The following is a 72,089-nucleotide window of genomic DNA, read 5'->3' as shown; positions in this document are numbered from 1 at the left end:
ATCCATCCATCCATCCATCCATCCATCCATCCATCCATCTGTCTATCTATCTATCCATCCATCTATCTATCCATCTCTATCTATCTAGTGTGCGGGGGTCAGTGCAGACCCGGTGGGCTGAAGGGCCTGTTTCCGCGCTGTATCTCTAAAGTAAATATAGTTCTCAGCGCATCAGTTCCAGAGGCGAAGTGCAATGTCCACAATGGGGTAGAGGTGAATCGGACAGTACTCTAGCTAATGGAAGGACCGTTCAGAAGCCTGATAACAGAGGGGAAGAAGCTGGTTGTCACAGTCTGCCCTCTCCTCATTCTCATCCACTTCACCTCCCAGTACTTTTCCACCGGTCCCTCCTTCTCCTCACCTGCCTGCCTGCCACTCCCCTCTCATCAGCCCAACTCTCCTCACCTGTTGCACTCAGTTGCCTCTGATCACCAATTAACCCGGTATATAGACTCTCCTCACCGTTCACACAGTGCCAGATTGTTCTCAGCATTCATGCAAGACTCTCCAGCGATTTCCCGACTGACTACACGGATTCGAACCTGCCTGCCCCTGACCATTCCGTCCTGTCGTCTTCCCGGATATCACCTCAGCCTTCTGTCCCCGACCACGGCCTTCGTCCCGTACCTCCTGGTTTCTGTCTGCCTCTCTCCTGGGCTGTTTGGTGTATCCCTGCAACGGCTCCTCGACTTCCTGCCTGGCTTCGACTCTCCTTTCGTCTGTCCCTCGCTGGTTTGTTTGCATCGTGTGTTGGATCTCCTGGTTACCGGACCTTCCGCTACCCCGACTACGTCTCCTGCCTGCCCCTCTTCGGAACCCTCGCTCAATCCTGAGCCTCTGTGTGAGTACGGTGTACCCATTCCTGTGTTACTACTCTGTGTTACAGTATCGTACCTGCCTGATTCTGTGCTGCTATTGGGTCCAAGCTATACCCGTTACACTGGTGGTGCTCGCTTTCCAGCTTCTGTACCAGCGACCAGCGATCCCCGCACACTAACACTATCCCACACACACTAGAGACAATTTTACTTTTATACCAAGCCAATGAACGTACAAACCTGCACGTGTTTGGGTCGCGGGAGGAAACCGAAGATATCGGAGAAAACCCACGCGGTCACAGGGAGAACGTGCAAACTCCGTACAGACAGCATGGGTAGTCAGGATCAAAGCTGGCTCTGTCGGGCAGTGGCTCTACTGTTGCCCATGCGAGGTTTGTTTGTTGTTGCTGTCCGTACTTCGTAGTTGAAGAAGACCATGACTTCAGTTTTGTTTTGTTTGTGGGTCTGGAGATGACTAGTGAGACCGATCCGGGCCCGGAAGACTCACCCGTGTAAGAGACACGGTTGGGTGGGCGCCGCAGGAGAAGCTGAAACGGCTTGAGCCCCGCGCGCGGCGCGGCCCTTTCCCAGCTGCATGCGCTCCCCGTGGTGACCTTGCCTCGCCCAGTTGGCCGGCACGGGTCATGACTTGCGCGTCGACTTGGATTAAAGTGGGGGAGAGTTGCGTAAACCGTCAGCCTCACTCTCTCGTCCCGGCCTATCTGGATCCAGTGGCAAGACAAATAGTCAAGATGGCTAGCGTTAGGTCAGGTTGCAGTGCATGGCCACCAGTGTAAAGGGCCTGTCCCACTTGGACGACCTAGTCCAAGAGTTTAGAAGACCCTAGACAAGTTGAAAAAATTGTCACGGTCATGTTGACTCGCCGAAGTAAAAGAACTCCCACGACTATGTCCACGACCTCTTCCGACTTTGTCCACGACCTCCTCCGACCCCCCCTCGACCTCAGTCTTCCACGCCTAAGACCAACTACGACTAGCTACGAGTGGAAAATGATCACATGATAAAATGATGTCATGTTTGCATTTTTTTTCTCGGGCCAGTTACCGACCTACGACTACCTACGACTATCATCACGACCTACCTACGACCTACCTACGACCCACCTACGACCTACCTACGACCCACCTACGAGTAAAAAGTATCAATTTTTTCCATGCCGACCTTTTTTTTTTACCTCGTAGACATTTTTTTATCAGGCTGGAAAAAAACGCCGCGACCTACTTGAGGCCACGAGTACGCGGAGACCACTCACGAGCGTGAGGAAGAGTTACGAAGACCTCCTACCACCTGGTGGAGACCACGCTGCGAGTATGAGTCGAGGGCAAATTAGGTCGTGAAAGTAGGACAAGGGCTTTGCTATGCTAGTGGTACCGTCCGATTCACCTCTACCCCATTGCGGACATTGGACTTTGGAACTGGTGTGCTACAGGAGGTATCAGGGGGTATGGAGAGAAGGCAGGTACGGGATATTGAGTTGGATGATCAGCCATGATCATATTGAATGGCGGTGCAGGCTCGAAGGGCCGAATGGCCTCTACTCCACCTATGTTCTATGTTCCTACGTTTACAGTGCTGAGAACCATATCCTACACCCTGTATCTTTCCCTTCGCCCTAACTATGGTAGAGTTTGTCTTGATTGTATTTATGTACAATATTACCTGATGGATTTGGATAGCTTGCAGAATGAAGCTTTTCACTGCATCTTGATACATGTAAATAATCAACGTAAACGCAAACCGACTAAAGAACACAAAAGTGCACCTTGCGGTTAAAAGAGAAATCAATTCAGCAGAGTGTAATGACTTCAAATCAATGAAGTCTCTAAATATGTCTTCCGTGATTCTGTAATTGTATAGGTGGAGGTCGATGTTTCATTCATGTCCAAGGTAATGTAGCGATGTGACTGTTACAATATACCCTCAAGGAGATTACCAAGGAGACACACACACACAAAACGCTGGAGTAACTCAGCGGGGCAGACAGCACACAGTCATGGAGTCACGGAGCGATACACTGTGGAGACAGGCCCTTCGGCCCAATGTAGTCATTCACGGACAGAGCGAGAAAGAAAATGACAGAGAGAGAGAGATACAAAGGGAGCCATTACAATTTTAATGTGTGTGTGACATTGAACATCGCTAAACATGACAATTCAAAGGTTCTTAGTAATTGTAACACAAGGTTGCTATATTCTGAAGCGGATAATACTGAAGGTCTCAGTTGGTTCAGTTCTGGGGGATGAACTGATTGCTTTTGCTTCTGATAATGGACTCCAAGGTCTGTGTCTCTCAATGGCAGCCGCTTAAAGGGTAATTCGTGAAGAAAAGTGCACAGTGTATAATCGTTGCTGTACTCGCTCGTCACGACATGCTGCGGTGGCTAAGAGCTCGTCAGCGGCCGCTGACAGCGTCTCGTCTTTCTTCAACCACAGTGGGATCGGAAAAGAGTTGATAAACATTCTCCCCCTCTGGGCGAGAGTGTCGTTATTTAGCGAGAGGCTTGAAAGGGGAGGGGGAGAGGGGGAGTTATTGGGGACAACAATTTTTTCAGTTCAGTTTGGTTTATTCTCGCGTGCAGTGAAAAGCTTCGGTTGCGCACCAACCAGTCAGCAGGACGACAATACATGTTTGCAGTCGAGCCATTTACAGTGTGCACTTACGGGAATAACGTTTAGTGCAAGGTAAAGCCAGCAAAGTCCGATCAAGGATAGTCCGAGGGTCACCTATGAGGTAGATAGCAGTTCATAAGTTCACAAGTTATAGAAGTAGAATTAGGCCATTCGGCCCATCGAGTCTACTGATCTCTGCCTCCTAATCCCATTTTCCTGCCTTCTCCCCATAACCATTGACACCCATAATAATCAATAATTTGTCCATCTCTGCCTTAAAAATATCCACTGACTTGGCCTCCACAGCCCTCTGTGGGAAAGAGTTCCACAGATTCACCACCCTCTGATTAAAGTTCCTCCTCACCTCCTTTCTAAAAGAGCGCCCTTTAATTCTGAGGCTATAACCTCTGATCCTAGACTCTCCCACCAGTGGAAGCTATCTTGTAGTTCAGGACTGCTCTCTGGTTGTGGTGGGATGGTTCAGTTGCCTGATAACAGCTGGGAAGAAACTGTCCCTGAATCTGGAGGTGTGCGTTTTCACACTTCTGTACCTTTTGCCCGATGGGAGAGGGGAGAAGAGGGAGTGGCCGGGGTGCGACTGGTCCTTGATTGTGCTGCTGGCCTTGCCGAGGCAGCGTGAGGTGTAGATGGAGTCAGTGGATGGACGGGAGGTTGGTTTGTGCGATGGTCTGGGCTGCGTCCAGAATTCGCTGCTATTTCTTGCTCCCATTGACATTTACAACAGCACAGCTGGTTTTAATACAAAAGACAGGTGCGGCACGGTGGCGCAGCGGTAGAGTTGCTGCCTCCCAGCGCCAGAGACCAGAGTTCGATCCTGACTACGGGCGCTGTCTGTACGGAGTTTGCACGTTCTCCCCGTGACTTGCGTGGGTTTTCTCCAGAATCTCCAGTTTCCTCCCACACTCCAAAGACGTGCAGGTTTGTAGTTTAATTGGCCCAGTGTGTGTCGGATAGTGTTAGCGTGCGGGGATCGCTGGTCGGCGCGGGCCCGCTGGGCCCAGGGGCTTGTTTCCGCGCTGTGTCTCTAACCTAAACTAAACCAAAGGAGGGGAGGGTGTAGAGTGTGGCTTGAGCAATCAGTGCTGGCTTCTAGAAAAACTGAAGCTGATTCGATGGGACGTTAGACAGCAAGGAAGAGGATCTGGATGTCATGTTCTGATGCCAGTTGTATATACGTTCTATAAAGCTTTTCCTCACACAAGGTTAAATCTGCAAACTTGATTGTAAGTGTCATGATCTGCTGACTCAGCTCCCAGACATACTTTCCCCCGGATAGACTACACAAGTGACACAAGTGACACAAGTGAGATGTCAAGAAGGCATCATTTTTGCCTTTCCTGGAAAGACTTTTTGTTCCCTTTTGAAAGCTCCTAGAGAAGCACCGAGTTGTCTATCGCTTCAGGATGACAAACAGGGGCAACATCTGTCTGCGTCGTCGAGCATGTCTGTTTTGTTGTCTTCCCCGGAGAAGGTACAACTGCGTTTTATGCCTGTGCCACGTCAGTACTGAATCTTATTCGGTTTAGATTAGTTTTAGAGGAACAGGCCCTTCGGCCCAACGTGTCCGTGCCGACCAGCGATCCCCGCACACTCATACTATCCTACGCACGCTGGGAACAATTTTATACACATGGACCAAGCCAATCAACCTGCAAACCTGCGCGTCTTTGGAGTGTGGGAGGACACCGGAGATCTCGGAAAAAACCCACGCAGGTCACGCTCCAAAGATTAATTGACTTGGTATGATTGCAAAATCGTCCCTAGAGTGTGTAGGATAGCATTAATGCACGGGGATCGCTGGTCGGTGCGGACTAACTAATCTAAACTAATCTAAACTCTAAACTAATCTAAACTAATCTAAACTAATCTAAACTAATCTAAACTAATCTAAACTAAACTAAACTAAACTAAACTAAACTAAACTAAACTAAACTAAACTAATCTAAACTAAACTAAAGTAATCTAATCTAAACTAAACTAAACTAAACTAAATTAAATTAAACAAATCTAATCTAATCTAATCTAAACTAATCTAAACTAATCTTGTTCATAAAGCATTTCTGTCTGTGATCAGTTCTGGGTTAGGAACCTGAAACTGATGTACCACTCGATGGGTCGAAGGAACAATGTTTCCACGCCGTATCTCTAAACTAAAATTAAAATTAATAAATGACAAATTTAAAGAGTAGAGTGTTTGGAAGTTACGCCACTAACATAGTCAAGGTGCTTCGCCTTCCTCAGAATTCCATGGGATTAATCGGTTACCGGAACTGCATCTTGAAATAATAGAGCAACTAATAACACTCTTGTTGTAATAAAGCTACTTCGTTTTGAAGTAAAGGTAGACAAAAATGCTGGAGAAACTCAGCGGGTGAGGCAGCATCTATGGAGCGAAGGAATAGGTGACGTTTCGGGTCGAGACCCTTCTTCAGTCTGTCTGCACGAGCATGCCACCAAACTCAATTTCATAGCATATCAGGCAGAGTGCAGGCCACCAAATTCAATTTCATAGCATTTCAAGCAGAGTGTCTGTCTGAAGAAGGGTCTCGACCCGAAATGTTCCCTATTCCATCGCTCCATAGATGCTGCCTCACCCGCAGAATTTCTCCAGCATTTTTGTCTACCTTCGATTTTTGACTGAAGAAAGGTTTAGACTGAAACGTCACCCATTCCATCACTTCATAGATGCAGCCTCACCCGCTGAGTTTCTCCAGCATTTTTGTCTACCTTCAATTTTTCCAGTATCTGAAACAAATGCTTTGGAGTAATTATGTCAAAAACCAGAGCGCCCAGGTTTACACCGAAGATAGACACAAAATGCTGGAGTAACTCAGCGGGACAGGCGGCATCTCTGGAGAGGAGGAATGGGTGACGTTTCGGGTCGAGACCCTTCTTCAGACTGAGAGTTGGGGGAGAGGGAAACGAGAGATATTTATGGTGAGGTAGAGAGATATAGAACAAATGAATGAAAGATACGCAAAAAAAGTGACGATGATATAGGAAACAGGCCATTGTCAGATGTTTGTTGGGTGAGAACGAGAAGCTGGTGTGACTTAGAAAATAGGTGTAGGAGGAGGCCATTCGGCCCTTCGAGCCAGCACTTGAGTGGGGGAGGGATGGAGAGAGAGAGGGAAAGCTAGGGTTGCTTGAAGTTACAGAAATCAACATTCATACCGCTGGGGTGTAAGCTGCCCAAGCGACATGTGAGGTGTTGTTCCTCCAATTTGCATTTGACCTCCCTCTGACAATGGAGGAGGCCCAGGACAGAAAGGTCAGTGTGGGAATGGGAGGGGAATTAAAATGTTTGGCAACAAAAGGGCCTGTCCCACGAGCATGCGACCTGCATGCGGCAAGCGCGACCAAACCGGAAGCGGGCGCCGCGCGGAAGTCGAGTGAGTGACGTGAAGTTCGAGCGAAGTCCGCGGGAAGTTCGCTCGTGAAGTACGGTGTCAAGACGCTGCGTACGCCCGTCGAGGTGGTGCGTACGGCGTCGAGGCGGCTGCGGGCTGGCAGGCCGTTGCCGCGCCTAATTTTTTAACGGTCAGTTTTTCGGAGCCCCGCGGGATGTCGGGACCAGCTCCGCACAACTCCATACGGCTCCGGCGATCGAAGTGGGACCGGTCCCGCGAGACTGTACGGCTCAAGCGACCACGTTAGGTCGCGCTTACCGCATGGAGTCGCATGCTGGTGGGACCGGCCCTTTAGGTCGCGCTTACCGCATGGAGTCGCATGCCCGTGGGACAGGCCCATCAGGTCCATGCGGACTGGGAGATGTGGGACTTTAACCCAGCATTTTGTGTCTATCGTCATGTTTAAACCAGCACCTGCATTTCCTTCCTGCACATGGAGTTTACCATGTTGATTGGGTTCTCTGGGGGGGCCAGTGGAGCTGGATGTGGATGAGAAACTTCGCTGCTTTGTCTGCTACCTCTCATCTTTCTCTTTCATCATGTAGTTCCCCGTGCGTTGCCCGCAACGCGATACAATACGAATATCAGAAGCCTCCCCGTCAATGTTGGCGCCAAACTGCACGAGCTTCCTATTGGGACGTGATTAGCCGCAAGTACAACCTTTAGGATCAAAAGTTCTGCAACACTTCTCTCTTCTCAAAGAAACCAGAGAAGAGAGTGTCTGCCACCATTTTCATTATTTATTTCACAGAATACACTCTTTAACCATGCTGCGTTACTTGTCAATGGGATACAGCGTGGAAACACGGGGCCCGTGATGACCAGCGATCACACGCAGACTACTTGCAGACTACGTAGACTCGTAGACTACTCCTACACCCGCTGGACAATTTTTTGCAGAAGCCAATTAAGCTGCAAACCTGTATGAATTGAACTGCAGATGCCGATTTAAACCGGAGGTGGACACAAAATGTTGGAGTAATTCAGCGGGACGGGCGGCATCTCTGAAGAGAAGGAACGTTTTTTTAAATCAAAAACGTCACCCATTCCTTCACTCCAGAGATGCTGCCTGTCCCGCTGAGTTACTCCAGCATTTTGTGTCGAGCTACAAACCGGCACGCTTTTGGAATGTGGGAGGAAACCGGAGCACCCGGGTGAAACCCATGCGGGGATGTGTGCGGGGAACTCTGCTGATTGTGATAGATCTTTATAACTAAAAGTTTCATCTTGACCACTTCCTGTCTGTGCTGTTTATTGACTTTAGAAAAATACGCTACCATATCTTGCTATGATTTTTGGCCTTCTTACTCACAATCCTCCTCCGCTGATGCAGCCCCGAGGCTTTTTCCGATCGATGAAAAATAAAAAAGTTATGAATGTTTAAAAAATCTTGAGATCAGCTGATTGGTCCTCTCGCCTGTCCATCAACACGATGAAGGTAACGTCCCTTCCAGGGGGCAGGACTACAAAACCCCGGATGACTGGACGTGAGCCAGTCACTCTGGAAGATCATGAGGGAGAGTCCACAACTGTGATTCTCAGTTGTGAATCAACTGAACTGTGAGTCTGCAATGTACTTGCGATAGATAATTTGTTAACCCTTAATGATAATGCAATGAGTTGTTTGGCAATTTTGCGGCTTGCACTCTGCTTGAAATGCTATGAAATCGAACTTGGTGGCCTGCACTCTGCTTGAAATGCTATGAAATCGAAACTTGGTGGCCTGCACCCTGCTTGAAATGCTATGAAATCGAACTTGGTGGCCTGCACTCTGCTTGAAATGCTATGCAATTGAGTTTGGTGGCCTTCACTCTGCTTGAAATGCTATGAAAATGAATTTGGTGGCCTGCACTCTGCTTGAAATGCTATGAAATTGAGTTTGTGTCGATTTTCTGTGAGAACGCTTAGGACTGTGTGACCTTCTGTCTCTGTTTGAGCGAGGCTTAAGAGGGCTTGATCAGGCAGATACGGGGATCAAACCTGCCGTGGTTAGGTCGCCGTCTAGTAGTGGGACTGTAATTGTGTTTTGTCAAAATAAAGTTTAGATGTGCAAGTGCTTGACTCAGTGATTTTTGACTGAAACTAGACTGGGGGGAAGCTTAGAACGAGCTATTTAAATTGGGGGCTCATCCGGGATCTCAACGGACCCCCTAACACAAGTTTGCGATCAAGGCTGTTGAGCTGTTTCGATCGTGAGTGCACTGTGCGGTTTTTGCGTTGATTTTCGGCACTTGATTAGTTGGGGTGGATCGATCATTCGCGGGCTTGGGAAAGGGTCCAATCGAGATCATTAGAACAGAGTTTAGCAAGCACGGGGGTGGGGGTGGTTAGCACTCCTTTGCGTTAGGGGCCCATAAAACAGGGTGAGGAGTGGCCCAAAACGTGGTCGTAGTTGGCAGATCGCAGCTGTTCTAACGAGAGTCTGACGCGCTTCATTGGGGGAGGGGTGGCCCAAGGTTAGATTTAGTATCCAAGTGGCGGGATATTGAAACACAAGTCTGGTCTACGTATTGATCTATCTTTGCTGGGAGCGCGGATTGGAAAGATGCATTCTGAAAATCGGCAACCACTGACAGCGCAAAGAGGCTAGGCGCTAAACCCCCGTTGCCCGGCAGAGAGGGGTGTCTCCGTGAAGGTGAATGAGTCCCTCCCTGGAGTGATGGACGAGGAACCTCATAAAGGCAGTGGGCTCGGTGGCTAGAGTATAGATTGGCTGGGAATATAGATAGTCCATTCGAGAGTTCATTGGGCAATTTAGTTTGAATTCGAGAGCCTGCGTATGTGTAGCGGTATGCACCAAAACTAGTTGTTCCGAGAACGAGTCTAGTATTGCAGAATCAAATTTCCAAATACAGAATTCCACATTGAAGTTCTGCCCGTACGGTCTTGGTGAGAATGTAATTTCTGTGTAGATGGAACTTCGGAGTTTGTGCATGTTTGAGATTGATTCCGAATAGCGGGTTTATACTTTCTAGAATTTAGGAGATTGAGAGGGGATCTTATAGAAACTTACAAAATTCTTAAGGGATTGGACAGGCTAGATGCAGTTCGGTGTGAATAGTAACCCTCTGGTCGATTGTTGATTAGCACAGCTGATAGCGAAGTTTAAAAACTGAGAGACGGGAACCTTTTTTTTACTTGGTGAAAAGCTAAATTTAACCCGAATGCGAAGGGTCACCCCTGGAGAGAATTCAGGTACGGGAATTGGAGATCAGGAGATCATAGATGGCGGTGCCCCTATAGAACTCCTGTACCCATTTTTTAGCGTGATAGATAGAGGGAGAGTTCATTGGGCATTTGATTGATTCGACGGCTGCATACGAGTGGCAAAATTGAGATCCGAGAGTGTTTGCAGAAACAAATTGCACTATACATGTCCACATTATTCTTGTAGAAAATTTCTGTGTAGAAAAAATCCAGCGATTGCATGCGCCTAGCGCTGACCAAAACGGTGAATAAACTGGGATTGTTGATTAGCACTGAGTTCGCGGTTTAAAGAGACGGGAACTTGGCGCTGAAAAGCACCCGAATGCGAAGGGTACCCCTATTCTGTAGAGCCCCCCGCAGAAAGTTTCGTGCGTGACGAGGAAAAATAGTCAGTCAAACTCACAAAATCAGCTGGGCGGAAAAGGAGGTGAGCCTGACTGATAACAATTTGGATGTCGCACGGCGCTAACGGGTTAAATTATTATTGTGAATTGTAAAAATCAGCGATTGCATGCGTCAACGCCACGGTGCTAGTTCGCGTTCGCCGTCAAGATGCTGCGTAGTAAGTACGCGTCAAGACGCGTGCGTATTTACGTCAAGACGCTGGGCGTAGGTGGGCGTTGACTGAATTTGGATGTCGGGCTGCGTAATCGCGCAACGCCATCGAGACGTTGCCGTCACGGACCTGCGTAATGAGATGCTGCGGGCCCATCGAGATGTTGCGTACGGCCGACAGGCCGTTGTCGCGCGGGATTGTCGGAGAGTGCAAGATTTTTGGAGCCCCGCGCGATGTCGGGACCAGCCCCGGACCACTCCATACGCCTCCGCCGACGAAGTGGGACCGACCCCGCGAGGCCGGACGCTTCAAGCGACCACGTTTGGTCGCGCTAGACGCATGCAATCGCATGCTGGTGGGACAGGCTCTCAAGGATTTTTGGGTGTTAGATAATTGAAGTAAAAGTGCGTTTGAATTAAATATTTGTATTTGGTGCTGAAATTGTGGGTTGTGATATTCTGTTCTTGCAATGTAACTGATTTTGTTCTGGTGCCGTAACTAATTCTGCTCTTGTATTGCTAGAACTGTTTGCTTGAGTTGTGTGATCAATTTAAAATAGTGTGGTTTAATGCATGTTAACTATTAGCTGTATTATTTCTTGTTTGAGTGTGATTTTGCTCGTATGTTACAACTGTATTTGTTCTTGTTAGAATCCAAGTGTTTTAAGTGCAGGTAATTTGCTGCTGTATTGTGTTTGCTTGTTCTTTTGACAAGGTGGTCCCGCCTGGATTCAAAGTGTGTTTACCGCTTTAAAATGCCAGTGTGGATCTCTGTGTATGTAGGATTTGTGTGACTGGTTCTTGTGTACCCATTTGAAAGAAGATAGACTAATTGCTAGGTGTTAGGAATTTTGCCTTTGTTTTGGTTTTGTCTTTGTTGAGAAGATGTATCTGTGAGCGACTTAAGGGCCTGTCCCACTTACGAGACCTTTACAGGCGACTGCCGGCTCCCATGGATAGGTTGCCGAAATTTTCAACATTCCGAAAATTCGGTGGCGACCAGAAAGACGCTACGACTCTTTGGAGACCTCTCACAACCATTGGAGACCTCTCAAGACCATACGGTGGTGATAGGTCTCCTATGGTGGAGAGAGGTCACCCGCGTACATGTCGCCTGGGGTCGCCTGTATGGTCCTCTGGTCGTGGTAGGTCTCCAAAGAGTTGTAGCATCTTTCTGGTCCCCGTTGAATTTTTAACATGTTGAAAATTTCGGCGACCTGTCACGGGTTCTGGCAGTCGCTTGTAAAGGTCGTGTAAGTGGGACAGGCCCTTTACTAGTGCTTCGTTAAGTCCTACGAATATTCGATAATGGGAAACCCACTCATTGGTTTGTGGAGCCAACATGATGAAGTTTATATTGAATTGAATATTGAATATTAATATTTATTACATGTCATTTGAACCTGAGTGAGGCTCAAACAAAACTTAGTTTCCACAGCCATACAAACAGAGACAATTCCGACAAGACATACAAACAATTCAATTTACAGTAACATCCATCACAGTGAATCTCCTCCTCACTGTGATGGAAGGCAAAGTCTTTTCTCTATCCTGCACCATTTTTCTCCCGATGTTGAAGCCCCAGGCGGGCGATGGTGAGTCCCACGGCCATTTTAGGCAGCGCCGGGCGATGTACGGCCCCGCTCCAAAGTCACAAAGCTGGAGGCCCCGGTCGTGTTGGAATGTCTCGCGATACGGGCTGGAGAATATGGCGTATTTGCATTGTATTTACGGTTAATTGTGTTTTGTTTTTGATCTAAATTTTGGAAGTTAGAAATATTGTGATTTGCTTTTGGACCTGTGCAGTTACTGAATGTGATACTAGATGAATGATTGTGGTTTATGTAGGAGTGTGGTTGTGCCTGATAATAATAATAAACGGCGTGAGACGTACTTGTGTGTCTGGAGGTCATTTTCATGTCTTTCAATTGAGGATTAAACGAGTTGTGAGAAGGTGTTTGATTGTGTTCCAATGTGTTTGATTGTGTTCCAATGTGTCTGATTGTTCCCTGGAGAACTCTGATCTTTGGGCGACTGAGGTTTGTGGAGATTGTAAGGACTTGCGGGAGATAGGAGAAGAATTTGAAAAGGGGAGTAGGATTGATGGAGCAAAGGAATAAAGAAGGGCAAAGCTGTGGACGCCTTGGAGCCATCAGCCACTGGTCAGGAGCGAGCTTGATACATTAAAGGGCCTGTCCCACCAGCATGCGACTCCATGCGGCAAGCGCGACCTAACGTGGGCACTTGAGCCGTACGGCCTTGCGGGGCCGGTCCCACTTCGATCGCCGGAGCCGTATGGAGTTGTGCGGAGCTGGTCCCGACATCGCGCGGGGCTCCGAAAAACTGACCGTGTTTAAAAATTCCGCGCGGCAACGGCCTGCCGGCCCGCAGCCGCCTTGACGCCGTGCGCTGCATTTTGTCGCCGTACGCTTTGATTGTTATTTTCTTGACATCGTACGTCACGCTATGTTTGTTTTTAAAGTGCTCTATAAATAAAATTATTATTATTATTATTATTATCGCGCGGGACACTGAAAAACTGACCGTGTTCAAAAATTCCGCCGGTCTACGGTCCTGCCGGCCCGTGCACACCGCCTCAACGGGCGTGCGCAGCATTTTGTCTCCGTACTTCACGCGCGAACTTCCCGCTGACTTCGCTCGAACTTCACGTCACTCACTCGATCTCCGCTCGGCCCCCGCTTCCGGTTTGGTCGTGCTTGCCGCATGCAGGCGCATGCTGGTGGGACGGGCCCTTTAGGGATTAAAAGGAAGGAGCGGAGGATTTAGGAATTCTGTTTCAGTTGTTCGGAAGGATGGGGAACAGCATAGATCGGGATATTACAGAAGAGGAAAGGAGCCCATTGCAAATAATGTGCAATGAGTTCCCTCACGGCAGAGAAATTAAGAGATTTATCAGGAGTGTTAAATAAGAAATTAGGAAACAAGCTATGGCTGCCAGGGGAATAGAACAGTAAAAGGGTGAAAATACATAGAACGGATTATTTGGCAGCATAGTAATGATGAGTGCAATATAATTAATAAGAATAGTTATGGAGAAAATACTATGTGGAACGGAAGGGGAATAAAGAGGTTAAGAGGATGGCTGGTTGAGAGAATGCGATCGGTAAACTTGGATTGGAACTGAAAGAAGGTGAAGAACATAGACCTCCATGTGGGAGGAAGGACAGGAGATGAAGGGAAACACATGGAACAGGGAAAGGCTGATCTCCTGGAAGGAAACTAGTCCCTGTAAATTGAAAGTTTAGGGATCCGATGGTTAGTGCTGAGTTTGAGGGGGAAGGAGATGAATATTTGGAAGAATGGACAAAGAATGGACAAATGGGAGTTCGCAGCTTCCACCGTGTTCCTCTTGCGTTTCCCCGGCTTCACTTGCACCGTGTATGACTTGTGTCCGTACTAAATATTTTAACAACAACAACAATTACAGCACGGAAACAGGCCATCTCGGCCCTACAAGTCCGTGCCGAACAACTTTTTTTCCCTTAGTCCCACCTGCCTGCACTCGTACCATAACCCTCCATTCCCTTCTCATCCATATGCCTATCCAATTTATTTTTAAATGATACCAACGAACCTGCCTCCACCACTTCCACTGGAAGCTCATTCCACACCGCTACCACTCTCTGAGTAAAGAAGTTCCCCCTCATGTTACCCCTAAACTTCTGTCCCTTAATTCTGAAGTCATGTCCTCTTGTTTGAATCTTCCCTATTCTCAAAGGGAAAAGCTTGTCCACATCAACTCTGTCTATCCCTCTCATCATTTTAAAGACCTCTATCAAGTCCCCCCTTAACCTTCTGCGCTCCAGAGAATAAAGACCTAACTTATTCAACCTTTCTCTGTAACTTAGTTGTTGAAACCCAGGCAACATTCTAGTAAATCTCCTCTGTACTCTCTCTATTTTGTTGACATCCATCCTATAATTGGGTGACCAAACGAATTTTAGGTCTGCAGATTCTACGTCTGAACAGATTGTACCAACAACAGATACTGGGGTACCAGATTCTTCGTCCCTATCCACCACATCATTAATAGATCGACCAGTGTCTTATGGCACCTGGAGTAGAACGAAGAGGTTAGCTCCGGTGTTTAAAGAAAAGGATATAGTGCAACCGCCAGAGGATTTCTGTGAGCCACAACCTAGACAGATTACACGAGTAGTGAGAAAGTGGAACAATTTATTTGGACAGGTATCGGGAAACCCCAGCGATAGGGACCATTTCTTTCAATCTTGGTAATCAAAGCTGCGTTACTATCAAGGGTTAAACAATTTAGATCCATCGATCAAATACATCGACTCTAATATCTCAGGTGAGACAGTGATTGAAGATACCGAGATTGATTTTGATGTAACCGATAGTTTACAAATTGAACAGATATCCCATAGGCAATTCCCAGTGAGGGCAGGGCTGGGCACAGCTGATTCAACCAGCGCAGTAAGTATGAATACTCCCCATGCCACAGACGTCCATACTCCGTGGAAGCCCCATGAAATAATGGCGGTATTAAACAGAACCACTGATAGGAAGAAGTCACCTGCTGTTTTATAGATTATTTAAGAGCCACAATGCGTGTATATCATGCAGATTCCCGGGATTTGTGGGGAGATCCATACAACAGATAATCACTCCAGCTGAGAATACCAAATTTGGTAGCCCTAGGACATCCAATTTATGAAGCATTGGCAAACATAGTAGTGGATGACACTGCAAGAGAAGAGGCTGTTATAACGGCCCTTTGCAAACACGTTTCAGAAACCAAGTGATTCAAAACGAATTCTGGAAATAAAACCAGAAAGCGAATAGTATGTTAGCATTCATAGCAAAAGTATTTGAGTATAGGAGCAGGGAGGTTCTACTGCAGTTGCACAGGGTCTTGGTGAGACCACACCTGGAGTATTGCGTACAGTTTTGGTCTCCTAATCTGAGGAAGGACATTCTTGCCATAGAGGGAGTACAGAGAAGGTTCACCAGACTGATTCCTGGGATGTCAGGACTTTCATATGAAGAAAGACTGGATAGACTCGGCTTGTACTCGCTAGAATTTAGAAGATTGAGGGGGGATCTTATAGAAACGTACAAAATTCTTAAGGGGTTGGACAGGCTAGATGCAGGAAGATTGTTCCCGATGTTGGGTAAGTCCAGAACAAGGGGGGTCACAGTTTAAGGATAAGGGGGAAGTCTTTTAGGACCGAGATGAGAAAAACATTTTTCACACAGTGGTGAATCTGTGGAATCTGTGGAACTCTCTGCCACAGAAGGTAGTTCATAGGCTATATTTAAGAGGGAGTTAGATGTGGCCCTTGTGGCTAAAGGGATCAGGGGGTATGGAGAGAAGGCAGGTACAGGATACTGATTTGGATGATCAGCCACGATCATATTGAATGGCGGTGCAGGCTTGAAGGGCCGAATGGCCTACTCCTGCACCTATCTTCTATGTTTCTAAGGGCTGGGTACAGGTGATTCGACCAGCGCAGTAGGTAAGAATAATCCCCGTGCCACAGACATCCATACTCCGTGGGAGCCCCATGAAATAATGGCGGTATTAAACAGAATAGGAAGAAGTCACCTGCTGCTTTTATAGATTATTTAAGAGCCACAATGCGTGTATATCATGCAGATTCCCGGGATTTGTGGGGAGACCATACAACAGATAATCACTCCAGCTGAGAATACCAAATTTCTAGTAGCCTTAGGACACCCAATTTATGAAGCATTGGCAAACATAGTAGTGGATGACACTGCAAGAGAAGAGGCTGTTTTAATGTTTCAGAAACCAAGTGATTCAAAACGAATTCTGGAAATAAAACCAGAAATGGGTGAAGGAGCAGACTCATTTTTAGACCGTTTCTCAAAATGATACATGGAGCAATCAGGTGACTTAGATGATCAGAATGGAGTAAGTTCCCCACAATATTGTACTATTGTAGTAAAAACTGAATATCTCACGAAAGAAAATTGTTAACAATCTTATGACTGCCCAAGAAAACCCCTTCGAGCAAAGGACGCTGTAAATCAAGGAGCTTGTCACATCTGTACACAATGAGGTTGTTGGAGCAAGGATATGAGGTTGTTGGAGCAAGGAGTGCCCAGCAAGTTGACCGAATCTAGCAGGACGGAAGAAAATTCAAGGGGCAATAAAGAAAGTAAGAAAGGGAACCTATTAGCTGGTGTCAGAAGGAATGGGAACTAAAGGAGAACTGAAATGGCACTAGGGAGAGGAGAAACAAACTTGTTGTTTAAGGAGGAACTGCAGATGCTGGAAAATCGAAGGTACATAAAAATGCTGGAGAAACTCAGCGGGTGCAGCAGCATCTACGGAGCGAAGGAGATAGGCAGCGTATCGGGCCGAAACATAGAAACATAGAAATTAGGTGCAGGAGCAGGCCATTCGGCCCTTCGAGCCTGCACCGCCATTCAATATGATCATGGCTGATCATCCAACTCAGTATCCCGTACCTGCCTTCTCTCCATACCCCCTGATCCCCTTAGCCACAAGGGCCACATCTAACTCCCTCTTAAATATAGCCAATGAACTGGCCTCAACTACCCTGTGTGGCAGAGAGTTCCAGAGATTCACCACTCTCTGTGTGAAAAAAGTTCTTCTCATCTCGGTTTTAAAGGATTTCCCCCTTATCCTTAAGCTGTGACCCCTTGTCCTGGACTTCCCCAACATCGGGAACAATCTTCCTGCATCTAGCCTGTCCAACCCCTTAAGAATTTTGTAAGTTTCTATAAGATCCCCTCTCACTCTTCTAAATTCTAGAGAGTATAAACTAAGTCTATCCAGTCTTTCTTCATAAGACAGTCCTGACATCCCAGGAATCAGTCTGGTGAACCGTCTCTGCACTCTCTCTATGGCAATAATGTCCTTCCTCAGATTTGGAGACCAAAACTGTACGCAATACTCCAGGTGTGGTCTCACCAAGACCCTGTACAACTGCAGTAGAACCTCCCTGCTCCTATACTCAAATCCTTTTGCAATGAAAGCCAACATACCATTCGCTTTCTTTACTGCCTGCTGCACCTGCATGCCTACTTTTAATGACTGGTGTACCATGACACCCAGGTCTCGCTGCATCTCCCCCTTTCCCAATCGGCCACCATTTAGATAATAGTCTGCTTTCCTGTTTTTGCCACCAAAATGGATAACCTCACATTTATCCACATTATACTGCATCTGCCAAACATTTGCCCAAACCCTTCAAACTTATTGAGCAGAAGGTATGGGAGTGGGGAAAGGATCTCTTGTAGTAAGTTGTTACTAAATTTGTGCCTGCAGGACAGTATAAATGACAACATACTATCTGGGGAGTGAGGGAAATTTTATACAGACCCCTTGAGAACGGGCAGAACAATGTAGCTCCCCAGAAACAGGAACCAACAAGAAAAAGGAAATTATACTGTCCTGTCCCTTTAAGACACACCTGGGAAGTCCACCGGATAGAGAAAACCTGCCCCTCAGTATCTCTACTCCTTTGAAACTGACATCAAAGGAGACGAAAAAGATACCTGCCCTCGTGCCTAACTTTAACATCATCCAGGTTTTGACACCAGGGAAGGAAAGGAGAGTAACACTATCCAAGCTTTCCTAAAGCATCAACACAGACAATCTATAATGACTTTTGGGACGAGCTCCACTGTAAAGAACTGAATTTGAAATTGAAAATAAACATTCCTCTGTGGTTCGGGAAAAAATACTCGCTTTGCGCCTAAATTTAGTTATAAATAAATCGATTTGAAAAGAGCTTATGGCATCTAGTCTTAAAAAAATGGTTAGAGAATTGACTGTGGACTTGGCATTCTTCTCTTGTCTCACCCTTAGGAGGATAATCGAAGATGGGACGGGACTATTTAGTTGCTTTCAAGAAAGGGATAGACCCTAGCGGATATCAGGAATTAAGACATACCCTGGAAACGTAAGGTGGTAGTGTAAAATGATGAGGTGGACTGCAAATTTATGAGTTCCCCTCGGAAAGTCAATACTAACCATCCAAAAAGTATTGACTTACTGAGGAAGAAGTGGCGGAGGAGAAGTCTATTGAATTAGAAGGAGAAACTTGAATGGGTGTTGAGATATATTAGAGTCGATGTATTTGATCGATGGATCTAAATTGTTTAACCCTTGATAGTAACGCAACTTTGATTATCAAGATGGAAAGAAATGGTTCCTATAATTGGCGTTCTTAATTGGATTTATGATGAAATTCACCACATATGGAAATTGATTGATTAAATTTGACCAGCTTGGAATTCCACAGGAATTGGAATAGAATTGTGTTATCGGCCACAATGCTGTGGAATGAAAAGGATGAGATGGACACTGAAATTTAAAATATTAAATTGAAGGCTGAAACTAAATTTGGTTGAATTGAAACATTGTTCATGGTTTGCTTTGAATTAGAGTCACGCCTGTAGGGAAATCTGGACTGAACCCAGCTGAAATTTATATGGTTAATCAGCATCAGATATACATATTATAACATCGTGTGAATAGGGAGAGACCTGCTTAGTGTTACATAGAAATATAGGTGTAGGAGTAGGCCATTCGGCCCTTCGCGACTGCACCGCCATTCATGGCTGATCATCCAACTCGGTATCCTGTACCTGCTTTCTCTCCATACCCCCTGATACTTTAGCCAGAAGGGCCACATCTAACTCCCTCTTAAATATAGCCAATGAACTGGCCTCAACTGCCTTCCGTGGCAGAGAATTCCAGAGATTCACCACTCTCTGTGTGAAAAATCTTTTTCTCATCTCGTTCCTAAAAGATTTCCCCCTTATCCTTAAACTGTGACCCCTTGTCCTGGACTTCCCCAACATCGGGAACAATCTTCCTGCATCTAGCCTGTCCAACCCCTTAAGAATTTTGTAAGTTTCAATAAGATCCCCCCCTGAATCTTCTAAATTCTAGCGAGTACAAGTCGAGTCTATCCTGTCTTTCTTCATATGGAAGTCCTGACATCCCAGGAATCAGTCTGTTGAACCTTCTCTGTACTCCCTCCATGTTGATCCTAGGATAGTATTGCAGGACAGAATAGTAATAGGAATACAGTGATTGAGCAGACTATAATAGGATAATGATAATGAAATGGAAAAGGGATAGTACTGCAGAATTAGAGTGTATGTATGGGGAATCATTGGTGCATGAATTATAACTTGCTTTGTCCCAAGTTTTTCAGGAATTATCGGTCATAGGTTCGACTATGGAAAGGGATGGAATTCGCCCCCACGAAAACCCAGAAGGTGAAGACTCATCAGACAAAAATTGTGAAGCTACGCCCACAAAAACTCGGGAAGCTTGACAAAATTCTGGGAAGAAACATCATCATCTTGTTGTTGTTAATAGATGGAGAATGTAATAGACACACATATGTATATCTAGTTATCTGATTACCTGACTATTTGGTTTTCGGAAATGATGGTTTATCATAAATGATAAAAGGAAGGAATGTGAATTCTGGTCAAATTTGAGAGGCCAGGATACTAAAGTTGATTAAAGGCTTCTGGGCTGCTGGGCCATTTGGTCAATTTAAATATGCCTTCTGCAGAAATAGGACAAGCTGCAGAATAGTGCCAGTTTGTCTCGAGCCTAGATAAGAGCGGCAGGAAGAGAATGAAAGAGCTGCAGATCCTGACAATTAGGTGCAAAATGCATGGTATGGATTGGATGAATGCAAACCAGACATACACATTGTATATAATGTTGCAAAGCTTTACTTTGCTAGATGTTGATTGGATTAAGTATTGATCCTTGTCTGGTGTTCTTGCATATCAGGGCACATGTTGCGATGTTTGTTTCTTCTGAGAAGCACCGTTTGAATACATTGCATTAGTCACTGTATTATTGGGTTTGGGAAATGTCTATCATATACTGTGTTAACCAATATCTGTTATTGGACTGTATCGAGAAGACCCCTATGTGGTTCAGCCTCTCAAGGTTTGGGGACCTATAAAAGACCGCTCCCACGAGGTCCTGCGTCGATCTTCTGGGAGAACGCTTGGGGCTGCGTGACCTTCTGGAGAGTCTCTGCTTGAGCGAGGCTAAAGAGGGATTGATCGGGTAGATACAAGGATCGAACCCGCGGTGGTTAGATATAGAACTGTAATTGTGTTTTGTCAAAATAAAGTTTAGATGTGCAAATGCTTGACTCAGTGATTTTTGACTGAAACTAGACTGGGGGGGAAGCTTAGAACGAGCTATTTAAATTGGGGGCTCATCCGGGATCTCAACGGACCCCCTAACACAAGTTTGCGATCAAGGCTGTTGAGCTGTTTCGATCGCGAGTGCACTGTGCGGTTTTTGCATTGATTTTCGGCACTTGATTAGTTGGGGTGGATCGATCATGCGATCATTCGCGGGCACAAGAGGAGGGGGGGGGGGGTGGATTTGTAACTTTGTTTGTATGCGCCCTTTATGTGGCGACTATTCACATACCTTGGCACAGGATGCGAGCAAAGAATTTCACTGTGACTTGTCACACGATACAGTAAAGTATTCAATTCTATTCTAACCAGTTCCACAGTTCTCCACGTTGTTTCTCTTGAGATCGCACCTTCTCTTGCCAACTACAGACCTACCAGGCGTCACCTTGCCTGAGATCCTTTGTTTCAGCCCTGATTTGATCTGAAGAAGGGTTTCAGCCCGAAACTTTGCCTATTTCCTTCACTCCATAGATGCTGCTGCACCATAACTCAGCGGGCCAGGCAGCATCTGTGGAGAAAATGGATAGGTGACGTTTCACAGAGTGCTGGAGTAACTCAGCGGGTGCAGCAGCATCTATGGAGCTAAGGAAATAGGCAACGTTTCGGGCCGAAACCCATAAGGGTTTCGGCCCGAAACGTTGCCTATTTCCAGATGGATTTCGGCCCCGAAACGTTGCAACATTTTTGTTTACCTCTGATTTGATCCGGTCTTTTCTCACCTCCATCTCTTCATCCCTCTCTCTCTCTACTATCAATCTGAAGAAAGGTCCTACCCAAACTTACTGAATAATGAAAGGCACAGGTAGAGTAGATGTGGAGAGGATGTTTCCACTCGTGGGAGAGTCCAGGACTAGAGGTCACAGCCTCAGCATTAAAGGGCGCTCTTTTAGAAAGGAGGTGAGGAGGAACTTCTTTAGTCAGAGGGTGGTGAATCTGTGGGACTCATTGCCATAGACGGCTGTGGAGGCCAAGTCAGTGGATATTTGTAAGGCAGAAATAGTCAAATGGGTGTCAAGGGTTATGGGGAGAAGGCAGGAAAGTGGGATTTGGAGGCAGAGATCAGCCATGATTGAATGGCGGGGTGGACTCGATGGGCCGAATGGCCTAATTCTATTCCTGTAACGTGAACTTGTGAAATGTCACCCATTGTTTTTCTCCAGAGATGTTTCCTGTGCCACTGAGTTACTCTAGCGTTTTGTGTTAACCTACAAACCTGTGGGAAGAAGCCGAAGATCTCGGAGAAAACCCCCGCAGGTCACGGGGAGAACATACAAACTCCGTACAGACAGCGCCTGTAGTCGGGATCGAACCCGGGTCTCTGGCGCTGTTGGGTTGCGTTAGATTTAGCTCTTAGCCCTAACGTAATCAAGGGATATGGGGAGAAAGCAGGAACGGGGTACTGATTGTGGATGATCAGCCATGATCAGGTTGAACGGCGGTGCTGGCCCGAAGGGCCGAATGGCCTAATCCTGCACCTACTTTCTGTTGCTTAAGGGCCTGTCCCACTTGGAGAGTTTTTTGGAGACTGTAGGCGTCAAATCAGTGTCACCAAAAAATTTTGAACATTTCAAAAATCCAGCATCGACAAGGGAAACATAGAAACATAGAAATTAGGTGCAGGAGTAGGCCATTCGGCCCTTCGAGCCTGCACCGCCATTCAATATGATCATGGCTGATCATCCAACTCAGTATCCCGTACCTGCCTTCTCTCCATACCCTCTGATCCCCTTGGCCACAAGGGCCACATCTAACTCCCTCTTAAATATAGCCAATGAACTGGCCTCAACTACCCTCTGTGGCAGAGAGTTCCAGAGATTCACCACTCTCTGTGTGAAAAAAGTTCTCCTCATCTCGGTTTTAAAGGATTTCCCCCTTATCCTTAAGCTGTGACCCCTTGTCCTGGACTTCCCCAACATCGGGAACAATCTTCCTGCATCTAGCCTGTCCAACCCCTTAAGAATTTTGTAAGTTTCTATAAGATCCCCTCTCAATCTCCTAAATTCTAGAGAGTATAAACCAAGTCTATCCAGTCTTTCTTCATAAGACAGTCCTGACATCCCAGGAATCAGTCTGGTGAACCTTCTCTGCACTCCCTCTGTGGCAATAATGTCCTTCCTCAGATTTGGAGACCAAAGCTGCACGCAATACTCCAGGTGTGGTCTCACCAAGACCCTATACAACTGCAGTAGAACCTCCCTGCTCCTATACTCAAATCCTCTTGCTATGAAAGCCAACATGCCATTCGCTTTCTTTACTGCCTGCTGCACCTGCATGCCTACCTTCAATGACTGGTGTACCATGACACCCAGATCTCGCTGCATCTCCCCCTTTCCCAATCGGCCACCGTTTAGATAATAATCTGCTTTCCGTTTTTTGCCACCAAAATGGATAACCTCACATTTATCCACATTAAACTGCATCTGCCAAACATTTTCCCACTCACCCAGCCTATCCAAGTCACCTTGCAGTCTCCTAGCATCCTCCTCACACCTAACACTGCCCCCCAGCTTAGTGTCATCTGCAAACTTGGAGATATTGCCTTCAATTCCCTCATCCAGATCATTAATATATATTGTAAATAGCTGGGGTCCCAGTACTGAGCCTTGCGGTACCCCACTAGTCACTGCCTGCCATTGTGAAAAGGACCCGTTTACTCCTACTCTTTGCTTCCTGTTTGCCAGCCAGTTCTCTATCCACATCAATACTGAACCCCCAATGCCATGTGCTTTAAGTTTGTATACTAATCTCTTATGTGGGACCTTGTCGAAAGCCTTCTGGAAGTCCAGATACACCACATCCACTGGTTCTTCCCTATCCACGCTACTAGTTACATCCTCGAAAAATTCTATAAGATTCGTCAGATATGATTTACCTTTCGTAAATCCATGCTGACTTTGTCCAATGATTTCACCACTTTCCAAATGTGCTGCTATCCCATCTTTAATAACTGACTCTAGCAGTTTCCCCACTACCGATGTTAGGCTAACTGGTCTGTAATTCTCCGTTTTCTCTCTCCCCTCCCTTCTTAAAAAGTGGGGTTACGTTTGCTACCCGCCAATCCTCTGGAACTACTCCAGAATCTAAAGAGTTTTGAAAGATTATTACTAATGCATCCACTATTTCTGGAGCTACTTCCTTAAGTACTCTGGGATGCAGCCTATCTGGCCCTGGGGATTTATCGGCCTTTAATCCATTCAATTTACCCAACACCACTTCCCGACTAACCTGGATTTCACTCAATTCCTCCATCTCCTTTGACCCGCGGGCCCCTGCTATTTCCGGCAGATCATTTATGTCTTCCTTAGTGAAGACGGAACCAAAGTAGTTATTCAATTGGTCCGCCATATCCTGGTTCCCCATGATCAACTCACCTGTTTCTGACTGCAAGGGACCTACATTTGTTTTAACTAATCTCTTTCTTTTCACATATCTATAAAAACTTTTGCAGTCAGTTTTTATGTTCACTGCCAGTTTTCTTTCATAATCCATTTTTCCTTTCCTAATTAAGCCCTTCGTCCTCCTCTGCTGGTCTCTGAATTTCTCCCAGTCCTCCGGTATGCTGCTTTTTCTGGCTAGTTTGTACGCATCATCCTTTGCTTTGATACTATCCCTGATTTCCCTTGTTATCCATGGATGCACTACCTCCCCTGATTTATTCTTTTGCCAAACTGGGATGAACAATTTTTGTAGTTCATCCATGCAGTCTTTAAATGCCTTCCATTGCATATCCACCGTCAACCCTTTTAGAATTAATTGCCAGTCAATCTTGGCCAATTCACGTCTCATACCCTCAAAGTTACCTTTCTTTAAGTTCAAAACCATTGTTTCTGAATTAACAATGTCACTCTCCATCCTAATGAAGAACTCAACCATATTATGGTCACTCTTGCCCAAGGGGCCACGCACAACAAGACTACTAACTAACCCTTCCTCATTACTCAATACCCAGTCTAAAATAGCCAGCTCTCTCGTTGGTTCCTCTACATGTTGGTTTAGATAACTATCCCGCATACACTCCAAGAAATCCTCTTCCTCAGCACCCCTGCCAGTTTGATTCACCCAATCTATATGTAGATTGAAGTCACCCATTATAACTGCTTTGCCTTTGTCGCAAGCATTTCTAATTTCCTGTTTGATACCATCTCCAACTTCACTACTACTGTTAGGTGGCCTGTACACAACACCCACCAGCGTTTTCTGCCCCTTATTGTTTCGCAGCTCTACCCATACCGATTCCACATCCTCCAAACTAATGTCCTTCCTTTCCATTGCGTTAATCTCCTCTCTAACCAGCAACACTACCCCACCTCCTTTTCCTTTCTCTCTATCCCTCCTGAATATTGAATATCCCTGGATGTTCAGCTCCCAGCCTTGGTCGCCCTGGAGCAATGTCTCCGTGATCCCAACTATATCATAATCATTAATGGCTATCTGCACGTTCAACTCATCCACCTTATTACGAATACTCCTTGCATTGAGACACAAAGCCTTCAGGCTTGTTTTTACAACGCTCTTACCCCTTATACAATTATGTTGAAAAGTGGCCCTTTTTGATTTTTGCCCTGGATTTGCCTGCCTGCCACTTTTACTTTTCATCTTGCTACCTATTGCTTCTACCCTCATTTTACATCCCTCTGCCTCTCTGCTCTTGTACCCATCCCCCTGCCACATTAGTTTAAATCCTCCCCGACAGCACTAGCAAACACTCCCCCAAGGACATTGGTTCCATTCCAGCCCAGGTGCAGACCGTCCTGTTTGTTCTAGTCCCTCCTCCTCCAGAACTGGTTCCAATGCCCTAAAAATTTGAATCCCTCCCCCTTGCACCATTTTTCAAGCCACGTATTCATCTGCAATATCCTCCTATTTCTGCTCTGACTGGCCCGTGGTACTGGTAGTAATCCAGAGATTATTACCTTTGAGGTCCTACTTTTAAGTTTATCTCCTAGCTCCCTAAATTCATCCTGTAGGACCTCATCCCTTTTTTTACCTATATCGTTGGTGCCAATATGCACCACGACAACTGGCTGTTCACCCTCCCCCTCCAGAATGTTCTGCAGCCGTTCAGTGACATCCCTGACCCTTGCACCAGGGAGGCAACATACCATCCTGGAGTCTCTTTTGCGGCCGCAGAAACGCCTATCTATTCCCCTGACAATTGAATCCCCTATTACTATGGCCCTTCCACTCTTTTTCCTCCCCTCATGTGCCGCAGAGCCACCCATGGTGCCATGAACTTGGCTGCTGCTGCATTCCCCTGATGAGCCATCTCCCTCAACAGTATCCAAAATGGTATACCTGTTTAGGAGGGAGATGACCGCAGGGGACTCCTGCACTACCTGCCTACTGCTTTGCTGACTATTGGCCACCCGTTCCCCTTCCGTCCTCTTACCTTTTACCTGCGGTGTGACCAACTCACTGTACGTGCTGTCCACGACTTTCTCAGCGTCGTGGATGCTCCAGTATGAATCCAACCGCAGCTCCAATCGTTCAACGTTGCGACACTTGAAAAAACACCGCAGGTCATACGTTGTCACGCCACATCACGCTGAGAATTTTTCGGTGACGTGATACGTCAGTCAATGATGCATTTATATTGCTCCTGTAACAATCACAGGGTGGTGCAGCGGTAGAGTAAAAGGGCCTGTCCCACTTAGCGTTTTTTGTTTCAGCGACTGCCGGCAGTCGCCACAAAAATTGCCAAATGGGACAGGCCCTTAACTCTACCGCTGCACCACCCTGTGATTGTAACAGGAGCAATATGAATGCTCTTCCTTTTATTAATTAGCCACATGAAAATTGCGATACAATTCTGTTCTGGCTGTATGTTTAATCAACCCAGTGTATGTGTCAGTGCGTATGTATCAATTGTTTAAGAGGGAACTGCAGATGCTGGAGAATCGAAGGTTACACAAAAAAGCTGGAGAAACTCAGCGGGTGCAGCAGCATCTATGGAGCGAAGGAAATAGGCAACGTTTCGGAAGAAGCGGAAGGAGGGTTTCGGCCCGAAACGTTGCCTATTTCCTTCGCTCCATAGATGCTGCTGCACCCGCTGAGTTTCTCCAGCTTTTTTGTGTAACGTATGTATCAATTAACTGCTACACTAAGGCCCACGGAAGCTTTTTCAGTGCAAGCAAAGCTGACTGGTCTATGGGTATATCTCTCTCTTTCTCTCTTCTTTGACCAAAATCTGTTACAGTGGCACTCTTCCAACTCACAGTGAAAGCTTCCGCATCCAAGAATGGTGTCGTTTGGAGATACAGCGCGGAAACAGGCCCTTCGGCCCACCGGGTCTGGGCCTACCGGCAATGTCCGTACACTAAGCATGCAGGTACAGCAGGCAGTGAAGAAAGAGAATGGCATGTTGGCCTTCATAACAAGAGGAGTTGTGTAGAGGAGCAAAGAGGTCCTTCTGCAGTTGTACTGGGCCCTAGTGTTGTATTGTGCACGGTTTTGGCCCCCTAATTTGAGGAAGGACATTCTTGCTATTGAGGGAGTGCAGCATAGGTTTACAAGGTTAATTCCCGGGATGGCGGGACTGTCATATGCTGAGAGAATGGAGCGGCTGGGCTTGTACACTCTGGAGTTTAGAAGGATGAGAGGATATCTCATTGAAACATATAAGATTGTTAAGGGCTTGGACACACTTGAGGCAGGAAACATGTTCCCGATGTTGGGGGAGTCCAGAACCAGGGGCCACAGATAAGGAGTAAGCCATTTAGAATGGAGACGAGGAAACACTTTTTCTCACAGTGAGTGGTGAGTCTGTGGAATTCTCTGCCTCAGAGGACAATGGAGGCAGGTTCTCTGGATGTTTTCAGCTAGATAGTGCTCTTAAAAATGGCGGAGTCAGGGGATATGGGGAGAAGGCAGGAACGGGGTACTGATTGGGGATGATCAGCCAGATGGGACTGTCATATACTGAGAGAACTCCTGTACCTTCTGTCTGTTGGATAACACAATCCTACACACACAAGGAACAAATTCCATCTATACACACCCAATTCACCTATAAACCTGCACGTCTTTGGAGTGTGGGAGGAAACCGGAGCACCCGGGGAAAACCCACGCAGGTGACGGGGAGAAGGTGCAACCCATAGTCGGGATGGAACCCGGGTCTCTGGCGCTGTGAGGCAGCAGCTCTACCGCTGTCAACACCGTGCAGTGCTGGGAATAATATCAGATCGATCCAGGGAAGGCTCGGAATTCAATTCATTATTAACTATCTACATTCACGAGTTCTTAAATTAGCCAACAAGGCTGTCAAATGCTACTCTTCATTAGGAGAGAGGGTGTACATTTCTCACCTTGTCTTCCTCTGCCACTGCATTATTATGCTACAGCAGTCATAGCAGATTCTTTTTCATATTTTTCACTGATACACTCTGGGTTTCTGCTCTAGATGCTGTTTCGCTCTGGTTTACAATTCTGGCAAAACATATCCTCAATTATTTCTATTTGGAGTCTCATCAAGCCCTGGGCTAAAGCATCAACGCCTAGCGCCTTGTGAAAATGTATCCAGCAGACACAAGAGACTGCAGATGCTGTAATCTGGACTTCTAATGCTTGGCCTGGACCTTCCTTCCGCAGATGCTGCCTGACCCGCTGGGTTCTTCCAGCCATTGGTTTTCTCATAGTCATGGAGTGGAAACAGCCCCTTCAGCCCAACTTGCCCACAGCGCCCAACAATGTCTCATCTACCCTGGTCCCACCTGACTGTGTTTGGTCCATATCCCCCAATACCTGCCCTATCCATGTGCCTGTCTAAATGTCTCTTAAGACATGTCTCTTATTATCTAAATGGTGGCCGATTGGGAAAGGGGGAAATGCAGCGAGACCTGGGTGTCATGGTACACCAGTCATTGAAGGTAGGCATGCAGGTGCAGCAGGCAGTAAAGAAAGTGAATGGTATGTTAGCTTTCATTGCAAAAGGATTTGAGTATAGGAGCAGGGAGGTTCTACTGCAGTTGTACAGGGTCTTGGTGAGACCACACCTGGAGTATTGCGTACAGTTTTGGTCTCCAAATCTGAGGAAGGACATTATTGCCATAGAGAGAGTGCAGAGACGGTTCACCAGACTGATTCCTGGGATGTCAGGACTGTCTTATGAAGAAAGACTGGATAGACTTGGTTTATACTCTCTAGAATTTAGAAGATTGAGAGGGATCTTATAGAAACTTACAAAATTCTTAAGGGGTTGGACAGGCTAGATGCAGGAAGATTGTTCCCGATGTTAGGGAAGTCCAGGACAAGGGGTCGCAGCTTAAGGATAAGGGGGAAATCCTTTAAAACCGAGATGAGAAGAACTTTTTTTCACACAGAGAGTGGTGAATCTCTGGAACTCTCTGCCGCAGAGGGTAGTCGAGGCCACAGTTCATTGGCTATATTTAAGAGGGAGTTAGATGTGGCCCTTGTGGCTAAGGGGATCAGAGGGTATGGAGAGAAGGCAGGGATGGGATACTGAGTTGGATGATCAGCCATGATCATATTGAATGGCGGTGCAGGCTCGAAGGGCCGAATGGCCTACTCCTGCACCTAATTTCTATGTTTCTATGTTTCGGGCCTGTCCCGCACTTGGCGATTTTTTTCGGCGAATGCTGGCGTCATTGGCGGACGTATCAGGGTCACCGAAAGATTTTGAACATTTCAAAATCCAGCGGTGACAAACAAAATGGTTGACACCTGAAAAAACATCGCGCGTCAATACGTTGTCACGCCGCCTCAAGCCGTGACTTTTTTGGAGACCTGATACATCAGTCAATGATGCCGACAGTTGCTGGAAAAATCCCCAAGTGGGACAGGCCCTTTAAACATTGCGATAATCCCAGCCTCAACTCCCTCCTCTGGCCATTCGGTCCATACACCCACCACCCCTTGGTGTAGAAAGGTAATCCCAGCCTCAACTCCAGCTGCTCCTGGAGGTACCGAGGTCTAGTCGGAGGCTCAGAGGGGATAGAGCCTTCTCTGTTGCTGCTCCGGCACTCTGGAACACCCTGCCGTTGCACATCAGACAGGCCCCCTCACTGTACATCTTCAAATCCAGTGTTAAAACGCATTTGTACTCCCTGGCTTTTGACCATGCCTGAGGCTTTGCTTCTGTTTGTGGTGTTTTTGATGTTTCTTTATTTTACATGTCTTTTCCTACTATTTCTTTTGATTGTTATTTTTGGTGTGTATTAACTTTTTTGTCAATGATTAGTGATGTACAGCACTGTGTTGCAGCTATGTTTGTTTTTAAAGTGCTCTATAAATAAAATTATTATTATTATTATTATGTTCCTATGAAATCCTTCCCCTATCACCTTAATGAATGTCCTCTGTGTGTAGATTCCCCTACTCTGGTCAAGAGACTCTTGTGCATCTACCGATGGCGACAGATGGCGCAATGGGTTAAGTGTTCGGCTGGCAACCGGAAGGTAGCCGGTTCGAATCCCGCTTGGAGTGCATACTGTCGTTGTGTCCTTGGGCAAGACACTTCACCCACTTTTGCCTGCGTGTGAATGTGTGTGAGTGATTGGTGGTGGTCGGAGGGCCCGTAGGCGCAGATTCGCAGCCACGCTTCCGTCAGTCTGCCCCAGGGAAGCTGTGGCTACAGAAGTAGCACACCACCACCGAATGTGACTGAGCAGTGAATGAATAATGCGATGTAAAGTATCTAGAAAGGCGCTATATCAATCCCATCCATTATTATTATTACCCAACCTATTCCTCTCATGATTTTGTACACCTCTATAAGATCACCCCTCATCCACCTGCGCTCCAGTGAATAGAGTCCCAGCCTGCTCATCCTCTGGAGTGAGTCAATAAAGGAAATTTGGGTAGTCTAGTCTAACATTTGAAAAACCAACGAAAGGTTCAAAGGATAAGATAAGGGCAGCCATCTGGATTAAGGACTGGTTTTACCTTGCACTAAACGTCATTCCCTTATCATGTATCTGTACACTGTGGACGGCTCGATTGTAATCATGTATTGTCTTTCCGCTGACTGGTTAGCGCGCAACAAAAGCTTTTCACTGTACCTCGGTACACGTGACAATAAACTAGACTGAATAAAAAAGTGAGCAACCTTTGCCGAGCCTAATTTAATTTAGTTTAGCTTAAAGATACAGCGCGGAAACAGGCCCTTCGGCTCACCGAGTCCGCGCCGACCAGCGATCCCCGCACACTGACACTATCCTGCACACGCTACGGACAATTTACATTTACACCAAGCCAATTAACCTATAAACCTGCACGTATTTGGAGTCAGGGAGGAACCCGAAGATCTCGGAGAAAACCCACGCAGGTCACGGGGGGGAACGTGCAAACTCCGTACAGACAGCGCCCGTAGTCGGGATCGAACCTGCGACTCTACCACTGCGCAGCCGTGCCGCAGATGCACACACCATATCTGTTAGGAAACAAACTGATGAGAACTAGGTAAACTGCTTACGAAACAAGTGCTCTTGGGAATCCCTATTGTGAATTCAATTCTTAATGCATTCAAAGTGGAAAGTGGTAAAACCTCCACAGGTAGTTTTATTTTAATATTTTTTAATTTGTTTTGCACAACGGTGAGCCAGCTTATCCGGCGAGCTGGTTAAAGATTTACTTCCGTCGAGAGAGAGTGTGTTCTTACTCCCGTCCCGCTGTCTGCCTCCAGCCGACATCATTTTGAATGAAGCATGTAATGACTACGCGGGGAGACTGATTTGCTATTCTGTATCGCTGCAAGTCCCATTGCTGCAAGAAGCCAGGTTAATATAGCAATCAAAATCAACCTAGGGGTTTTTTTTTTACTATTCAGCCCTGGTAATGCAGGTACGCAGATCAGAACCGCAAGGAAGCTGTTCCAGCCCTGAGGAAGGATGTGCTGGCTCTGGAGAGGGTCCAGAGGAGGTCTAGAAGAACGATGTTGGTTCACATATGCTGAGCGTTTGATGGCACTGGGCCTGTACTCGCTGGAGTTTAGAAGGATGAGGGGAAGGGGGCTCTTTGAAATGGACAGAATAATGAAAGGCCTGGATAGAGTGGATGTGGAGAGGATGTATCCACTAGTGCGAGAGTCTAGGACCAGAGGGTCACAGCCTCAGAATTAAAGGATGTTCTTTTAGAAAGATGAGGGGGAATTTCTTTAGTCAGAGGGTGGTGAATCTGTGGAATTCATTGCCACAGACGGCTGTGGAGTTCAAGTCAATGGATATTTTTTAAAGGCAGAGATAGATAGATTCTTGATTAGTATGGGTGTCAGAGGTTATGGGGAGGTCAGAGGGGGTTAGGAGGGAGAGATAGGTCAGCCATGTTTGAAAGGCGGAGTAGACTTGATGGGCCGAATGGCCTAATTCTACTCCTATCACTTATGACCTCATGGTCTTTCCCAAACAAGGATTTTCATGGTGGAGCCACAAAAGGCTGTGAATAGTGGAACTAGTTGAATAAGCAGACTGGGGGGGGGGGGGGAACTAAAACTAGTAGAAGCAGGTTCTATCACAACATTTAAAAAACAATTGACTCAAATCCTCTTCAAACTCTCCCAATACTTCCTGTACGGGGCGACCAGGACTGCATACAACAGGGTGGCACGGTGGCGCAGCGGTGGAGTTGCTTCCTCACAGCGCCAGCGACACGGGTTCGATCCCGACTACGGGCGCTGTCTGTACGGAGTTTGCACGTTCTCCCTGTGACCTGGAGTGGGTTTACTCCGAGGTCTTCGGTTTCCTCCCACACTCCAAAGACGTGCAGGTTTGTAGGTTAATTGGCTTGGTCCAAGTGTAAATTGTCCCCAGTGTGTGTAGGATAGTGCGGGGATCGCTGGTCGGCGCGGACTCGGTGGGCCAAAGGTCCCGTTTCTGCGCGGTATCTCTAAACTAAACTAAACTTTAGGACGGAGACGAGGAAACACTTTTTCCCACAGAGAGTGGTGGGTCTGTGGAATTCTCTGCCTCAGAGGGCAGTGGAGGCCGGTTCTCTGGATACTTTCAAGAGAGGGCTAGATAGGGCTCTTAAAGATAGCGGAGTCAGGGGATATGGGGAAGAGGCAGGAACGGGGTACTGATTGGGGATGATCAGCCATGAATGGCGGTGCTGGCTCGAAGGGCCAAATGGCCTCCTCCTGAACCTATTGTCTATTGTCTATTGTCTATAGAAACATAGAAACATAGAACATAGGTGCAGGATGAGGCCATTCGGCCCTTCGAGCCTGCACCGCCATTCAATATGATCATGGCTGATCATCCAACTCAGTATCCTGTACCTGCCTTCTCTCCATACCCCTGATCCCTTTAGCCACAAGGGCCACATCTAACTCCCTCTTAAATATAAACTGAAGCAACTATTCCCTTTGTTGTGTGTCTGTACATTGTGATAGCTTGATCTATTAACCATATAATAATAACCATATAACAATTACAGCACGGAAACAGGCCATCTCGACCCTTCTAGTCCGTGCCGAACACGTATTCTCCCCTAGTCCCATCTACCTGCGCTCAGACCATAACCCTCCATTCCCTTCTCGTCCATATAACTATCCAATTTATTTTTGAAATGATAAAAACTAACCTGCCTCCACCACCTTCACTATTGTCTTTCCGCTGACTGGTTAGCACGCAACAAAAGCCTTTCACTGTACCTCAGCACACGTGACAACAGACTGAACTCAAACTTGAACCCTCCTCAAAGCCTCCACATCCTTCCTTTAAAGGGGTGACCAGAACTCCTCACGATACTTTAAACGCAGGCCTGATGACGAGCCCCTTCCAATGCTGCCAAACAAAGCATCTCCAGTTCCCACGTTGGCCCCATTAGCCCCCTCAAAACGTTGAAAGATTGAGTGTAAAGAAACCATCCTCCATCCCAAAGGATTAGAACGACTTATAAATTGCCAAACTTTCTATACCTTTGTAACTTTCCATGAATTGCTTTTGCCAAATTGAAAATTATTCAATTTTCCACTGGATAATTTAATTTATTTTCAAATAACTGAAATACATTTAATCCTTTTCATAGTTTCCTATTTATTTAGACATTTCAAGCAAGGGGACTAGCAATCTGTTTGGTTTTTTTTGCGCTGGTTCTACATACAACGTTTTTTTTTAACGTGACCTTGTGGGCACCTATTTGCAGATTGCTTTTATTGAGTGTGTGACATTCGTGGTCTTGTAACATAAAATTACCCGAGCTTTGGCCGACGTGCTCTTTGCCCCCTCGTAACACCGAGTTAATGAACAGGTTGTCACGTCCTCGCTGTGTTTGCAGAGGATATAAGCGTGCCGTCTGATATCGGTGACATTTAGCGGTTTATGGTAATTGTCGGAACAGTATCTGCAGAAGTCTGTGTGAATGGATTTCGCTCAGCGATCAAATCCAATCCCTTCAATATGAAGATGTATTATAATGGGATTGCCGCTGCATAAACAGGCCTTGAATTTTCCTGTAATAACTGAGCAAAAACAGTCGAACGACTCTCGTAATCCGAGCCAAAAAATCTTTTTTTTTTTTTTTTTTTTTTGTCAGCAATAAACTTCTGTTAGCAATAAACGCCAGTCATTCAGGATTTACATTTTCATTCGTTTTTATCCAGTTACATATCACGGAAACAGGCTCTCTGGGTGAAAAAAGATTTCCCTCAAAAACATAGAAACATAGAAACATAGAAATTAGGTGCAGGAGTAGAGGCCATTCGGCCCTTCGAGCCTGCACCATTCGCCATTCAATATGATCATGGCTGATCATCCAACTCAGTATCCCGTACCTGCCTTCTCTCCATACCCCCTGATCCCCTTAGCCACAAGGGCCACAACTAACTCCCTCTTAAATATAGCCAATGAACTGTGGCCTCGACTACCCTCTGCGGCAGAGAGTTCCAGAGATTCACCACTCTCTGTGTGAACAAAGTTCTTCTCATCTCGGTTTTAAAGGATTTCCCCCTTATCCTTAAGCTGTGACCCCTTGTCCTGGACTTCCCCAACATTGGGAACAATCTTCCTGCATCTAGCCTGTCCAACCCCTTAACAATTTTGTAAGTTTCTATAAGATCCCCTCTCAATCTCCTAAATTCTAGAGAGTATAAACCAAGTCTATCCAGTCTATACCAAAAAGGTACAGAACAAGTCAAGAGCCGTTGGGGAAGTGGAGCTCACAATGGTCCATTGCTGGCTGTGGAGGGGGTGATAACGGAGGGATGAGAACAGTGAAACCGGCAGGACGTCCAGGGTGGGGGAGGGGCGGAGAGAGAGGGAACGCAAGGGCTATTTGAAGCTAGAGATGTCAATGTTCATACCGCTGGGGTGTTAGCTGCCCAAGCGAAATATGAAGTGCTTTTACTCCAATTAGCGCTGGGCCGCGCCCCAACATAATTTAGCCCCTTCAAGGCCTAACGAGGTACATCAATGCCATCTGCATTCTATACATGTCGTTAATAGGCTCTGAGATGTTAAGCAACAAAAATTTCCTCTTTAAAAAGCCAGGCAAGATGCAGACAAAGTCAGAGCCCCAACAGCATCCCACTGAGTTGAGACTTGACCCGATAGCCTGCCTGTACAGTATAATACATGACTGCTTTCATTAAGCCAACTTACCCCAATTACACAGATATCCCATCTTCTACCCTTCGCCCCAGAGGACTCCGAACAAGACATCCTTCACCAAGTGTGATTATTAAAACACTTCAAGGAATTAGCAGCGGCTGGTGGCTCAGCCTCTGTGCCGTGGAGCTCTGTACCTGTATAATTAAGTCCCTGCTCATATTGCCATTCTCACAGTATCTGCTCGTTTCATTCCTGATTGGAGTTTTTGATAGAGAGACACAAAACGCTGGAGTGAGGATAGACGTTGGGTCTGAAACATAGAAACATAGAAATTAGGTGCAGGAGTAGGCCATTCGGCCCTTCGAGCCTGCACCGCCATTCAATATGATCATGGCTGATCATCCAACTCAGTATCCCGTACCTGCCTTCTCTCCATACCCTCTGATCCCCTTAGCCCCATTTTGTTGTAATGCATTTCGTTGTCTCTGTACTGTACACTGACAATGACAATTAAATTGAATCTGAATCTGAATAGCCACAAGGGCCACATCCAACTCCCTCTTAAATATAGCCAATGAACTGTGGCCTCGACTACCCTCTGCGGCAGCGAGTTCCAGAGATTCACCACTCTCTGTGTGAAAAAAGTTCTTCTCATCTCGGTTTTAAAGGATTTCCCCCTTATCCTTAAGCTGTGACCCCTTGTCCTAGACTTCCCCAACATCGGGAGCAATCTTCCTGCATCTAGCCCGTCCAACCCCTTAAGAATTTTATAAGTTTCTATAAGATCCCCTCTCAATCTCCTAAATTCTAGAGAGTATAAACCAAGTCTATCCAGTCTTTCTTCATAAGACAGTCCTGACATCCCAGGAATCAGTCTGGTGAACCTTCTCTGCACTCCCTCTATGGCAATAACGTCCTTCCTCAGATTAAGATATTCCCGGCCTCAACTACCTCATCCTGCAGCTCGTTCCATACACCCACCACCCTATGTGTGGTGGTCGGGATCGAACCCGGGTCACCGGCGCTGTAAGGCAGCAACTCTACCACTGCGCAACCGTGCCACCCTTGTTATAAGCGGCTGAGACACCTCATGAACTGAGAGCGGCACGGTGGCTCCAGCGGTAGTGTTGCTACTGTACAGCGTCTGAGATCAGGGGTTCGATCCCGACGACGGGTGCTGTCTGTACGGAGTTTGTACGTTCTCTCTGTGACTGGCGTGGGTTTTCTCCGGGATCTCCGAATTTCCTCCCACACTCCAAAGGCGTACAGGTTTGTGGGCTAATTAGCTTGGTATAAATGTAAATTGTCCTGAGTGTGTGTTGGATTGCGTTAGTGTTAGTGTGCGGGGATCTCTGGTCGGCACGGACCCGGTGGGCCGAAGGGCCTGTTTCCCCGTTGGATCTCTAAACTTCAAAAAAGAATTCTCTCTCATAATTTTGTACACGCCTTTAAGATCACCCCTCGTCCTCCTGCGCTCCACGGAATAGAACCCCAGCCTGTGCTACCCCTCCCTGTAGCTCAGGCCCCCGGGACAATGGTGTTATAAAGATTACAACAACACCTTCGACAGCTGAGTAAATCTTTCAACCTGCTGGTTCTCCAAGTGGATGTTACAAGCAGCAGAGACAGCTGACGAACGGTTGAGAGAGCTGTGTACACCCGTGGAATCCCTCTCGCTTGGTCCACTGACAGGCTGTGCAATGATTCACCAAGAGGAATTGCGCAGTGCTATTAGTCTCCGGCTCTTGACGGACGTTGATGTTCAAACATTATGTCAGTGCTACAATTGACATGTCTTCACGCTTCTCGAAGCACCTCAACTGCAGCATGAATGATGCATAGAAGGGCTCAGTTTAGTTTATTGTCACGTGTACCGAGGTACAGTGAAAAGCTTTCGTTGCGTGCTAACCAGTCAGCGGAAAGACAATACGTGATTACAATCGAGGCGTCCGCATTGTACAGATACATGATAAGGGAATAACGTTTAGTGCAAGGTGAAGCCAGCAAAGTCTGATCAAGGATAGTCCGAGGGTCACCAATGAGGTAGATAGTAGTTCAGGACTGCTCTCTGGTTGTGGTAGGATGGTTCAGTTGCCTGTTAACAGCTGGGAAGAAACTGCTCCTGAATCTGGAGGTGTGCGTTTTCACACTTCTGTACATTCTTTCTACACGGCACGGTGGCGCAGCGGTAGAGTCGCTGCCTCACTGCGCCAGAGACCCGGGTTCGATCCTGACCACGGGTGCTGCTGCCTGTATGAAGTTAGTACGTTCTCCCCGTGACCTGCGTGGGTTTTCTCCAGGTGCTCCGGTTTCCTCCCTCACTCCAAAGTCGTGCAGGTTTGTAGGATAATCGGCTTTGGTAAAATAAATATATGGATTGTCCCAATGGAAATGAAATTCATTACATTTCTACTTGTTGGGGAGTGTAGGGAGAATCGGGGCAAATGGGAAAGGAAAAATAGCTGCATGTGCTGGAAATCTGAAACAAAAACCGAGAATGCTGGAAAAACTCAGCAGGTCAGGCAGCATCTGCGGAAAGAGAAACAGAGTTTAATGTTTCAGAACTGAGAAAGGGAGAAAACTAATTAGTTTTAAGTTGCAGAGAAGGTGGTGGAGGGACTTTCTGGGATTGCCATGAATGCTAGTCACAAAATGCTGGAGTAACTCAGCGGGACAGGCAGCATCTCTGGAGAGAATGAATGGGTGACGTTTCGGGTCGAGTCCCTTCTTCAGGATGATATCAGGGGAGTGGGCGGGACAGAGATAGAGACAGTCAGACTGGTGGGAGAACTGGGAATGGGGAGGGGATGGGGAGAGACGGAAAGCAAGGGCTACTTGAAGTTGGAGAAGTCAATGTTCATACCACTGGGGTGTAAGCTGCCCAAGCGACATATGAGGTGCTGTTCCTCCAATTTGCGGTGGGCCTCACTCTGACAGTGGAGGAGGCCCAGGACAGAAAGGTCAGTGTGGGAATGGGAGGGGGAGTTACATGGATTAATTTAGTTAAGAGATACAGTGTGGAAGCAGGCCCTTCAGCCCACCGAGTCCGTGCTGACCAGCGACCCCCGCTCCGTGACACTGACCTACACACACTAGGGACAACCTTACATTCATACCAAGTCAACTTACCTACAAACCTGCGGGTCTTTGGAGAGTTGGTGGAAATTGGAATTTAGGAGATTGAGAGGTGATCTTATAGAAACGTACAAAATTCTTAAGGGGTTGGACAGGCTAGATGCAGGAAGATTGCTCCTGATGTTGGGGAAGTCCAGGACAAGGGGTCATATTTAAGGATAAGGGGGAAATCTTTTAGGACCGAGATGAGGAAAACATTTTTCACACAGAGTGGTGAATCTCTGGAATTCTCTGTTGCAGAAGATAGTTGAGGCCACAGTTCATTGGCTATATTTAAGAGGGAGTTAGATGTGGCCCTTGTGGCTAAGGGGGATCAGGGGGTATGGAGAGAAGGCAGGTACGGGATACTGAGTTGGATGATCAGCCATGATCATATTGAATGGCGGTGGCAGGCTCGAAGGGCCGAATGGCCTACTCCTGTACCTAATTTCTATGTTTCTATGTTTCTAACTGAACCTCTCGGAGAAAACCCACGCAGGTCACGGGGAGAACGTACAAACTCCGTACAGACAGCGCCCGTAGTCGGGATCGAACCTGGGTCTCCGGCGCAGTGAGCAGCAACTCTACTGCTGCGCCACCGTGGCCCTAGAGCAGTGGTTCCCAACCTTTTTTTGGCCATGCCCCACCTAATCACCTCTAAAATCCTGATCCCCCCCCATGTGGTGATATATAATTCTTATCATTTAAAAAGTGAACTCCTTCAGCTGAAGAAGCTTAAAACGCCAATACCTTGGTTTAAACAAGCTTCAAAAGAACATGGCATCCATGAAAAAGAAAAATGAAATAAACAAAAGCCAGTTAATGTTCTGAGCAAGAAATTACTAAAAAATTGTAAAAAAAAAAGAAAAAAACATTAGGTGGTATTAAAATAATAATAATAATAATGATAAATATGATCATAAAATAGTATTCACAGGTAATAAAGAGAGAGAAAATTTCTATATTAGAATATTGAAATATTTGTGGATTGTCTCATATGAAAAATCGAAAATTTGGATCCAGACCTCCTCAGTCGCGCTCAATTGCCCCCCTTAAAAATCAAATTGCCCCCCTGTGGGGCGTACGCCCCATGTTGGGAACCACTGCTCTAGAGTCAGCCAGTAAACAGGCCCTTCAGCCCATTTTGTCCGTGCCGACCAAATTGAATTCATGGACTAGTCCCATTTGCCAGAGAACTGCCCCCTTCCTATCCATACACCTGTCCAAATGTCTTTTTAAAATCCTAATTATTGCTTCTGCTGCCATAGCCGATAAGGCTTAACGAGGTAATTAGAGGGAGAATTGGTGTGGATACCGACTGGATTCTGCAGGGCCTCCTCCATTGCTAGACTAAGGCCATGCGCAAACAGGAGGAACAGCAAGTCTTATTGTACTTTGGAAGCTTACAGCCTTTACGAGGATGTTGCCAGGACTAGAGGGTGTGAGCTATAGGGGGAGGTTGAGCAGGCTGGGTCTCTATTCCATGGAGCGCAGGAGGATGAGGGAGATCTTACAGAGGTGTATAAAATTATGGGAGGAATAGATCGGGTAGATGCACAGAGTCTCTTGCCCAGAGTAGGGGAATCGAGGACCAGAGGACATGGGTTCAAGGTGAAGGGGAAAAGATTTAATAGGAATCCGAAGGGTAACCTTTTCACACAGAGGGTGGTGGGTGGAAGGAATGAGCTGCCAGAGGAGGTAGTTGAGGCTGGGACTATCCCATCATTTAAGAAATGGACAGGATAGGGCAGGTTTGGAGGGATATGGACCAAGCGCAGGCAAGTGGGACTAGTGTAGCTGGGACATTGTTGGCCGGTGTGGGCAAGTTGGGCCGAAGGGCCTGTTTCCCTGCTGTCTCACTCTATGACCCTAACCTTTGAAAGACACTTGGACAGGTGCATGGATTGGGAAGGTTTAGATGGATATGGGATAACCGCAGGCAAATGGAACTAGCTTAGATGGGGCTTCTTGGCCAGTATGGACAAGTTGGGCTGAAGGGCCTGTTTCCTATCGGTAGACCTGTCCGAGTCTCTTTTAAATGCGAGCAAAGGTGGACTTGGGGAGGGTGAACTGCCGAGAACAAAGGGGGACGGCAAATGGAATATGTTACAAATGGTTTATGTTAAAATGGAATAATTCTAACTTTCTCGGCGCCCTATATTTTTCAACTTAGTTTAGTTTAGTTTCGTTTAGAGATACAGCAAGGAAACAGGCCCTTAGGTCCGTGCCCACCAGCGATCCCCGCACGTTAATACGATCCTACTTTAAATTTATACCAAGCCAATTAACCTACATACCTGCACGTCTTTGGAGTGTGGGAGGAAACCGGAGCACCCGGAGAAAACCCACGCAGGAGAACGTACAAACTCCGTACAGACAGCATCCGAGGTCAGGATCGAACCCGGGTCTCCGGCGCTGCTAGCGCTGTCAGGCAGCAACTCTACCGCCGCGCCTCTGTGCCGCTACTTTACGCGGCGACTCTCTGCATACCTTGGGAGTGGAAAACATAGAAACATAGAAAATAGATGCAGGAGGAGGCCATTCGGCCCTTCGAGCCTGCACCGCCATTCAACATGATCATGGCTGATCATCCAACTCAGTATCCCGTACCTACCTTCTCTCCATACCCCTTTAGCCACAAGGGCCACATCTAACTCCCTCTTAAATATAGCCAATGAACTGTGGCCTCAACTACTTTCTGCGGCAGAGAATTCCACAGATGCTATCTCTCTGTGTAAAAAATGTTTTTCTCATCTCGGTCCTAAAAGATTTCCCCCCTTATCCTTATCCTTAAGCTGTGACCCCTGTTCTGGACTTCCCCAACATCTGGAACAATCTTCCTGCATTTAGCCTGTCCAACCCCTTAAGAATTTTGTAGGTTTCTATAAGATCCCCCCTCAATCTCCTAAATTCTAGCGAGTACAAGCCAAGTCTATCCAGTCTTTCTTCATAAGACAGTCCTGACATCCCAGGAATCAGTCTGGTGAACCTTCTCTGCATTCCCTCTATGGCAATAATGTCCTTCCTCAGATTTGGAGACCAAAACTGTACGCAATACTCCAGGTGTGGTCTCACCAAGACCCTGTACAACTGCAGTAGAACCTCCCTGCTCCTATACTGAAATCCTTTTGCTATGAAAGCTAACATACCATTCGCTTTCTTCACTGCCTGCTGCACCTGCATGCCTACCTTCAATGACTGGTGTACCATGACACCCAGGTCTCGCTGCATCTCCCCCTTTCCCAATCGGCCACCACTTAGATAATAGTCTGCTTCCCCATTTTTGCCACCAAAATGGATAACCTCACATTTATCCACATTATACTGCATCTGCCAAACATTTGCCCACTCACCCAGCCTATCCAAGTCACCTTGCAGTCTCCTAGCATCCTCCTCACACCTAACACTGCCCCCCAGCTTAGTGTTCAAACTTGGAGATATTGGATCATTAATATATATTGTAAATAGCTGGGGTCCCAGCACTGAAGTGCTGGGACCCCAGCAAAACAAAGGTGACTTGTCACATGTGACAAATTCTGTAGGTTTCCAGCAGGGTTGGAGGGGCCGAATGGCCCTTTTACCCCCCCCCCCGAGCTTCCGAAGCGCAGACGTGGGGGGGACGCAAGAAGCAACCGGTGTCGTTGACGGAGTGGCATTGGTGGAAATCAATTAAAGCAGCTCAGTTAGCGAGGTGTGTGCTTTTTCTCCTCAAACGCCTATTACGAAGTATTCATATTGCTTTAGGGCCATCGGGAGCGGAGCCAATAGCGCCTTGCCTCTGCCAGAATGCGAGATCTTATGATCATGGAACAGTGTGTCGGTAATTGATCCCATGTGGCAATGTCCTTCTGCACACATTCAGCTTTTGCCACTCAAAACTCGTCTTGTCATTTCAGTGGGAGAGAGGGGGGAAGAGAGAAGCGAAAGGTAAACTCTGAGGATTTTTTTTTGCGTTTGTGTGTGTGTGTGTGTGTCTACCGAGTGTGAATGCAATGATGAACATTCGAGCCTCGTTTAGTATGGATTTCTGGCTCTGGGCTGTGCACTCGTATTTAATTATGTCCAACGAGAATTGAAAACACACTTTTGATCATTTGCCTGTCTTGGAATTAGAAGACTTTAACCAGGACATCAGTGCGAAAATCTAACAAATGGGAACAGGAGCAGTGAATTAAATCTCTCTCGTCTCGGTTGGTTTTATCTCGTCCTAATTCATGCTTCCCACACTATCTCCTTATCCCTTGATCCCTTTGCATGTAAATATCGATCAATTGTTGCCTTGAATGTGGTTATTGATCACCCTGGCTCTCCCTCTCTGCTGCAGAGGTGCAAAGAGTTCGAAACTTTTCTCTCTAGTTACTCTCTGTAATCCCCAATTCTAAACTGGTGACCCACAGTTAGCGCAGCTGTTAATGGGAAACTTGACATTAAGTAAAAAAGATCCTCATTCTGGCCATGGAGGAGGCCCAGGACAGAAGGGTTGGATTGGGAATGGGAGGGGGAGTTGAAGTGCTGAGCCACCGGGAGATCGGGTTGGTTATAGAAACATAGACATAGAAACATAGAAATTAGGTGCAGGAGTAGGCCATTCGGCCCTTCGAGCCTGCACCGCCATTCAATATGATCATGGCTGATCATCCAACTCAGTATCCCGTACCTGCCTTCTCTCCATACCCCCTGATCCCCTTAGCCACAAGGGCCACATCTAACTATTGCGGACCAAGTGAAGGTGTTGGGCAAAGCGATCGCCAAGCCTGCGCTCGGTCTCACCGATGTAGAGCAGCTGACACCTAGAGCAGCGGATGCAATAGATGAGGTTGGAGGACATGCAGGTGAACCTCTGCCGCACCTGGAAAGACTGCTTGGGTCCTTGAATGGAGTCGAGGGGGGGAGGTAAAGCGGCAAGTGTAGCGTTTGATTGCAAGGGAAAGTACCAGGGGAAGGGGTGGTTTGGGTGGGAAGGGACGAATTGACCAGGGAGTTACGGAGGGAGCGGTCTCTGCGGAAAGCAGACATGGGGGGAGATGGGAAGATGTGGCGAGTGGTGGGGTCACGTTGGAGGTGGCGGAAATGATGGAGGACTATTTGTTGTATGTGACGGCTGGTGGGGTGGAAGGTGAGAATAAGGGGGACTCGGCCCTTGTTAGGTACACTGTGAATGACTCGATTGGAATAACGTAGAGGGCAGCATGGTGGCACAGCGGTAGAGTTGCTGCCTCACAGCGCTAGAGTCCCAAGAGCCAATAGGTGCAAGAGTAGGCCATTCGGCCCTTCGAGCGAATTCTCCTATTCAATGTGATCATGGCTAATCATGCACAATCGGTACCCGGTTCCTGCCTTCTCCCCATATCCCCTGACTCCGCTATCTTTAAGAGCCCTTTCCAGCTCTCTCTTGAAAGCATCCAGAGAACCGGCCTCCACCGCCCTCTGAGGTAGAGAATTCCACAGACTCACCACTCTCTGTGAGAGAAAGTGTTTCCTTGTCTCCGTTCTAAATGGCTTACTCCTTATGCTTAAACTGTGTGGCCCCTGGTTCCGGACTCCCCCTTTATTCTTAAAGACCCTTCTTCAGACTGAGCAACAGTCTTTCCGCTGACTGGTTAGCACACAACAAAAGTAATCTCGTTCCATGTGACAATAAACTAAACTAAACTAAACTACATTTTATTGTCGGTACACAAAATTGCTGGAGAAACTCAGCGGGTGCAGCAGCATCTATGGAGCAAAGGAGATAGGCGACGTTTCAGGCCGAAACCCTTCTTCAGACTGATGGGGGGTGGGGGGGGAGAAGGAAGGAAAAGGGGAGGAGGAGGAGCCCGAGGGCGGGGGGATAGGAGGGTGGGAGGAGACAGCTGGAGGGTTAAGGAAGGGGAGGAGACAGCAAGGGCTAGCAAAATTGGGAGAATTCATTATTAATGCCATCCGGACGCAAGCTAGCCAGGCGGAATATGAGGTGCTGTTCCTCCAATTTCCGCTGTTGCTCACTCTGGCAATGGAGGAGACCCAGGACGGATTGGGAATGGGAGGGGGAGTTGAAGTGCTGAGCCACTGGGAGGTCAGGTTGGTTATTGCGGACTGAGCGGAGGTGTTCGGCGAAACGATCGCCCAACCTACGCTTAGTCGCCCCGATGTAGATCAGCTGACACCTAGAGCAGCGGATGCAGTAGATTATTTTATTGTCTAATTTTTCAGAGATTTAGTCAGTATTGGATAGTAGCATTTTCTTGCTATGTGAAGGAGTCCCGCGTGTGGTGTGATATTTTCATACAAGCCCCTCGGTATTAAGAGGATGTTCTGCTTGTTTGGACATCATGACTCTTGGCAGTACATCTTGACATGAATTCTTATGTCTTATTTCGCACGCTCGATTGAACGCTTCCCCGCTATGTGCGCGGGTAAAAAAAATAATCATAATGTCTGTAAAACATCATTCCTGCGAGCAAAGGAACCATCCAATCTTGGTCGACGAGCGTAATTAACTTATCATCGAAGAGCTAAAGTAAACGATTCCCCTCTGGATGCCAGTCAGTAAACAGCAACATAGATTAGCCGCTCATTAATTTTGCATTGCACAATAACATCGGCAAGGTCCTCAAAGGTCAACTCCGTTCCACAATGACAAACTGTGGCACAATGACACAGAGTTGCCGAGAGCTGTAGACGCAGCCCAGACCATCACGCAAACCAACCTCCCTTTTACAGTCGAATCTCCTAGACTGTGGAACAGCATCCCTCTACCCATCAGAACTGCCCCCCTCCATCGACTCTTTTAGGTCTAGATTTAAAACTTATTTCTACTCTCAAGCCTTTCTTCAGGTCCTCTGAGGGAGCGCTGTATGTATGTGTTTAAGAAGGAACTGCAGATGCTGGAAAATCGAAGGTAGATAAAAGTGCTGGAGAGTGGTGGCTGTGTGGAATGAGCTTCCAGTGAAGGTGGTGGAGGCAGGTTCGTTTTTGTATTGTATTGTATTGTATTGTATATCTTTATTGTAATTTCCTGAGTATTCACATACCCAGAGGAAACAAAAAAACGTTTCTCAACCAGTGTCCATTCAGTGTGCATTAAAAATAAATAGAAATAAAAATACATGTATCATGAACAAATTTAACACTCTACTAAACATTCAACAGGCGTTCCGATCGGCAGCGGCACAACAGTGGCTCTGCTGCAGTGTGTCCAGGTTGGTGGTTGGTGCGCGATACTTGGCAGGGGGCAAAGTCCGTTTAACAGTCTTATAGCCTGCGGGAAGAAGCTGAGGAGCATCCTGCTGGTTTTGCAGCTAATGCTCCTGTACCTCTTCCCAGATGGCAGGATGGAGAAAATGTCATGCGATGGGTGGTAGGGGTCTTTGATGATGGAGATGGCTCTGCTGATACATCTCTTCCTGTATATGTCCAGCAGGAAGAGGAGTGGAGCACCAATAATCCTGCTGGCGGTCTTCACAATCCTGTCTAGTTGGTGCCGTTCGTACGCCTTGCAGCTCCCGAACCAGGAAGTGATGCCGTAGGTTAATGTGCTCTCGACAGTCCCCCTATAAAAAGTCCGTAGGTGTGTAGTGGGGAGACCTGCTTTACGTAGTCTTCGGAGAGGGTGTAGTCGCTGCATATATTTTATTTTAATTTTATTTTAAAATATTTTTATCATTTAAAAATAAATTGGATAGTTATATGGACGGGAAGGGAATGGAAGGTTATGGTCTGAGCGCAGGTATATGGGACTAGGGGAGAATATGTGTTCGGCACGGACTAGAAGGGTCGAGATGGAATGTTTCCGTGCTGTAAATTGTTATATAGTTATTTATTATAAACCAGCACCGCCATTCAATGTGATCATGGCTGATCATCCCCAATCAGTACCCCGTTCCTGCCTTCTCCCCATACCCCCTGACTCCGCTATCTTTAAGAGCCCTGTCTAGCTCGCTCTTGAAAGCATCCAGAGAACCGGCCTCCACTGCCCTCTGAGGTAGAGAATTCCACAGACTTACACCACTCTGTGTGAAAAAGTGTTTCCTCGCCTCCGTTCTAAATGGCTTACCCCTTATTCTTAAACTGTGTGGGCCCTGGTTCCGGACTCCCCCAACACGTTTCCTGCCTCCAGCGAGTCCAAACCCTTAATAATCTTATATGTTTCAATAACAGCCTGGGCATGATTGATGTCTGACGTGTCATGTCTGTTGTAATCTAGGACACCAGGCTGCGACACACTGACAAGGAGCGAACAGACGGTGAAGGGAGAATTTAATTCAGTGACGTTTTATAGTTGAAACTGTGTCTCATAGTTTTAAGAGACACAGCGCAGAAACAAGTCCTTCGACCCACCGAGACCCTGCCTACCAGCGATCACCCCGTACACTAGCGCTATCCTACACACACTGGGGGCAATATACCACAACCAATTAAATTACAAACATTAGGATTTAAGGGCCTGTCCCACTGAGGCTATTTTTAGGCGACTGCCGGCAATTGTCATAGTCGTAGCAGTTTCACCGACTGGACTCCCCCACACGACACAACATTTGAAATAGAATCATTACTTTAACAGCAGAAAAAAACAAAGTCATCATCGGCGACAACCTACGCCATCCTGGCAACAACATACGACAGCACCTGCGTGAGGAGAAGTCACGCTACGCTCATTGGCGTCAAGCCCACTGTCTCCGAAAATGTTTTCAACACGGTGAAAATCTAGCAGCGACCAGAAAGAAGCTACGACTCTTGGCGGGTCTTGGTGAGACCACACCTGGAGTATTGCGTACAGTTTTGGTCTCCAAATCTGAGGAAGGACATTATTGCCATAGAGGGAGTGCAGAGAAGGTTCACCAGACTGATTCCTGGGATGTCAGGACTGTCTTATGAAGAAAGACTGGATAGACTTGGTTTATACTCTCTAGAATTTAGGAGATTGAGGGGGGATCTTATAGAAACTTACAAAATTCTTAAGGGGTTGGACAGGCTAGATGCAGGAAGATTGCTCCCGATGTTAGGGAAGTCCAGGACAAGGGGTCACAGCTTAAGGATAAGGGGGAAATCCTTTAAAACCGAGATGAGAAGAACTTTTTTCACACAGAGAGTGGTGAATCTCTGGAACTCTCTGCCACAGAGGGTAGTTGAGGCCACAGTTCATTGGCTATATTTAAGAGGGAGTTAGATGTGGCCCTTGTGGCTAAGGGGATCAGGGGGTATGGAGAGAAGGCAGGTACGGGATACTGAGTTGGATGATCAGCCATGATCACATTGAATGGCGGTGCAGGCTCGAAGGGCCGAATGGCCTACTCCTGCACCTAATTTCTATGTTTCTATGTTTCTATGACTCTTTGGGTGACTGAGGAGACGACTCACGACCATACAGGCGTCACCCGGGCGACCATGTGGTGAAAGCCTGTAGTCATCTAAAAAATTACCTAAGTGGGACAGGCCTGTATAGACTTTAGAGATACAACACGGAAACAGGCCTTTCGATCCACCAAGTCCATTCCGACCAGCAACCACCGCACACTAACACTATCCTACACACACACACACACACACACACACACACACACACACACACACACACACACACACACACACACACACACACACACACACACACACACACACACACACACACACACACACACACACACACACACACACACACACACACACACACTGGGGGCTATGTACAGTAACCAATTAACCTACAAACTTTCGGCTTTAGCCTTTAAACTTTAGCGACACAGCAAGGAAACGGTTGGCGCTTACCGGTGCGAGGACTTGGCCCAGGGGATTTAAAATGGTCGCCGAAAATAAAATCCCCAAAGGCCCCATGAGAAGAAAGGTCTTCTTCACCCTGCCAGCGGGCAGCATCTGGAATGCACTGGCTGACAACATGCTGGAGGCAAATTCAATCAGGGCTGTCAAAAGGCGAATGGAACGTTTCTTCAATGAAGAACACTAATTTTGGGCTGTATGGGAAGAGAGCTGGTAAGTTGTGAGAGGCTGTGTTTATCATCTATTCAGTCATGGGTGGGAAGATCTTTTTTTGCTGCCAGTTTTGGTTAGGCTGCATTTAGGGGCTGTCCCACTTGGACAACCTAACCCAAGAGCGTAGAAGACCTTAGACGAGTTGAAAAAAATGTCAAGGTCGTTTTGACTCGCAGAAGTAAAAGACCTCCCACGACTATGTCTACGACCTCCTACGACCTCCTGCGACCCCCCTCGACCTCAGTCTTCCACACCGACTAGCTACAAGTGGAAAGTGAGCACATGATAAAATGATGTCATGTTTGCGTTTTTTTATCGGACCAGTCACCGACCCACGACTATCTACGACCTACCTACGATCTATCTACGATCTGCCTACGATCTACCTACGATCTATCTACGATCTACCTACGACCTACCCACGACTATCTACGACCTACCTACGATCTACCTACGAGTTAAAAGCATCACTTTTTTCCATGCCGACTTTTTTTTTACTCGTGGGCATTCTTTATCGGGCTGGAAAAAACGCCGCGACCTACTTGAGGCCACGAGTACGCGCAGACCACTCACGAGCGTGAGGAAGAGTTACGAAGACCTCCTACGACCTCGCCGTGACCATGCTGCGAGTATGAGTCAAGGGCAAACTCGGCAGAGGTCGCCAATTAGGTCGTGAAAGTGGGACAGGGACTTTAGAATTACAGCGCGGAAACAGGTTCTCCGAGAGCGCGCCGACCAGTGACCAAACCCCCGCACGCTGGCACTATCCGACACACACTAGGGACGGTTTACAATTTTCCCGAAGCCAATTAACCTGCAAACTTGCAGGTCTTCGGAGTGTGGGAGGAAACCAGAGCACCCGGAGAAAACCCACGCAGGTCACGGGGGGAACGTTTGATTAGTTTAGTTTAGCTTTTCAGTTTAGTTTACAGACAAAGCGTGGAAACAGGCCCTTCGGCCCAACGAGTCCATTCGGACCAGCGATCACCCGCTCACACTAGTTCTATGTTATCCCACATGCTAGCGGGCAATTTACAGAGACCAATTAACCTACAAACTCGCTCTTCTTTGGACAGTGGGAGTAAACCGGAACTCCTGGAGAAAACCCACGCAGTCCCGGGGAGAACGTACAAACTCCGCACAGACAGCACCCGTGGTCAGTATGGAACCCGGGTCTCTGGCGCCGTGAGGCAGCAACTCTACCCGCTGCGCCACTACTCCGCCTTACGCTCTGAGTATTGACAATAGACAATAGGTGCAGGAGTAGGCCATTCGGCCAGCTGATCGGCCAGCTGATCATCCCCAATCAGTACCCCAACAGAATTGCATGCAGTTCTCATTGATCCCAATACATGAAGGATGATCAGCCATGATCACATTGAATGGCGGTGCAGGCTCGAAGGGCCGAATGGCCTACTCCTGCGCCTATTTTCTATGTTTCTATGTGGAGGCTTTGGAGGGGGTACGCAAGATGTCTACCTGAATAAGGTAACACAAGGTAAATTCTTGGGATGGCGGGACTGTCATATGCTGAGAGAATGGAGCAGCTGGGCTTGTACACTCTGTAGTTTAGAAGGATGAGAGGTGATCTTATTGAAACATATAAAATTATTAAAGGTTTGGACACGCTAGAGGCAAGAAACAGGTTCCCGATGTTGGGGGAATCCAGAACCAGGGGCCACACAGTTTAAGAATAAGGGGTAAGCCATTTAGAACGGAGACGAGGAAACACTTTTTCACACACAGAGAGTTGTGAGTCTGTGGAATTCCCTGCCTCAGAGGGCGGTGGAGGCCGGTTTTTTTGGATCTTTCAGAGAGAGAGCTATAGGGCTCTTAAAGATAGCGGAGAGGGGATAGAAACATAGGGAAACTCTTAGGTGCAAGATAGGCCATTTGGCCCTTCGAGCCTGAGCCATTCAATATGGGGATATCAGTATCTCGGGAGCCACAAGCGCCACATCTCTAACTCCCTCTTAAATATAGGAACTGGGATATGGGGAGAAGGGAACGGGGATTGGGGCTGATCAGCCATGATCACATTGAATGGCGGTGCTGGCTCGAAGGGCCGAATGGCCTCCTCCTGCACCTGTTGTCTATTGTCTATTGTCTACTCAACCTCTCCCTCGCACCCTCTCGCCCTGACAACATCCTTGTAAATCTTCTCCGAACCCTTTCAAGCTTGACAACATCTTTCCTATTACACGGTGCCCAGAACTGAACACAATACTCTAAACCCGGCCACCCCAACATCTTAGACAACTGCAACAAGACCTCCCAACTTCTACACTCAACACTCTGACTGATTATAACACGAAACACCTCCAGACGGTTGAATTAAGTGACAGATTCTTAACCATTCTCTAGCCTTCCTGAGCCATCACTTTCCCTGGAATTTTATAACCAAATTGCTTCCGAGGCAGCTGCAATAATCAGTCCTCATTTTTAGATTGTTTCTGTCATTTGGCCGTGAATGAGAGGTAGGTATTAATCAAATATAATTAACGGCAGATTACAGAGCACAAAACCAGAACGAACTAAAAATAAGAACCACTTTCTTTCTCATTCTTCTGCAAACCATTGAAACATGGCAGAGCTTCAATAATGAAGCCAGATATTTGGAAAGGGACCAAATACCATCTGAGTGAACGTCCACCAGCTAGTTCCCAAGTTGCTTTTCAAAGGAATTTATTTTTAATCCGTTTGAAAACAGAGGGACCAAGGAAAACGTAACATTAGCATTTACTTCGAGAGGGATGCAATACAAAAAACAGGGATGTAACGCTAAGGCCTCTATAAGGCGCTGGTCAGGCAGCATTTGGAACACTGTGAGCGATTTTGGGCCCCATATCTGAAGAAGGATGTGCTGGCTCTGGAGAGGGTCCAGAGGGGAATTATCGCAGGAGTGAGTTGGTTAACATATAATAATATTAATCTTATTTATATAGCACATTTTTAGTCAACTTGCATTGACCCCGAAGTGCTTCACATAATTACATTACATTTACACACAGGCAAAGGTGGGTGAAGTGTCTTGCCCCAAGGACACAATGACAGTATGCACTCCAAGCGGGATTCGAACCGGCTACCTTCTGGTCGCCAGCCGAACACTTAGCCCTTTGTGCCATCTGTCGTCATATGATGAGCGTTGGACGGCACTGGGCCTGTACTCGCTGGAGTTTAGAAGGATGAGGGGTCACCTCATTGAACCGTACAGGGTAGTGAAGATAGCGGAGTCAGGGGATATGGGGAGAAGGCAGGAACGGGGTACTGATTGGGGATGATCAGCCGTGATCACGTTGAATGGAGGTGCTGGCTCGAAGGGCCGAATGGCCTACTGCTCCACCTATTGTCTATTGTCTATTGCCTGGATAGAGTGGATGTGGAGAGGGTGTTTCCATTAGTGAGAGAGTCTAGGATTAGAGGTCACAACCGCAGAATTAAAGAATGTTCCTTCAGGAAGGAGATGAGGAGGAATTTCTTTAGTCAGAGGGTGGTGAACCTGTGGAATTCTTTGCCACAGAACGGCTGTGGAGGCCAAGTCAGTGGATATTTTTATAGCAGAGATTGGCAGGTTCTTGATTCGTGTCAGTGGGTGAAGGCAGGAGAATGGGGTTAGGAGGGAGAGATAGATCAGCCATGATTTGAATGGCGGAGTAGACTTGATGGGCCGAATGGCCTAATTCTGCTGCTATCAGTTGTGAACTCATGAGTGTTGCACTCATCACAGGGCTAACACAGGATTAAACGCAAGGCATTTTAGCTCATTGCAAACAGCTACCACTCTCTGTGTAAAGAAGTTCCCCCTCATGTTACCCCTCCCTTAATTCTCAAATCATGTCCTCTTGTTTGAATCTTCCCTACTCTCAATGGGAAAAGCTTGTCCACGTCAACTCTGTCTATCCCTCTCATCATTTCAAAGACCTCTATCAAGTCCCCCCTTAACCTTCTGCGCTCCAAAGAATAAAGACCTAACTTGTTCAACCTTTCTCTGTAACTTAGTTGCTGAAACCCAGGCAACATTCTAGTAAATCTCCTCTGTACTCTCTCTATTTTATTGACATCGATATTAACACATCAAAATGGTTTCACCATTGGTTTCTGTCACTGTGATTTTAAAGCATGAAGAAGCTTTAGATAAATCGAGAGGAATTGAGCTGGTTGATGTTATGGGAAAGATGTTGACAAGCTGAAAAAGGTGCAGAGATGATTTACTAGCTCGACGGTGTGAGCTGCAGGGAGAGGTTGAGCAGGCTGGGTCTCTATTCCTTGGAGTGCAGGAGGATGAGGGGTGATCTTATAGAGGTGTACACAATCATGAGAGGAATAGATCGGGTAGACGCACAGTGTCTCTTGCCCAGAGTAGGGGAATCGAGGACCAGAGGACATGGGTTTAATGTGAAAGGGAATTTTTTTAATAGGAATCTGAGGAGTGACATTTTCACACAAAGGGTGGTGGGTGTACGGAACAAGCTGCCAGAGGCTGAACACCTCCGCTAAATCTGTTTTAACCTACCTGATCTCCCGGTGGCTCAGCACTTCAACTTCCCCTCCCATTCCCAATTTGTCCTGGACCTCCTCCATTGTCAGAGTGAGGCCCAGCGCAAATTGGAGGAACAGCACCTGGGTATACTCAATGCTCTGATTTATAAAGGTTTACACCCCAGTGGTATGAACATTGACTTCTCCAACTCCAGCAGACAGAACAATGGCGACTATGTTCTATTGTGCTGGAGCAAAGCAAGAATTTCATTGTCCTATCAGGGACACATGACAATAAACTCACTTGAACTTGAACTTGAACTACAGATGGCCCTTGCTTTCCCTCTCTCTCCATCCCCTTCCCAGCTCTCCCACTAGTCTTACAGTCTCTGCCTACATTCTATCTCTGTCCCGTCCCCTCCCCATGACATCAGTCTGAAGAAGGGTCTCGACCCGAAACGCCGCCCGTCCCTTCTCTCCAGAGATGCTGCCTCACCCGTTGAGTTACTCCAGCGTTTTGTGTCTACCTTCGATATATGTCTGCAGTTCTTTCTTACACGAGCTGCAAGAGGAACTAGTTGAGGGTGGGACTATCCCAACGTTTAAGAATACATCAAGAAGGACAAGAAGGCTCTGCAGAGAGTAGTGCGTTCGGCCGAACGCACTATGGGAACTTCACTCGCCCCCCTGCAGGAACTATACAACAGGAGGTGCAACTCCAGAGCAAATAAAATCATGGGAGACCCCTTCCACCCCTGCAACGGACTGTTCCAGCTGCTACGGTCAGGCAAACGCCTCCGTTGCCATGCAGTGAGAACGGAGAGGTTGAGAAGGAGTTTCTTCCCAGAGGCAATTCGGACTGTAAACGCCTATCTCACCAGGGACTAACTCTACTGAACGTTTTTCCTTCCATTATTTATTATGTAAAAGAATATGTGTGTTATGATTGTGTTTATAATTTGTTTGGTTGTTTTGTTGTTTGTCTTTTGCACAAAAGTCCGCGAGCATTGCCACTTTCATTTCACTGCACATCTCGTATGTGTACGTGACAAATAAACTTGACTTGACTTGACTTGAAACAGTTAGACAGGTACATGGATAGGACAGGTTTGGAGGGGTAAGGGCCAAATGCTGGCAGGTGGGACGAGTGTAGCTAGGACATTTTGGCCGGTGTGGGCAAGATGGGCCGAAGGGCCTGTTTCCATGCTGTATCACTCTATGACTATGTAAGATTGCCTAAATGTTGTTATCATTAAATATCTACTTTGTTGCTGAATGATTTATAAGAAGCAAGGTTGCATTAAATGCTTGATAACTTACATGAGTGAAACACAGCAAAGCAATTTACTAATATTAATGTATTAAAAGGCTGGGGCGGAATTAAATACTGATATATATATATAAATGTTTTTTCATGTGAGGAGCGGTAGAGTTGCGGCCTCACAGCGCCAGAAACTCGGTTTCGACCCCGACTACATGTCTGTGAGTTTATATATCTTCGGTTTCCTCCCACATATAAATATGTATTTTTAACATACAGCATGGAAACAGGCCATCTCGTCTAGAGTTGCCGGCCTCCCCACATATACCTGCGCTCAGACCAAACCCTCCTCCCTTCGATCCATATAACCCGACAACTGCCTCCACCACTTCCACTGGTGCTCTGTACCACTGTCTGAGTAAAGAGTTTGTTACCCCTAAACTTCTGTCCCTTAATTCTCCTCTTGTTGAATCTTCCCTATTGCAGTGGGAAAAGGGTCAACTCTGTCTTTCTCCGAGACCTCTTCAAGTCCCCCTTAACCTTCTGCGCTCCAAAGAATAAAGACCTAACTTGTTCAACACACTCCAAAGACATGCAGGTTTGTAGGTTAAATGGCTTCGGAATAAATGTAAAATTGTCCCTAGTGTGTGTAGGATAGTGTAAGTGTTTGAGGATCGCTGGTCGGCACGGAGTCGGTGGGCCAAAGGGCCTGTTTCCGCGCTGTGTCTCCAAACTAAACTATACTAAACATACGACCAAGTATCAAAGCAAAAGGTTGTCGGTGTCACCTACGATAAAGGCAAGACTCTGCCTCGCACAGCGGTCCCGGAAAGTGCCCGAGTCCTCCGTGCCGTGAACTCCTAGATTGAAGAAAGAAAACAGGTTTCATTGGAATTTGAAGTGCTTGCAGAATGTGGAGCCAAAACATTGTCATTTAGCTTAGAGTTAGTTTAGAGATACAGCGTGGAAACAGTCCCTTTGGCCCACTGTGTCCACACCCACCACCCTGTACACTAGCATTATCCTACAGAGACAATTTACACTTACACCAATGCCAATTAACCTACAAACCTGCGCGCCTTTGGAGTGCGGGAGGACACCGGAGCACCTGGAGAAAACCCACTTGGGTCACGGGGAGAACGTGCAAACTCCATACAGACAGCGCTCGTAGTCAGGATCGAACCAGGGTCACAGCGGCAATTCTACAACAGCGCCACCATGCCGCCATCTTTTGAGTCTTGAATCTGTGGAATTCTCTGCCACAGAAGGCAGTGGAGGCCAAATCACTGGATGTTTTCAAGAGAGAGTTAGATTTAGCACTTCGGGGTAACGGAGTCAAGGGATGTGAGGAGAAAGCAGGAACGGGGGTACTGATTTTGGATGATCGGCCATGATCATATCGAATGGCAGTGCTGGCACGAAGGGCCGAAAGGCCTACTCCTGCACCTACTTTACATGTTTCTATGTTTCTAATAGCCCTGTCCCACGGTGCGAGTCCGTTCCAAGAGCTCTCCCGAGTTAAAAAAAAATCAAACTTGCGGTAAGCACGGAGAATGAACGTAGCGGGTACGTCGGAGCTCGGGGTCGTCTCTTAGCGGCTCGTAACGCTAACGGCAGGTACTCGGTCGGGAAGACTCGCTAACGGCAGGTAAGCACGGGAAGACTTGTGAAGATTTTTCAACATGGATGAAAAATGTCCACGAGAGCCCCAAGTACCGACGAGCGGCCGTTACCGTAAATCTCCGAGTTCGATTCAGGGCAAACTCGGGGAGAGAGCTCTTGGAATGAACCTGTTCAGTGGGACAGGGGTTTAAGTCTCCGTTAATCCTGGATGGTCTATGTTGGTGCAGGGTGGACACACCGGACTCTGTCTGTGCTATAAACTCACAAAGGCGAGGAAAATGAAAAGATTTAATTCGAATTCCCGAAGTGGCTTCAGAATGCGCAGACAATACTGCGTCCTGCCTGATCATTCCATTTGCATGCGCTCATTTCTAATCTGTCCACATAAATCTTTCAGCCATCAGCCCCGCTTTTTAATTGTCCTGCGAATCCACACACACACACACACACACACACAGGAAGGAAGGAGTGATTTACTGCTTGCTGACCCCTTTTGTCATTGTCGATTACATAAATAATAAATTAGGACCCGTAATGAGTACAAAGACATCTTGTGCTCTGTCAAAATTCCTTAATGTCTAAATTAACCCGCCTCTCAATTGCCGTAAGTCTACATTTTTCCCTCCAAGCATCAAGCCCAAATGTCCAAATGCAGTTGTCACCCATTGTCTTGCAGGGGTAAGGACCTGCTCATGGATGTGGGGTGCCTGGGAGGCAGTGGCCCATATCCTTGCACAGTTCACTGGCACTCAATAAAATGGTTAGGCAGAGGTTCGTCTCCGACTTCATCTACTGTATCTTGTGTTGCCAACTGTCCAGTATTAGCCGGGACATCCCGTATATTGGGCTAAACTGGTTTGCCCCGTACGGGACCGCCCTTGTCCCGTATTTGAGCGCTACCACTCGGGTCGAGGGCACTGTCGGGTCAGAGCGCCGTGCCTGGCCCCGCCTCACCCGTCCTGACGTAGTGCAGCCCGTGGAGTGCAGCAGCAGCAGCAGCAGCAGCAACGCCTCGCCCGTGACCCCGTCGGTCAGTCGGCAGCCCGGCCAGCTGTCCGACCTTCGGACCTTCGCTTACCGCCGACACCACCACCACCCCTCCTCCGTCTCACGGCCGATCATCGGTTCACGAGTTGGACGGGGCGCCGGACTTTGCGCAGCCCGCGGGCCAAAACTCCTCAGCTGGCCCGCCGGCTGGGCTTTGTGTACAGTCCAGCACCCGGGGCCAACTCATCGTTCACCCAGACATGGCCCAGTCGGTCAACGAATTGCCGTCGGGAATTTGTCCCTCATGTGGGAAGTGAGAATGTTGGCGACCCTAACTGTATCCGTTGTTCAAGATGTGGACTCTTGGACATCGGCGAGACTAAACGATCGAATGGGCGATCGTTTCGCTGAACACCTTCGCTCAGCCCGTCTGGACCTACCTGATCTCCCAGTTGCCAAACACTTTAACTCCCCCTCCCATTCCCACACTGACCTTTCTGTCCTGGGCCTCCTCCACTGTCAGAGTGAGTCTAAACGCAAATTGGAGGAACAGCATTCCTATATATCGCTTGGGCAGCTTACACCCCAGCGGCATGAACATTGACTTGTCTAACTTCAAGTAACCCGGCATTCCATCTCTCTCTCTGCCTCCCACACCCAAGTCACACCAGCTTCTCGTTCTGCCCAACAAACAGCTAACAAAGGCCTGTTTCCTTTCTCATCGTTACTTTTTTGCATATCTTTCATTAATTTGTTCTGTATCTCTCCACATCACTGTCTATATCTCTCGTTCCCCTCTCCCCCTGACTCTCAGTCTGAAGAAGGGTCTCGACAAAACGTCGACTGTATGGAGGCATACAGTATCCTCCAGAATTAATCCAGGAGGAAATATTGAATAGGGTCCCGAACTGGCAGATTTACTGCGAGAGAGTTCTTTTGTGTCCCAGATAGAATGGTTGACAATGACCTGGCCAACAGAATATGCGGACATAGCACTGTAAGGTATATAATAAACTCCAGAATTAATGTGGTGGAGTACAAAACATTGAATAGGCAATCTGCCATTCAATATTCGAACTGGCAGATTTGAATATTGGGATGGGTCACGAGAGTTCTATTGTCGTGAGTCCCAGATAGAACATTGACACACACACACATAGACACACACACGCACACACACACACATATACAAACACAAACACACACACACACACACACACACACACACGCACACACACGCACGCACACACACACACACACACACACACACACACACACACACACACACACACACACACACACACACACACACACACACACACACACACACACACACACACACACACACACACACACACACACACACACACACACACACACACACACACACACACACACACACACACACACACACACACACACACACGCGCACGCGTACGCACGCACACACAAACACACACACACACACACACACACACACACACACACACACACACGCACACACACACACACACACACACACACACACACACACACACACACACACACACACACACACACACACACACACACACACACACACACACACACACACACAATTTATTACACACCACGTGTGTTTTTGCACACACACGAGGAATTCATTTGCCATACAGTCACACTAATAAAACACAACACACAAACACACACAAGACACACACACACACACACACACAACACATCCACCACAGTGACTCACACACCACATTCCTCACAAACACATGGAAGGTGGAAAACTCATAAACATCTGTATTAATCATTGTTTTGCAACATACGAGGAATTAATTTGCCATACAGTTAGGTTAAAAAGGAGGGCTTTTATAAAACATCCAACAGTGGTGGGGGGGGGGGGGGGGGGGGGTGAAGGGGAAAACTTTAATTCTTAGTCCCCTACCTGGTCGGAGAGGCAGGTCGCTGTGCAGTAAGCTCCGGAGCGCTGTGGCTCCCAACATCGCGGAGCTGGGGCTGCGGGCGTCCGGCGCCGCGGGCGGCGCCGGTTGGAGCTCCGACCCCGCAACTCTACCCCTGGCTGCAACGCTCCAAATCCAGCGCGGCCCGCTGCTCGCGGCGACGCCCAAAGCCCCAGCTCCGTTGTGAGTCGGCGGCCACAGCGCTCTGGAGCTTACCGCACGGTGACCCGGTAAGGCATTGCCCGCTCCCCGCTGGTATCCCAGCGCTGCGACGCCGCTGACTCCCAACATCGTGGAGCTGGGGCTGCGGGCATCCGGCCTCGGGCGCCGCTGGATTTGGAGCGCCACGTAGCCAGGGGTAGAGTTGCACGGCGACCCGGTAAGGCATTGCCCGCTCCCCGCCTCTCCGACCAGGTAGGGGACTAAGAATTAAAGTTTTCCCCCTTCCCCACCCCCCCACCCCACCACATAAAATCCCTCCAAACTAACTGACTAACATTTAAGCAATGATTTACAATGATTCCCCGGTCTCCGGGGAGGAGGCAGCCGCTCTAGACTTTTCAAGCCGCCCGCGCTACCTAGGTTAGGTGTTTCACCATTTGAATTACCTCTAACTCAGTAGCTATAGATTTTAGGCAATCGTCCATTTAAATCTACGCTAAAAATCTTCCATTCGGAAATCCGAAAAATTCCGAAATCCGAGAAGTGTCTGGCCCCAAGGCTTTCGGATTAAAGGTTGTGCACCTGTACTACATATATATATGTGTGTGTGTGTAAATATATATATATATATATATATATATATATATATGTGTGTGTGTGTGTGTGTGTGTGTGTGTATTCATATATTCCTATATATATATATATACCGCTCAGATTCCTATACAAATATATTAATACATTTAGGCAGGTACATGGATATAAATATTAATATTATATGAATGTATAGACTGTGCACTCCATAATGTTTGGGACAAAGACCCATCATTTATTTATTTGCTTCTGTACTACACAATTTGAGATTTGTAATTGAAAACTAATCACGTGTGGTTAAAGTGCACATTGTCAGAATTTATTTGTATACAGTTTGGTTTCACCATGTACAAATTACAGCTGTGTTTATAAAATTATGAGAGGAATAAAGGCGGTGGGTGTGTGGAACGAGCTGCCAGAGGAGGTGGTTGAGGCAGTGACGATCCCAACATTTAAGAAACATTTAGACAGGTACATGGATAGGACAGGTTTGGAGGGATATGGGCCAAAAGCAGGCAGGTGGGACTAGTGTAGATGGGGCATGTGGCTGGTGTGGGCAAGTTTCCACACTGTATCACTCTATGACTAATATGTCCACGGTAGATAGACATAAAATGCTGGCGTGAGTCGATGGGTCAGGCAACATCTCCGGAGAAAATCTTTATCTGTGAATCTGTGGAATTCATTGCCACAGAAGGCTGTCATTCAGTATGATCATGGCTGATCATGCAAAATCAGTGCCCCGTTCCTGCTTTCTCTCCATATCCCTTGATTCCGTTAGCCCTAAGAGCTAAATCTAACTCTCTCTTGAAAACATCCAGCGAATTGGCCTCCACTGCCTTCTGTGGCAGAGAAATTCCGCAGATTCACAACTCTCTGGGTGAAAAGGTTTTTCCTCATCTCAGTCCTAAATGGCCGACCCCTTATTCTTAAACTGTGACCCCTGGCTCTGGACTCCCCCCAACATGGGGAACATTTTTCCTGCATCTTTTCCACCGCCTGTCCAGTCCCTTAAGAATGTTATACGTTTCTGTAAGATACCCTCTCACCCTTCTAAATTCCTGAACATAGAGCATTGAGCAGCTCAGCACAAGAACACATTGACTATGCCAATGAACTCAACGACCCTCTGTGGCAGAGAGTTCCAGAGATTCACCACTCTCTGTGTGAAAAAAGTTCTTCTCATCTCGGTTTTTAAACATAGAGCATTGAGCAGCTCAGCACAAGAACACAATGACTATGCCCAACATGATGCCATTCTGAAGAAGGGTCTCCAGCCAAAACGTCACCTTATCCATTTTCTATGGGAATGTTCACTGACCCACTGAGTTACTCCAGCATTCTGTGTCTAATTTTAGTTTAGTTCAGAGATACAGCGCAGAAATAGGCCTTGCAGCGCACCGACCAGCGATGCCCGCACACTAGCGCTATTCTATCCATACTTAAGGGCCTGTCCCACGAGCATGCGACCTGCATGCGGCAAGCGCGACCTAAAGGGCCTGTCCCACCAGCATGCGACCTGCATGCGGCAAGCGCGAACTAACGTGGTCGCTTGAGCCGTACGGCCTCGCGGGGCCGGTCCCACTTCGATCGCCGGAGCCGTATGGAGTTGTGCGGAGCTGGTCCCGACATCGCGCGAGACTCCGAAAAACTGACCGTGTTCAAAAATTCCGCACGGCAACGGCCTGCTGGCCCGCAGCCGCCTTGACGCCGTACGTTACGCGCGAACTTCCCGCGGACTTCGCTCGAACTTGACCTTAGCGCGGCTCCCGCTTCTGGTTTGGTCTCGCTCGCCGCATGCAGGTGCATGCTGGTGGGACCGGCCCTTTAGGGACAATTTACAAATTACCGAAGCTAATTAGCCGACACACCTGTGCGTCTTTGGAGTGTGGGAGGAAACCGGAGCTCCCGGAGAAAACCCACGCGGGTCACAGGGAAAACATACAATATCCGTACGGACAAGCACCCGTGGTCACGGTTGAACCCGGGTCTCTGGCGCTGTGAGGCCGCAACTCTACCGCCGCGCCTCCCAGCCGTCTATCTTTGGTATAAATCAGCATCCGCTGGTCTTATTTATTATATGATACCAGTCTCACCCCGGCCACTCCCTCCTCTCCCCTCTCCCATCAGGCAAGAGGTACAGAAGTGTGAAAACGCACACCTCCAGATTCAGGGACAGTTTCTTCCCGGCTGTTATCAGGCAACTGAACCATCCCACCACAACCGGAGAGCAGTCCTGACCTCCCATCTACCTCGTTGAACTATCTTTAATCGGACTTGGTCAGACTTCAATGTTATGTTATCAGTCTGAAGAAGGGTTTTGGCCCGAAACGTTGCCTTTTTCCTTCGCTCCATAGATGCTGCCGCACCCGCTGAGTTCCTCCAGCATTTTTGTCTACCATCGATTTTCCTGCATCTGCAGTTCCTTCTTGAACATTATGTTATGCCGTTTCTCCTTTATCATTGCATTATGTACGGCTTGATACAATCATCTGTGGACTTTTGTTTTGACTGGAGAGCACGCAAATGAAAGCTTTTCATTGTATCTTGGTATACGTGACAAAACTAAACACATTTTAAATTTTCCTGTACAGTATCCAGATCGCTCCTTCCCCAGTATAAACATGTGGCTATCCAACGGTCTCATAAATGCCACTATCATTCCTGCCTCCACCACCACCCGCAGCAGCTCATTCCGAGCACCCACCACCCTTTGTGTGAAAGAAATTGCCCCATGCATCCCCTTTGAACTTTGTCCCTTTCACCTTAAAGCTGTGCCCTCTAGTATTTGATCTTTCCCCGCTGGCATGTGTGGGGCCATTTATTTTAGGCAGAGACTGTTGGGTGTGTGGAGCCATAGGTGGTGGTGCAGGTAGAGAATAGACAATAGACAATAGGTGCAGGAGGAGGCCATTCGGCCCTTCGAGCCAGCACCGCCATTCACCGTGATCATGGCTGATCATCCCCAATCAGTACCCCATTCCTGCCTTCTCCCCATATCTCCTGACTCCACTAATTTTAAGAGCTCTAACTAACTCTCTCTTGAAAGTATCCAGAGAACCGGCCTCCACCGCCCCTGAGGCAGAGAATTCCACAGACTCACAACCCTCTGTGTGAAAAATTGTTTCCTCATCTCCGTTCTAAATGGCTTACCCCTTATTCCTAAACTGTGTGTGGCCCCTGGTTCTGGACTCCCCCAACATCGGGAACATGTTTCCTGCCTCTAGTGTGTCCAAACCCGTAATAATCTTATATGTTTCAATAAGATACCGTCTCATCCTTTTAAATTCCAGAGTGTACAAGCCCAGCCGCTCCAATCTATCAACATATGACAGTCCCGCCATCCCGGGAATTAACCTTGTAAACCTACGCTGCACTCCCGCAATAGCAAGAATGTCCTGCCTCAAATTTGGAGACAAACACTGCACACAATACTCCAAAGACGCACATGATTGAACTGCACACACGCTAGTGGCTTTTAAGAGGCGTTTAGATAGACATGTGGATGTGCTGGGAATGGAGGGATATGGACATGTAGTAACATGCAGGCAGAGGAGATTAGTTTCTTGGCATCAGATTTGGAACAAACATTGTGGGTCGAAGGGCCTGTTACTCTGCTGTAATGTTCTATGTTCCATGTTAACCATATAATATAACCATATAACCATATAACAATTACAGCACAGAAACAGGCCATCTCGACCCTTCTAGTCCGTGCCGAACACATGATCTCCCCTAGTCCCATATACCTGCGCTCAGACCATAACCCTCCATTCCCTTCCCATCCATATAACTATCCAATTTATTTTTAAATGATAAAAACGAACCTGCCTCCACCACCTTCACTGGAAGCTCATTCCACACAGCTACCACTCTCTGAGTAAAGAAGTTCCCCCTCATGTTACCCCTAAACTTCAGTCCCTTAATTCTCATGTCATGTCCCCTTGTTTGAATCTTCCCTACTCTCAGTGGGAAAAGCTTTTCCACGTCAACTCTGTCTATCCCTCTCATCATTTTAAAAACCTCTATCAAGTCCCCCCTTAACCTTCTGCGCTCCAAAGAATAAAGCCCTAACTTGTTCAACCTTTCTCTGTAACTTAGTTGCTGAAACCCAGGCAACATTCTAGTAAATCTCCCCTGTACTCTCTCTATTTTGTTGACATCCTTCCTATAATTAGGCGACCAAAATTGTACACCATACTCCAGATTTGGCCTCACCAATGCCTTGTACGATTTTAACATTACATCCCAACTTCTATACTGTGTTGTTGTTGGTGTTTGCATGTTCACAGGGAGAACGTGCAAACACCACACGAGCAGCATCCTAGGTCAGGTTTGAACCGGGGTCATTGGAACTCCGAGGCTGCTGCTCAACACGGTGCTCGGACAGCATGGTGGCACAGCGGTAGAGTCGCTGACTCACAGCGCCAGAGGCCCGGGTTCGACCCTGACTACCGGTGCTGTCTGTCTGAAGTTTGCACGTTGCCCCCATGATCTGCGTGGGTTTTCTCCGGGTGCTCCGGTTTCCTCCCGCACCCCAAAGACGCGGAGGTCTGTAGGCTGATTGGCTTTGTTAAAATGGTAAATTGTCCCGAGTGTGTGCAGGACAGTGTCCGTGTGCGGGGATCGCTGGTCGGCACTGACTCGATGGGCCGAAGGGCCTGTTTCCGCGCTGTATCTCTAGAGTCTAAAGTAAAAGGTTACTGTGCAGCCGCTAACTTTGGGATATTACCTGGAAAATGGGAGAACCTTATCCTTTCATTGCCTCTGCCATCATTACATGCAGCCTTGAGCAGTATTGTTGGCATTACTGTTCCGCTGGAAGGAACATGGCAGCTAATTTTGTACGCAGAAATCTCCCAGAGTTTGTACGTTCTCCCGACAATACAATACAATACAATACAATACAATTTATTTGTTGTCATTTGGACCTCATTGAGGTTCAAACGAAATTTGGTTTCTGCAGTCATACACGCAAGAAAAAGAACCAAGACACAACACAATTTACACGAACATCCATCGCAGTGAATCTCCTCCCAAGGCAAAGTCTTATCTCTCCCCTGCTCTCCTCATTCTCCTCCCGATGTCAGAGTCAAAGCCCCCGGCGGGCGATGGTAAGTGTCCCGCGGCCATTAAAACCGCACCGGGTGATGCAAGGCCACGCTCTGGGTGTTGGTGTTGGTGTTGGAGCCCCCGGCGGGCGCTAGCAAAGTCCCGCAGCCAGTTAAAACCGCGCGGGGCGATGTAAGGCCCCGCCCCAGGTACTCTTCAACCACGCAACTCGGGCGGGAGAAGTCGCCGTTGCGGAAGCCCCCTGAAAAGCGGTCTCCCAGGGTCACCGTCTGCCAGACCTGCGTTTGGAGCCTCCGAATCTCCGGGGGTCGGGTCACAGCAGCGCGCCACCACCGCTCCTCCCGCTCCGAACTCGGCCAGCTCCGTGATGGTGAGTAGGTCCGCAGGCTCCGCGACTGGAGGCCCAGGTCGTTCCGGTTGGAGGCCGCTCCACGCTGCAGCCCCAACGACAACGGAGACCCGACAAAGAAAAGGTCGGGCTCTCCATACAGGGGAAAGATTTTAAAAGTTTCCCCCCCACCCCACACACACATACCCAGTTAAAAAAATAAATTAAAAACTACATTCAAACGAGACAAAAAATAATAAAAAGACAGACGGACTGCAGAGGCCGCTGCAAAGCGGGTCACGCTCCCTGACACCTGCGTGGGTTTTTCTCCGGGTGCTGCCATTTTCACCCACACTCCAAAGACGTACAGTTTTGAAAGGTTAATGATATAACAGAATGAGGAGTAAATATGTAGGAAACATGTTCCTGATGTTGGGGAAGTCCAGAACCAGGGGCGACACAGTTTAAGAATAAGGTGTAAGCCATTTAGAACGGAGACGAGGAAACGCATTTTCACACAGAGAGTGGTGAGTCTGTGGAATTCTCTGCCTCTGAGGGCGGTGGAGGCCGGTTCTCTGGATACTTTCAAGAGAGAGCTGGATAGGGATCTTAAAGATAGCGGAGTCAGGGGATATGGGGAGAAGGCAGGAATGGGGACCATATTTGGGGATGATCATATTGAATGGCAGTGCTGGCTCGAAGGGCCGAATGGCCTACTCCTGCACCTACTGTCTATTGTCTATTGTAACTATTGTCCTGGACACTGGAATGATCTGTCCTGCTCTTCCTACAAAAAGGATCAAGTCAGGTCTTTACCGACTGTTCAGGTCGACACAGCGGAGCAGCAGTAGAGTTGCTGCCTCACAGCGCCAGAGACCCGGGTTCGATCCTGACTACGGGCGCTGTCTGTGCAGAGTTTGCACGTTCTCCCTGTGACCTGCGTGGGTTTTTCCCCGGGTGCTTCCATTTTCTCCCACACTCCAAAGACGTACAGTTTTGAAAGGTTATTTGGCCTTGGTATGTTGCAACACTGTCCCCAGTGTGTGTAGGATGGTGCTAGTGTACGGGGCGATCGCAAGTCCGTGTGGACTCAGTGGGAGGCAGGGCTTGTTTTCGCACTGTTTCTCTAAAGTCTAAAGAGTGGTGCTGGGTAGAAAGATGCAAAAAAATCTATTTTTGGCTATTTTTTCTATTTATTGTTTTAATTTATTTTTGATTGGAGCAGAATTAGGCCATTCGGCCCATCAAGTCTTCTCCACCATTCAATCATGGTTGATCTATCTCTCCCTACTAACCCCATTCTCCTGCCTTCTCCCCATAACACTGACACCCGCACTAATCAAGAACCTATCTTAAAAATATCCATTGACTTGGCCTCCGCAGCCATCTGTGGCAAAGAATTCCACAGATTCACCACCCTCTGACTAAAGAAATTCCTCATCTCCTTCCTTAAGGTACGACCTTTTATTCTGAGGCTGTGACCTCTGGTCCTAGACTCTCTCGCTAGTCGAAACATCCTCTCCACATCCACTCTATCCGGGCCTTTCACTATTCGGTGAGTTTCAATGAGGTTTCTCCCCTCATCCGCCTAAACTCCAGCGAGGACAACAGGCCCAGTGCCATCAAACTCTCAACATATGATAACCCAGATAACGTTACTTTAGTCTAGTTTAGAGATACAACCCTTGGGCCCACAGAGTCCGCACCGATCAGCGATCCCTGCAAAATAATATCCCTGTCCCACGGTACGAGTTCATTCCAAGAGCTCTCCCGAGTTAAAAAAAAATCAAACTCGTGGTAAGCACGGAGAATGAACGTAGCGGGTACGTCGGAGCTCGGGGACGTCTCTTAGCGGCTTGTAAAGCTGACGGCAGGTACTCGGGAAGGCTCGCTAACGGCAGGTAAGCACGGGAAGACGTGTGAAGATTTTTCAACATGTTGCAAAATTCTCCACGAGAGCCCCGAGTACCGACAAGCGGCCATTACCGTAAATCTCCGAGTTCGAATCGGGGCAAACTCGGGGAGAGAGAGCTCTTGGAATGAACTCATACCGTGGGGCTGGGGTTTAACACTGCCCAACACACACACACACACACTAGGGAAAATTTTACGTTTTACATCCTTTGGTGTGCGGGAGGAAACCGGAGCGTCCGGAGAAAAACCATGCGGGCCAAACGTACAAACCCGGGTCTCTGGCGCTGTGAGTATAGGAGCAGGGAGGTCCTACTGCAGTTGTACAGGGTCTTGGTGAGACCACACCTGGAGTATTGCGTACAGTTTTGGTCTCCTAGTCTGAGGAAAGACATTCTTGCCATAGAGGGAGTGCAGAGAAGGTTCACCAGACTGATTCCTGGGATGTCAGGACTTTCATATGAAGAAAGACTGGATAGACCCGGCTTGTACTCACTAGAATTTAGAAGATTGAGGGGGGATCTTATAGAAACTTACAAAATTCTTAAGGGGTTGGACAGGCTAGATGCAGGAAGATTGTTCCCGATGATGGGGAAGTCCAGAACAAGGGGTCACAGTTTAAGGATAAGGGGGAAATCTTTTAGGATCGAGATGAGGAAAACATTTTTCACACAGAGAGTGGTGAATCTCTGGAACTCTCTGCTACAGAGGGTAGTTGAGGCCACAGTTTGTTGGCTGTATTTAAGAGGGAGTTAGATGTGGCCCTTGTGGCTAAAGGGATCAGGGGGTATGAAGAGAAGGCAGGTACGGGATACTGAGTTGGATGATCAGCCATGATCATATTGAATGGCGGTGCAGGCTCGAAGGGCCGAATGGCCTACTCCTGCACCTAATTTCTATGTTTCTATGTTTTATGTGAGGCAGCAACTCTACCGCTGTGCCACCATGCCATCCCGTCACTCCTGCTAAGTTTTTGACCGAAGAAATGCGAAGTCTGGAAAATGGAGAGTTGACAGCGCTATGGTATTAAAAGTTTAATGCCTCTTTGCAACATGTTCAAAGTAAGCATGTTGATGAAGGAAGCGACACGCATAATTCATCCTAATCAGTAACGTTTTTGAAGTGTAAACTCAACAATATTGAATTCAAATTTTAATGACCTCAAAAAATATTTTCCTTGCAATGAAACATATTCAAATCATACATTTAACAGCTGCATGAAAAATTTACACTTTTAAAATAAATTCATAAGAAATTCATGAATTTAATACAATTCTAATGATTATTCCAGAGTTGCGGTTTAAATGGAGCAAACATCTATTAAAATGCTTTATTTACATTTGCTGAAACATTAATCAGTAATCTCTTTCAATCTAATGTCTTATTTATGTCAGGCAATGGAAAATATCAAAGCCCATGGCCAAAGTGACAGGTCTTTTTGCATTTGAATATATCTTGAAAGAACACTGCGGCTTTCTAAAAGCTTCCAGTAAATCAGGCACTTCAGCTACTCTTTAGTTCCCCGACTGCAGTTGGTTTATCGGGCAGGTTATAGGCAGCTTCTGTGTATATTTAGGAAAGAAATCCCTTAAATTGCTGACGAGTTCAGGTTAACCGATGTCTCGCTAGGCTGCCTGGCTTTGTGTATTATCTCTGCACAATAGCAAAGCTCTCTCCGTGGTAATCGCCCCGATAACAAACATCCACGCGGCATGTAAGACTTTTTCACTTGCTCTCCAACCTCCCCCCGCCGTGGTGCTCTCCCTGCACTTGTGTACATCGGCACTAGCCTTGTGGTTCTCCACCCGCTGAATATGCCTGCCCAGCATGGAGCAGATCATGCCATGCTCGTACAATAGACCCCATCCTCAACAAGACCAGCAGGATAGTGACTGGGTACATCGAAACGACCCCCGTACACTGCCTTTATGCCCTCTCTGGCATCGCTCCCCCAAGACAGGTTTTGGTCTCCTAATCTGAGGAAAGACATTCTTGCCATAGAAGGTACAGAGAAGGTACACAAAAAAAGCTGGAGAAACACAGCGGGTGCAGCAGCATCTACGGAGCGAAGGAAATAGGCAACGTTTCGGGCCGAAACTCTTCTTCAGACAGTGCAGAGGTTCAACAGAGTATAGGAGCAGGGAGGTTCTACTGCAGTTGTACAGGATCTTGGTGAGACCACACCTGGAGTATTGCGTATAGTTCTGGTCTCCAGATCTGAGGAAAGACATTATTGCCATAGAGGGAGTGCAGAGAAGGTTCACCAGACTGATTCCTGGGATTTCAGGACTTTCATACGAAGAAAGACTGGATAGACTTGGCTTGTACTCGCTAGAATTTAGAAGATTGAGGGGGGATCTTATAGAAACTTACAAAATTCATAAGAGGTTGGACAGGCTAGATGCAGGAAGATTGTTCCCGATGTTGGGAAAGTCAAGAACAAGGGGTCACAGTTTAAGGATAAGGGGGAAATCTTTTAGGTGCCGAGATGAGAAAACATTTTTCACACAGAGAGTGGTGAATCTCTGGAACTCTCTGCCACAGAAGGTAGTTGAGGCCAGTTCATTGGCTATATTTAAGAGGCAGTTAGATGTGGCCCTTGTGGCTAAAGGTATCAGGGGGCTATGGAGAGAAGGCAGGTATAGGATACTGAGTTGGATGATCAGCCATGATCATATTGAATGGCGGTGCAGGCTCGAAGGGCCGAATGGCCTACTCCTGCACTCCCCATATCCCCTGACTCCGCTATTTTTAAGAGCCCTAGCCAGCTCTCTCTTGAAAGCATCCAGAGAACCGGCCTCCACCGCCTTCTGAGGCAGAGAATTCCACAGACTCACAACTCTCTGTGTGAAAAAGTGTTTCCTCATCTCCGTTCTAAATGGCTTACTCCTTATTCTTAAACTGTGGCCCCTGTTTCTCGACTCCCCCAACATCGGGAACATGTTTCCTGCCTCTAGCGTGTCCAAATCCTTAATAATCTTATATGTTTCAATAAGATATCCTCTCATCCTTCTAAACTTCAGAGTGTACAAGCCAACAGCCGCTCCATTATCTCAGCATGTGACAGTCCCGCCATCCCGGGAATTAACCGTGTAAACCTACGCTGCACTCCCTCAATAGCAAGAATGTCCTTCCTCAAATTAGGGGACCAAAACTGCACACAGTACTCCAGGCGTGGTCTCACTAGGGCTCTGTACAACTGCAGAAGGACCTCTTTGCTCCTATACTCAACTCCTCTTGTTATGAAGGCCAACATGCCATTCGCTTTCTTCACTGCCTGCTGTACCTGTATGCTTACTTTCATTGAAGAATTATCTACGCTTACTCTCAATCTGAAGAATTCCTCTAATTTTCAAGTAACCCCTGCATTCCCCCCCCCCCCCCCCCCCCTCCACCCCTCCCCCACCCTAGTCATTCTACAAGTTCCACCGTTCCCATCCCTGTATCCATTTGTTATCACCTCGTCACCAGCCAACAACGGACCATTGTGGGCTCCATCCACCCTTCTTTGGTCGTCTATTGCCGACCCTGACTTCTTCATAAGTTCATTGGTTCCAGGAGCCAAATTGGGGCTCATTCGGGCCATCGAGTCCACTCTGCCATTCAATCATGGCTGACTCCTCCCCTTCTCATCTCTCTCTCAGCCCTCTGGCTCCTTCCCTTCCTTTTTCCTTTCTTCTCCCCATCCCCCCCCCCCCCTTCCCCCACTCCTACCCTACATCAGTCTGAAGATGTTGCCTATTTCCTTCGCTCCATAGATGCTGCTGCACCCGCTGCGTTTCTCCAGCACTTTTATTTTCCAGCATCTGCTGTTCTTTCTTTCGATCATGGCTGATCTATCATTCCATCTCAACCCCGTTCTCCTGCCTTCTACCCGCAACCCCTTGCGGTCTCTTCAACCACACATCTCCTCCTGGGGAAGGAGATTAAAAATGTCACCTCTCCTCCATCCCTCTCATTCAACCCTTACTTCGGAGTCACGTGAGTGACTACGTGAAGATTTCAAAGCTCTGTGATTTCATGCCGTGGAAACGAGTCCATGCATCACATCTGCCTTAATTGACTAAGGGAGGAATTGTGTTAACATGTTTAAACATGAATCCGACAGTGAAATGGATACTGAATTGGATGATCAGCCATGATCATATTGAATGGCGGTGCAGGCTCGAAGGGCCGAATGGCCTACTCCTGCACCTAATTTCTATGTTTCTATGTTTCTAACCCGCATTGAGTACTACAACATGATGGAACGCAAGGGAGTTTGTTTCGTAAACACAGGTCTGAGTGGCATTAAGTTGGACCAAAGACTGGTTTGTTATCACTGTGCTCAGGAAGGTCATAAGGTCATAAGTGTTAGGAGTAGAATTAGGCCATTCGGCCCATCAAGTCTGATCTATCTCTCCCTCTGAACCCCATTCTCCTGCCTTCTCCCCAAAACCCCTGACACCCGTACTAATCAACAATCTATCTATCTCTGCATTAAATATATTCACTGACTTGGCCTCCACAGCCGTCTGTGGCAAAGAATTCCACTGATTCACCACCCTCTGACTAAAGAAATTTCTCCTCATCTCCTTCCTAAAGGAACGTCCTTTAATCCTGTGGCTGTGCCCTCTGGTCCTAGACTCTCCCACTAGTCTGTGGAATTCTCTGCCTCAGAGGGCAGTGGAGGCTGGTTCTCTGGATACTTTCAAGAGAGAGCTAGATAGGGCTCTTAAAAATAGCGGAGTCATAGGATGTGGGGAGAAGGCAGGAACGGGGTACTGATTGGGGATGATCAGCCATGATCACATTGAATAGCCTACTCTTGCACCTATTGTCTATTGTCTATTGTCTATAGTGGAAACATCCTCTCCACATCCACTCTATCCAAGCCTTTCACTGTTCTGTGCATTTCAGAGTTCCTGCCACTCATCCTCTCCAGCGAGTACAGGCCCAGTGCCGACAAATACCCATCATATGTTAACCCACTCAGCCCTGGGATCATTCTTAGAAACCTCCTCTGGACCCTCTCCAGAGCCAGCACATTCTTCCTTCAGATATGGGGCCCAAAATTGCCCAACAAACTCCAAATGCAGCCTGACCAGCGCCTTATAGAGCCACAAAATACACAACTTAATTGTGTGGGACGAAAGAAGATGGTTTTTGGATCATTTTGTGTTGGTGTTGTCCAGCCTGGGTGTCGTAGAGTCATACATGTGGGCAAGTTAGGCCTGTTTCCTATGAGTGCTAGAGACCCGGGTTCAGTCCTGACTACGGGCGCTGTCTGTACGGAGTTT

Source organism: Leucoraja erinacea, chromosome 10 (assembly GCF_028641065.1).
Source record: "Leucoraja erinacea ecotype New England chromosome 10, Leri_hhj_1, whole genome shotgun sequence".
Lineage (NCBI taxonomy): Eukaryota > Metazoa > Chordata > Chondrichthyes > Rajiformes > Rajidae > Leucoraja > Leucoraja erinaceus.
Note: the sequence above shows the minus strand (reverse complement) of the source record.